The sequence below is a fragment of the Megalops cyprinoides genome, chromosome 23 (genome assembly GCF_013368585.1).
Source record: "Megalops cyprinoides isolate fMegCyp1 chromosome 23, fMegCyp1.pri, whole genome shotgun sequence".
Taxonomy (NCBI): domain Eukaryota; kingdom Metazoa; phylum Chordata; class Actinopteri; order Elopiformes; family Megalopidae; genus Megalops; species Megalops cyprinoides.
The window spans coordinates 1,000,913-1,073,001 of record NC_050605.1 but is presented as its reverse complement, the minus strand read 5'-3'; the positions used below and the strand labels follow the sequence as shown (position 1 = coordinate 1,073,001).

Here is a 72,089-nt window from a genome sequence, read left to right as displayed (position 1 = left end):
ACCCAAGACAGTCACCGGCAAGCACAGAAAATGTGCAGTAAGACACACAAGTCACCATAAATGCTCTGAAGATTCAGTACATATCATATACACTAGCTAGTGCATAGTAGTGTAACGCAGTGGTTCTCAACCGGTGTGCTGCAGCACATGGGTGTGCCATGAGGCAAAGTGAAGTGTGCTGTGGAATTTTGAGGAACCTGATGCGTTATTATATACGCCTAGGTGTGTGTGTGTGTGGACTTATACTCTGTGAAAAGACTGATGTTTTATATTGTGCTATTAACACTTTTGCACGTAACTTATTTTTATGCTATGTAGCGCATGTGTTACCTTACATGGTTTGTTATGTTTTCATTAATGTTATTAAGCTCCTCATAGTTTTCAGTATTTTTAACGTTAAATCGCCATTTCCTCAAAGCTAAAGTTAGCTTTAATTAGGGGTTAATGGACTAATGTTTTGTTTTATTTTATTATTTTATTTTAGTATGTTGCTGTTCATGATGCTGCACTATGTTGGTCAAGTTCTTGCTCTGATGCACTTCAATGCATTTTTAATAAAGTATACAATTGCCTAACTGATTCAACTATCTGTTTGGTGATCATTTGACAGTCTGCTGTAGTGCAATATGGGTCAAATCTCGCTAATGACATTATAGCCTATCATAATGTGTGTGACATTCTTCATAATCTGTGCCTTGACCGCGGATTAATTGCAAGGTTTAACCATAATAGAGTGAAATATGGTTTTACTGCCGCTGTTACTTTTTAAAGTAATAATTCCCTAAATCTCGATGCAGAGTTGCAAAGATGAAAAGTGAAAAGATACAAGCACCATTTTAAAAACCAGCAACCTTACTTAGCAGAAGCGTTGCGAAGAAGAAGGCTGTAAATTACTAATTACAATAAATTAATTAATTAATTAATAAACTAATATTGTAAATTACTAATTACAATAAATTAGTAATTTTCTGGATATAGTTTTATGTTTGCAAGTTTATTTGAACTTTTGTATGAACATCTTTGTGTCTGTGCCAGCTAGCTAGCTAAGTGACTAGCTAGTTGCAACTGACATTAACCTGCTAGCTAGAGAACACTGCTACCTATCTAGCCATCACTAGCTAACTTAATGAAAGGAGTAGCATCCAGCTTCATCTGTTGAAATTAGTTAAAACTAACATTAGCTAGCTGGCAGTCCAACGATCAACTGTAAAATGTAGCAATGTTATTTGTCTCCCTTTTTTTTTGCTGATTCGAAAAATGATCCGATCCGTGAATAAAAAACCGGAATACAATCCAAACCTTGAGTTTTGTGATCTGTTGCACCCCTACTAGTGCATAAGGAACCTAGCATGTCTTGACCTTATAACCAAAGGCAGATAGGTAGCTACCACGTTAGACTCAGTTACAAGAATTTAAAATACAACAGCATAAAGTAGCAAACTATTCCAACTGCACACTAATAAGAAAAAATGCAAGTCAAATTCAGCAACTGTCAGTCTTGCAATTATCCTACTGAAATGAAAGTTTAGCAAGATAGCTAAACTACCTCAATGTCTAGTAGGGTTCTCATTTCGCTAGCAAGCTTATTTGCTGTTTTCAATCTAGACAGTGCAACGGGAAAAGTGCAGTCCTTTCTTCAAGTATTAATCTCCAGATAATCTCATTAAATGAACATTCACAGCAAATGAGCCAGCAAACTTCTGTGCTCACTTGCACGAGTATGTATTAGCAGGCTAGTCACTTTTTTTTTTTTCTCTTTTCTTTTTGCTTTTGAGTACCAGATTTGTGAGTAGACATTTTGACAGCTCGATTTGGAAAAGGGGGTGTGGAGGAATTGTAGGTCTACCCTTAAGGCCATACCATTCTGCAATATAATAATATTCCACCAATCAATGGCCAACATTTATGAGTGAGGATCACTCTCTCTCCTGACCCCCCCCCCCCTCCCCCCCGGGACAACTTCCCCGCTTGTCCCCCCAGACGCCGGGCCTGCCTCTGTGGGTGGCCTAGATAGCTGTGCCCAGAATTGTATTGTGTACACCTCATATGCTCTCTCAGCATCGCTTAGTGCCTCATCTTGGGCCATCTCTCCAACCCTGCTTTTTTTCTTCTTTGTTCTTATCTGAGGCAGTGCAGCCTCCACTTCAGTGTCTGTTCCTTCCTCCCTCTATTCTGTGTTTTCATTTGTCCATTTGACAAATGTGTCTGCAGCTGCCTTCACAGTTGTGAAATCCCTGGCGATGCTTTTGAGGCTCTCTTGTGTGGCCATTCGATAGGCAGAGGGGATGTCCATCCCATCTATCTGGAGGTACTTGGATAGTGGAGTGTTTTGGTCAAATGGTCTCAGGAATATCTGTGCTGTTAACACCTTTTCATATCTCAGGAGGCCCTCGTGCTTTGGCACGTATAGTTGGCTTTTCATTTGCCTTCTGTTCTATGGCTGGCAGTGTGAGCACTGCATCGATGAAGAGGCCATCCTCCGGTGTATCAAAATGTCTGAACACTTTTGAGAGCATCGTGCTTGGCCCACCACCGTGTCTCTCCAATTGGAGAGAGGCGTCTGTGGCTTATGTCTTGGGTTTGTTTCACCCACAGATTGACCCTCTGATAGCTGTGTTCATCAGGGAGTCCTATGTCATTCAGTAGATTGAACAGTGTTCCACTTTTGATGACAGTTTGAGTAGTGTCAGCCAGCACAAGATTAAGTACGTGAGCATAGCACCACACATGCACATGAGTGGGAGACTGGGAGGTCATCAGTGCTGAAAGGTCATCAGTGCTGAAAAATCTTTGTACTGGCTCTGTATATTGGACACCCCATCTGTTGCATTCCCTATACACATGGCCTTGTCCAGTTTCAGATGCTCTAAGACTTCTGAGAGCAAGTTCACAAAGTATTGCCCAGTGGATGCACGGCACTTCACTAAAGCGACAAGCCTCTCGTACACAGCCTCAGTAACATACCTTAAGATTACTGAACACTGATCCTCAGAGGTTATGTCCTGTGTTGTGTCCAGCTGAACAGAGAACATTCCAACTTTCTGGACATCACTGGAGATACTCTCTTGAATTAGATGCCCAACGGTATATTACTGAGTTCACAGTAGTTTTGGAGAGTAGGATGATGAGAGACCCTCTACCTCTTGTTCCACTGGATTGATGTAATTTCTTGCTCTTCTCTATGCAATTGTCAAGATGCTCTTTTAAGGCGAGACACGGTAGGCAAAAATGACATTTTTGCTTCCATATTTTGCTTCTATAACATGTCTTCTACAACACTATTGTCATAAATATGTCCAAACTACACACAAATATGTTTACTTTACTACATTTTATGTACTTGAGTCCTCTAATTTTTTGTAACTTTGTAATGTTAGCATTTTTGAACGTGATATAGCTCCGTGATCTTTCATAAAATCATAGAGTGTAATACCTCGTTGTAAAGCTCGTGGCTTGTAGCACGATGGCCATTTTCCTTCTAGCAACGACAAACAGTGAACAAAGCGAGTGATGAAATGGTTACTTCTCAAAATCTCATTGGCTAATGAAGTTTATAGACCATTTCTGGCTACGTGATTGGCTGAAATCCATCACGTGACATGCTCAGAACTTCCTCCTTTGCGTTCGGCACCAAGTTTGAAACCAGGAAGCAAAATAGGCAAAACACGCAGAATCCATGTTAAACCTTCTCAAAATAGACCTGATCAGTTATAAATTGCCAGAAGAAGAGTAGCTAACTGCCAGGCTAAGTAAGCCTGATCGTAAAATTGACGACGAGTCTGCCAGAGAGTCAAGAGGGGTTAGTGCATCAAGGCGCAAAATTCAACAAATGGGAAAAGCTCAGGGGGATGATAATGACAGACCAGCCACACAACAGTGGCTTATAACGCACATGTCCCATTTAAATGAGCAATTAAAAAGCTCAAAAGACGCCAGCACGAATTAAAAGAAGGTCTTACATATGGGGATGGATAGAACAAAGATAACAAAGTTCAGCATGAGAACCTAATTTGCATATTTAAATGTGAATTTCTGGAAAACTTGCAATACAAAAAAATTATAATAATGAAAGTAATCAACTGACAAAGTTTCATGGTGATACCTTTTAGTTAAAAATTTTCCCCTATTCACCTGTAGTGTCTCACCTTAAGCAGACATCATACTTTTCTAATAAAAGGATGAGCTCCAAAAACGTCATCCAACGTATATGCTGCCTCATTCTCCACCTGCCTGTTGCTCAGCCCCCTCTTCCCCAGAACTTTAAACAGATCCACTACACGCTCCAAAACCTAGCTCTCACTTTCTCACTTGCTCCCTATGAGCAGACATCTGACTTCCAGCAAACATGCTGTTGATATCTGCTTTTGAGCACCTTAGGAAAAAAGCTTCAGCACAGGTTCGGTGTGCAATGCTCTTTTCGTGCTCCTCTTTATGCTGGTGAACATGCCTCCAGTCTGACATTCCAGTAATGAATATGCTGGTGTCAGTCCTCTTCCCAAATGCCAGACATACAAAACAAAACAATATATGATGTCCCTGGCAAAATGTGAGGCACTTCCTGCTGGTGCCATCTTTACAGATGAATATCTTCTGCACTACTGGAGTTCTGGTATTCTGTTGCAGGTGGTAATCTAAAAATATCTGTAACATACAGAAGGTTCAGGGCAGGCAAAGTAATCTATGTCCTCCTGCTCCTTGCTCTCCTCTCTCTCACTGACACTCTCCTCCTCTGGGGATGCTAGCTCAACCTGGCTCAACGAGACATGAGGAGAGACAATTTGGTGAGGTTTTAACATAATGATACAATCAGGTCCAGAATTATTGGATTCCCTGATAAAGAGGTGCAAAAAAGCTGCATTGACATAACAATACAATACAGATAATGGACAAATAGTTTGCCTCAAGATGACGGCACTTAGATGGCGCAAACTGCTAGTGTTTTATGTGTGTTGCCATGTGTGCTGAAATGCAATTCAAACGCAAACCAACTGGTGGTAGTGTAACTGTTTTAACTCCTTTTTTAGAATGGTTTTAGTATAGTGGGCAAGGAGGTGTTTGGTGGGGCGGTTAGCATAGTGGTATTCCCATCACTGTATTAATGCTAACTGCACTCTATCACATAGGCAAGCGTTTGCTGTTTGAGAGTGCACTTGGGTGAGTATCTTTCACATGTGGGAATCCCTACTGGTGAGTATACTTCCCCCCCAACCAGCTCTTAGCCCAGTAGCATAGTAGCGTAGTATTGGTAAGTTTGCTACACTGGAAAGGCTGTATTTTAAAATATTGAAAGCTACGGTGTAATTGTGGAAATTATTGAAATAAATGAACTTTTACCTAGTTCCTTCTAGCAGTGCCCTTTTTCAGCTCCCAGTGATGCACCTAAATTAATCTCAATAAATTTATTGTGCCTTCAAGAATCACGTTTCTGTCTTATCCTTGTAAAAGAACTGGAGGAAACCCTTACTTGTAACGTAGGTGTACATTTGGGATTTATGTAGACCAGTGTGTCTCAATCCTACTCCTGGAGCCCCCCTGTCCTGCATATCTTCTATCTATCCTTGCTCCAAGCACACCTGATTGAAATTAGTGTGATTAACATGCTCTTGATCAGGTGTGCTTAGCTAATCAAAAGTGCCACTGATGAGTTCAGTCAGGTAGGTAGAGCAGGGAAAGATGGAAAATGTGCGGAGCTAACAGGATTGAGAATCAGTGATGTAGACCAAACTATTTCCTTGGGAGAAATTTCCAAGGTGACACAGTTGAGTATTTCAGTTGCCCCTCACCTCATTACATAATCATCATCATCTCTCATGATGTATTGTTGAGCCAGGTAACCAGCAAATTGCTAGCTTCTGCTTACGGTAAGCAGCTTACTGCAAGTTCTACACTCCTTCCACTCTCGCCCTCATCTCTCTTCCTTTCCTCATCCTCCTCACAGTGCCTGCCACCACCATCATCGGCCATGGGTACTACAGAAGGTCCTGCAGCAAACATGTCAGTTATTTTAATTCAATTCAATTCAATTCAATTCATTTTTATTTGTATAGCGCTTTTTACAACACAAGTTGTCACAAAGCAGCTTTACATTGTTCCCAGGCCTGAGACCCCCTGAGAGCAAGCCAAAGGCAACAGTGGCAAGGAAAAACTCCCTATCAGGAAGAAACCTTGAGCAGAACCAGGCTCATGGGGGGGCCTATCTGCTTCTGGCCGGCACTGGGCAGATAGATTTAGACACAAAATTATGCAATGTACATTTGTTATTGACAAACAATAGCAGTTAACAGTAGAGTGATTATAAGAATGTCTCCTAGGATGTCCGGTTCTTGGAATGCAGTTGGCTTTGATGGGCAGGGCAGCGAGGTAGCAGGACTGGAAAACGAGATGAGACGCTTGGGCTACAGCTCCGGACAGGAGCCCGGAGCAGGGAATAGGAAGCAAACAGAAAACAGTGGTTAGTGGATGATAAGAATGGCAGGGATGTAGAACAGAGAGGCAGGAGAGGAGGGGCAGAGAAAAAGGTGTGCAACAAGGAAAGACCCCGGCAGGCTAACATTATGGCAGCATACCTAGGGGACGGGAGGCAAGGGACCGGCATAGTCATGAGGGCGACCCTAAGACAGTCAACACCAGATCACGGCACAGGGTCCATGAAAGCAATGACCACTTAGTCCACCAGAGACTCTATGATCCATGCCAGCACCAGGCCATGTCCCTCAGCTGAAGGATTTACTATATAGATATGTTTTGAGCCTAGATTTAAAGGTGGAGAGAGAGTCTGTTCCCCGAATCTCAGAGGGTAAACTGTTCCATAGGAGAGGGGCTTGATAGGAAAAGGCTCTACCGCCTACAGTAGTTTTGCCCACTCTTGGAATGGTGAGAAGCCCGGCATTTTGGGAGCGAAGGGCTCTCTGCGGAAGATATGGATGAAGAAGGTCCTTAAGATAGGGGGGGGCAAGCCCATTTAAAGCCTTAAATGTGAGTAAGAGTATTTTAAAAATGATCCGGTATTTAATAGGTAGCCAATGGAGAGAGGCCAGAACTGGGGTAATGTGCTCAAAGCATTTAGTTTTAGTTAAGATTCGAGCAGCTGCATTTTGCACCAGCTGAAGGGGTTTTAATGAGACGTTTGCACATCCTGACAAGAGGGCATTACAGTAGTCTAATCTGGATGTTACAAAGGCATGGATTAGTTTTTCAGCGTCGTTAATTGATACGATTTTCCTGATTTTAGCAATATTTCTCAGATGGAAGAAGGCAGTCCTAGAGGTGTTAGTTATGTGAGTTTCAAAGGAGAGCTCGGGATCAATAACAACACCAAGGTCTTTGATGGCTGCACTCGGGGCAAGGGAGACACCATCAAGGTCCAGTGTAAAATGAGTGAGTTTGCTCCTGATTGAATTTTGGCCTATGACCAATATTTCGGTTTTGTCCGGGTTGAGGAGGAGAAAGTTTCGGGCCATCCAATTCTTTACATCTGTTAGGCAGGCCTCCATGTTTGAAATATTCAGAGGGACATCGGGTTTGACTGATATGTATAACTGAGTGTCATCCGCGTAACAGTGGAAATTAATGTCATGTTTACGGATGATATCGCCAAGAGGCAACATGTATAGCGAGAAGAGCAGAGGTCCAAGCACAGATCCTTGAGGTATACCATATTTTACTCTGGAACGAGCGGAGGATTCGTTGTTGATGGAGACAAACTGATATCGTTCTGATAGATAAGATCTAAACCAAGATAGGGCCTGTCCACTTATGCCAACCAGGTTTTCGAGGGGGTCAAGGAGGATACAATGATCGATGGTATCAAAGGCTGCACTTAGGTCTAGTAGCACAAGAAGAGAGATACAGCCATTGTCACAGGAGAGTAGAAGGTCGTTGAGCACTTTCAGGAGAGCGGTTTCCGTACTGTGGTGAGGTCTAAATCCGGACTGGAAAACTTCCAAAATGTTGTTAGAGTGTAAAAAGGCACAGAGTTGCTTTGATACCGCTTTTTCCAGAATTTTTGAGAGGAATGGAAGGTTCGAGATGGGCCTATAGTTTGACAGGTCATTGGGATCAAGATTAGGCTTTTTCAGAATAGGCTTGATAACTGCTACTTTGAAGCGTTGAGGTACGTGTCCAGACATAAGAGAGGCATTGATAAGATTTAATAGTGGTGTGCCAATTGCAGGCAATAGCTGTTTTAGGAAGCCAGTTGGTATGGGGTCAAGTTGGCTGGTAGAGTTATTAGATGAATTGAGAAGAGAAGAAAAGTCGCCAAATTCAATGGGTATAAAAGAGTCAAAGCGCGAGGCGGGCCTAATAGACATGCCTACATAATCTGGAACGGGACTGGCCAGGCAGGAACCAGAAGTTGATGAGAATTTTTGTATTGTGTCTCTTATCTTTAAGATTTTACTGTCAAAGAAGTTCATGAAGTCACTGCTACTATAAATTGCTGGTATGGTAGGGTTAACTGATGCAGGACTCTTGGTTAATCTGGCGATAGTGCTAAACAGGTACCTAGGATTGTCCTTGTTTCTCTCAATAAGAGTAGAGAAATATTTGGATCTGGTAGCTGTGAGGGCATGCTTGTAATTTAGGAGACTTTCCTTCCACGCCAGGAGAAAAACCTGTAGTTTGGTGGAGTGCCATTTTCTTTCGAGTTTTCATGTGGCTTGTTTGAGAGCACGAGTATGGTCGTTATACCAAGGTGCTAGCTTCTTGTCTGTGATTTTCTTCCTTTTGAGGGGAGCAACGGCATCTAGAGTTTTACGCAAAGTAGAGTCGATTCTGTCCGCGAGTAGATTAATTTCAGTTGAGCTGGGGTTTGAACATAAACTAGAGGAGATTTCGTTGTGCAGGTAGTATGATGTAGGGAGCTCGTCGATAAAGGCATTTGCTGTAAGAGAGCAAAACGTGCGCCTGGAAGAAAATCTAGGCTCCGAGTATGTGAAGCACGTTAGTGGTAAATTGAAAGAGATGAGATAGTGGTCGGATAACACAGGATTGTGTGGCATGATTTCCACCTGGTTAATGTCTGCTCCATATGTGAGGACCAAATCAAGAGTATGGTTGTGGTAATGTGTGGGTTTGTCCACAGCTTGATAGAGTCCAATGGATTCGATGATGGACAAAAATGCTGTTCTGAACGGGTCATGTTCATTATCCATATGGACATTAAAGTCGCCTACTATTACAGCTTTTTCTATATTGACAACCAGGTCAGATAGAAAATTGGCAAATTCCGATAAGAAAACACATTTTTAGCACATTTGGTTTCAGAATTTGGTTTTAGCACATTTAGAATGAAGTAATTGACACACTTGCCAAAACGGTCATTAAAGAAATTTGGGACAGATGCACATGCAGATTCACAGAGCTACTGCAAAAGTGATGGCACCAGAGACAGGTGCAATGTAGAAAACCTTTCAGTCATGGTGAGGTTTGTATGCAGTGTGATACCAGAGGAACACCTGATAGGTTTACTTGAACTTAAGCAGCTTGATGCTGAGTACATTGTCTCTGAAATTCTTCATCACCTGTCACACACAGGCTTTAATGCAGAAAACATCTTATGTCAGTGTTATGATGGTGCAGCAGTGATCAGTGGAGTTAAAGGTGGGGTGCAGGCTATAATGCAAAGACAGATCGGCAGATACATTCTGTACATTCACTGCTTTAACCATCAACTCAATTTAGCTGTTGTGCATGCTATTCAAAGTGAACCATGTGCCCAGTGGCCAAAATTGTGTGTCTACAACCCCCAACAACCATTCTGCACAACTGTAATTTGTGGCACAACACAAATAAATAATCATGACATTTAAAACTATATAAATACAAAAATATATACTCATAAATAACAGAAGTAACAAAGACAAGGAGAAACAAAGTGTAGTATATTAATACAAATCAAAAAGAATATCAAATTATTACACTATATTACACTATAGTGATAGGTTTTATAGGTTTTAACCATTTACATTCTATTTAAATTGCATTTTGTTTGAACTACATTTTGTATTTATGTTCCCCCACACACTCTGCAATAGCCCTCTGACTGTTATAGATAACCAGCCACATATAGGGTTCAAAGGGATGTCCCTGGCAGCTGACCCAGTGGGTGTCCCCAGGACAACCCGGTGTGATATGCACTTCCTGATGGGAATGTTCACACCTGCCATTTGATATATACCGCAGACAAGGTACTTAAACCCTCACTTGTGGCCATTATGTTGAAGATCTCAGTCGAAACACATGTTGCTGCTCCCATGCGAGTCTTCCTTTGCACATCAAAATAAATCTTTTCAATTGAAAAGTGGTCATCAGTGTGTTACTTCGCCGGTCCCAACTTGGCTCCACGAAGAAAGAAAATTCCTAACAATAGGCTAACAAACATAAGTGGCACTCGAGCATCAATACATTACCCATCCCCCAACACCGTCAACCAAGAGTCAAGACTAAACCAATTCACCTTGGTGGTGTGCAGACTGGTTTTATATTATTCTTAATGATTTCGCACAAACCAGAAAAAAATTCAGCAATATGTCTGTGAAACTATATATTCACAGTATTATGAATGAATTGTGGTTTATTTGGTAGCATTTCGTAGCATGACTGATTTTATTAATTGCATTAGCACTGTACAAAGTTAGAAGTGCGCTATTTGATAGTTTCTCCCGCTCCCCCTGCCCCGGGCTTCTCGTACTTCTGAGTGGGAGACCTTCCCAGGCAGTAGCCTGCCTAGCTCACAAACTAGAATCAGGGTGCCCACTCCGACAAGGTTAATTGACCCACACGATGACATGATATCATTGACATGATGTGCAAATGAGCAATAGAAAACCGATCGCGCAAATGTCACCATTCTGAATTTTTTTGTGCAGGCGCCTCATGCTGCCCCCGGCAAGATGCCACTCTGGCCAGCTGCCCATGTCGCCCATACCTAAATCCGCCACTGCATGTGCCAAAAGGTTTTTTGATTTGTCAGGTTCACTACACTCATTTTTTCACCACTATTATGTCACACAGAAATACAGCTGCCCCTCCCTCAAGAGGTTGTTGGAAATTCGGTGGACTAGTCATTATGAGGTGACCAAATGTGTGGTCGACAATGAAGAGGTGATCCTTGACATCTTGTTGAAAGTTGCAGATGATGTCGCTTCTGTTGATCTGGGCAAAGAAGCAGCAGAGCAGAGCTAAAATAGCTGCTAATGCTATTTTACAGTCACAGTGTGTAGATTTGTGCAGTGCCAGTGAGGTTATTCAGTCATTAGTTGAAGCACTACAAAGTCTTTGTAGAAATGATGCCGTCTTGGCCCAAATTTGTGGTGAAATCCCAAATGAATCTCTATCGAAATGCCAGAGAATAATGAGTAAACACTTAGGTGACTGTTGTTCTGGCTCCAGTGGGGCAGTCTAACTGCTTCATGCGGGAGTGGTTTCACACTAAGGAGGCCATTACTGAACATTTTAGACAGGGCATTGTGAGAAATGCAGAGCAGGTTTTCAAAGAAGAATTTAGACTTGATGAGGGCCTTTTCCTGCCTACTCCTGAAATCTGACTCATTTCTTCATGTTGATACATTACAGCCCCTCTGGGAACTTGGTGGTATCTCAAGAAATGAGATTGTCAATGAGCATCTTGTGGCAAAACCATTGCTGTTGAAAAATATACCAGAAAATGCAAACTGCTCCAATGTGTACAAATACCTGCAATTCAAATTCAAGGATTCAAAGATGCATTTCCAGGGTTGCATGAAGTGTATGTGTCTGCCTTAGTAATTGGTATCTCCACTGCTTCTTGTGAGAACTCTTTCTCTACCCTCACAAGAGTGCCAACACCCTGTCGACACTCAATGGTCCACAAGAAAAAGAAAAACTTGGTGATTTTGGCTTACGAAAAAGCAATCACACAGAAAAGAGTTTGCCAAAACAAGCCGAAAGTTAATGAGTTGATCAAATATATTGCACTTTTTTGTGATTTGTAATGCAGTTCATGTTTTGTTCATTAGAAAGCCCATGCTTTCATTGGGTGTACTGCTGTGGTCATGCTATTTTGTTATGCAGTTCCTAGTTTGTTCATATAGGCTTCACAGCCTTTACTTTGATCAGTTGTACACCAGTGGTTATATATTTGTTGTGTTGTTAAGGGTTTATTCAGTTCATTGGCACTCAGTCTGTCAAATACAACAGTTGTCAGTTATCAGTTGTCTTTTTGCAGTATTCAGGGTTCAGTGCCAATCTTTGTATAATATGCCTTAGTAGCCAGTTTAGCAGCATTTTGTGCAAAACTTAACCAACACATTTTTATTATATCATTATCCTGTTGCATTGGCTTGTAAACCGTGGTATAGAGATTGGATGGAGAGTTCACTCTACATACTATTCTATACTATACACACACACACACACACACACACACACACACATACACACACACACACAAACATGAAAATGACCTAAAGCACACATCCAAGTCAACCAAGGCATCGCTTCAGAAAAGGAAAATCAAAGTCTTGGAATGGCCCAGTCAGAGCCCAGACCTCAAAACCTGTGGAATGACCTAAAGAGAGCTGTAGACAGGAGATTCCCAACTTTTTTGCAAAGAAGAGTGGGATAAAAGGCTTCATGCTGTAATAAATGCAGAAGGTGCTATATCACAATAAATAAATTAACATTTCAAACTCTCTTGTGGGACGTTTCAAGCGGTCTTGGGGCCCCCCTGGTGGCAACGGGGGCCCTAAGCAGGCGCTTATTTTGCTTATGTGTTGGGCCGGCCCTGTTAATTATCCAGTTCAGACTTTCAACAGGAATACTATGTCATGAACAGAGATAAGAATGTCCTCAGTATGTGAAATTGTTTCCTCAAAATGAATAGTTATGACTATGCCCCAGTTTACCACATACATGCTTGCTAACTCCCTACGTCATGGAAGGTTTATGGTTTATGGTTTATGGCCCACAGCCAGAAAGTTTGCATCTTCAAGTCTGCACAGTACCCATACCCCGTGTGCTTTTTCATGGGATAATACATCTACATATAATACAATATAATATTTATATACATATATAATATTTTATTTATTTATTTTTAGTAAGAACTGATTTGTATTGTATTAGTACTGCTATTAGAATCACTCATAAACTCAATGAACAATTCCCTCCCCATGTTTTGGCCAATTGTCAATCTGATCATAATCCCCGCCTCCTGAATTCCCTGAAACCACTGAGAAGACCCAGCGATCTGTCAATCATTTTCCTTCTCCTTCTATTTTACTAGAAGCTCCTCCCATCTTCCGTGGAACCCCGCCCCTTGATTCGTGTGAACTGGCGAGGCGGTCAGTTGCGAAGCGGGCTTGGTGGGGTGTTCCTGGAGAACGCGGCACAAAATTAGTTTCTCTTTTGATTTTAATTTGGATTGATTTGATCTCACACAGAGACAGCCCGACGCCATGCTCAGACGGATATTGCAGCGGGTGAGGTTGAACTGCACAATGGTGTCACCTGCGTCTCAGCGTCAGGCTATATGCTGACACGGCCTGCCCTTCCCTGTCTGTGTTGCGAGGTCGGACAGATGAAGTAGGCCTACTGTTCACATCCAAATGTTCCATCTAATGTCAGCCTCCCGCAATCGATTAGCGGCTACCAGTTTAATGTCAACACATGGGTTTTATTCTGTACTGTCACAATTGGAATGTAGCTAATGTAGTCTAGCTAGTGGTAGTTGGCTAACGTTTGTAAGATGTAACACTTAGCATTGCTCATTCGTTAGCTTGCTAGCTAGCGTTGAATGTGTGAGGATGATGCTGATAGCTATTAACACGCAGTTAAGGTGACGTGTTGGGTTCGCAATGTGTGTTAAATGTTGCCACATTGTGGATACCTACCTAACAGGTTCAGTTGGCTAGCTCGCCATGCTGGTCGGCTAGCTAGCAATGTCGGGATACCTTCCAACCTTAGCGGAATCGCACGAAATTGTTTTGCTCTCAAGCTAACACTAGCTAGACAGCTAAGTCACCTTAATAGACCGTAGAAGTTGTTGTAAGCATAGCTGGATTTATAAAGATATGATTACTGGGTCGCTAGCTAGCCACGCAGTGAGTTGGCTGTACAGTGTTGCGATATATACAGTGTTGTATTTAACACCAGTGTCCCCGGTTTGTTAGTGATTGCGTGGCCGGCTAGTCGGCTAACTGAGGTCATGTGATGGAAAACTTGAAGAGGAGTTTCTGAATATTTTTTCTGTGGCTTGTCTGTTCCGAAAGGTTGCTAACCCCCTGAGGTTTTCTGGCATAGTTCAATCTCAGTAGGTTGAACGTTAGTTCTAGCTATCTAAGGATAATAAGATGGCTAGCTGAAGGGTTAGCCACCTTCGGTGTAAGAGGCAGTTAGCTAGGTGGCTAGCTTACTTTTGAAAATGAGCTAACGTTACTTAGCGGCGTCTCGATCAATTTCTTGCAGCTCTTGAACTTTTTAAAATCTGCACTTGCATGTCATATCTACAGTTTTCTCAATAAACTGTTAGTTAGCTATTGTAAATCTAATTTGCTGTCGTTTTGCTTGGAGTTTCATGTGAGACAAGAGGTGCAATCCTAGTGCAGACTCCTTAAGATAACACCAGTGTGCGGGACACCCCTCGTTTTTAAAAGGAACGGGTTATCTGCTAATGTCAGGAATGAGACGTTACTTTCTTCTGAAGACACGTTCCAGATGGGATGGCCATTACTGGATATGATTCAGTCAGATTCTTTGTTCAAATTCAGATCTGTCTACTGTGATTCTAGAAAACTATGATAGGCTTGTCCTGTCTGTATCTTAAATATGGAGCCAATATAGGAAAATGTAGGTTTATGTGAGTCAAATGGAACATTCTTGTGTGTTTTCATCAATGTTACGATCTTTGCTGTCTTGTGGGAGGTGTGGCCAATAACTGATTAAGTTAGCATTGAATTTGTAGCAGGGTTTTTGGTTCAGTGCTCAGATGAATGTGATTTTGAGTCTTAACGGACACCATTCACAAACGCCCCAAAATGAGGTCAGAGTGCAGCCAAGGTCCCTTTATGTCCTCATAGAAACTTGTGTTTTGTCTCAAACATACAATGGCCAGGATTCCTGTCAGAATAGTCACCCTACCAGAACATTTTGGGCTTTTTTGCCAACCTATGCACAACATTTCTGTGTGAGCTTTGGGTTTAAAACAGAGTCTTCTGAGGGAAGTCCTTGTCTCTTTATTTGAGGTTTGTTAAAAATAATTATATTTGCATTTATTACTCATTTTTTGTAGGTTGCTCCATTACTTAGAAAGTGCCTTTTACTGGTGAAGAGCCTGTATGGGTGCAGAGTGGATTTGAAAATGTACAACATATGTGACTGTGTGGAAATGGCCCCGGCTTTCTACCTAAGTAGACATCCCTCAGCCCTTTGTAACTTTGGATGGAGACATGAGGCAGACAGTCACATAGTCATAGGCTGCATCCGAATACTCAGTATTCATTAACTCCAGTTAAAAACATACTACCCAACCGTTATTGTAGTACGTTCTATGGGTATGCGAGCGAGTAGTAAGGACACAATACGGACGTACTCCGCTGCCATCTTACCTGTCCTTTGACCTCTGATGTTTACATGTTTACTTTACTTAGCTGACTGTCAACCTGTGGTAAAACGAAAAGCTAACATTACGTAATAAGCCAATTGATTTGTTAGCTCAACCAAGTTGACTACACCGCTGTCTTCTTTCTCTTTTTCCCGGGGAATTCTTCTTCTTCGGTTATTCGGGCTTCAGCTGACTTATGGGATAGCGTAGTGTAGTACGTTTGCATACTTCAAAATTTCAACGGATGCAGGTCATCCGGGTACTGTTCGACTACTGTTAAATGCCTACTGAGTATTCGGATTGTGAAGAAACTATGGATTGTGATGTACTGCTTTTTCCGTACTATATAGTATGGCAGTATGAGTAATTGGATGCAGCCATAGTCTTCATAAGACCCTGTCATATTAGTGGCCTTTTGAGAATGTCATGTATGCAAGGATCTGACCTGTGTTGAAACTTGCAAACGGATATGGGATATGGTACATTCAAATGAGGAGAACTTGAAAACATCAGAGGTGAATCCATTACTTTTCCACAAACAGCTTTTTGTTCCACTATATGGCAGACAGTCTACACTGCTCTGTACACTTTGTTAGTGTGTTTTTGACCACTGTTAAGAGAAAGCACACCCTGCCACAAATCAGGGTTGCGTAACCATCAGCAATGTTTTCCAGCAGCATTTCCATCATTCTTCTATTGAAATCAGTGTGATATCAGTACAGGTCTGCAGATTGCCAGGGCTTGTCAGCCCTGCTGTAGAATAGAGTTGGGGGGCTGTAGAATATGTGACAATGTTGATTGTCCCGTCATTAACGTCCCTCTGTATCTCTAATTCTTACTTGCCAGTCGACACCCCTTTCAGAACAGTGTATACTGTCCGTTTATACTGTTCTATATTTACTATAGCAGTTTGGATCAAATGCTGATGGTTACAGTTGAATCTTGGTTTCAAAACTGCACCCTTCTGGTCATAAGTTAGTTACACAGTTACTAAAGCAGACATCTCATTGCATGCAAACTACTCATATTGGATGGAGTTTCGGGATGTTGAGGACGAGTTTCCTCAATCTGTGACAGCAGCTGATTCAGTTGCATCTCATCAGCAAGGCATGCTGCCTTTCTTGACACTGTTCTGCCAAAATGTGTCTATAGATCGATCAGATATTCTGTTTCATGCGCCTGTTGAGTGCCTGCAACCTAGACAGCCATTATCGAATAGGAAGTCTTCTCCATCTGTGGTTGTAGCTGCTCTGATGGAGGATGCCATGATGGCTCTTTAAATCCAATGAGAGACTGTCTAGAATATCAGGTGGAGGATGCCATGAGCCAGGCTTCCTGGTTTTCTATTACAGCTTGGGATGAGAACAAATATTCTTCCATGGGCTCACTCATCAGTTACTTGGATCATAATTGCAATTTTTAGCTAATTGAAAAAAGTGTGCAGTGAGTCAGTATTTTTTATAAATTGGAGTTTCGTGTAGTGCTGGGGGAAATGGGCGATAATTTTTTAAATTTTTATGTTGGAGCTATAGAGTATTTAAATATGAAAGCAGTAGAAATGACTATATAGCCTATGAACATAATTAATTTTGTACTTAAGCAAAACACTGATGTCTACGAAAGTTCAAGCAGCCTTTGCTTTCATGGATGGAATGCCTTCTGTAACTGTCACAGAATATATTGTGGGAAATCCCTTTCGTGCACATCATATTTCAGTAATATATCAAAACAGTTAGGTGGACAAAATTAACATTTGATGGCATGGAATGATGATAGTATAGCGCATTCTGCATTTTGTGCCACAAAAGCATAAATGCTGGCCTAGGACATCTATTACTTGGACAGAATTACTTTTGTCTACAAAATGAGAAGCACAACAGTCAATTCAGTGCACGACAGGAATCATCCGTTTTGTTTTCTGTGCATGAAAGTATGTGCTCTCTTCAATATTTCGTGGACACAATGCTAACATGTTATGGTTTTGTAATGAATTTATGCGTTTCGTAGCACAGAAGGCATTCTGTTCAAGAAAAAAGTGAAAAGGTGTGGTCTGAAAAGGTGCACCCCACAGTTTATTGGCAAAATTGTTTGTTAAATGATAATAAAAAGTAGGCTGCTTTATCATCTAAATTTCTTGTATTTCAGTAGCAGAAACCTTAAAACTGCAACTGAGCACCCATCCTAATAAGTGAATGCTTAATTTCACAATAGAATGCCAACTCAATGAACAAAGCTTTGAATTTTTCAGTACAGCCCTAGTTATTTGGTTTCAGCAGTACTATTTATAGATCCATATCTAGCTGCACTTTTTGTCACAGATTCATATGCTAACTTAAATATTTATCTCTATATATCTTATACACCAACAGTATGTTACTAAAGAGGCTAAGAATGAATGTGGATTGATGAATCAATGAGTAAACTTTAGTTTATTATTACATCCTTCACAAGGAGAGAACCCAGGAGCTGTTGACAGTGCACTCTTTCCAGTGGGAAATAAAAAGACCAGTTGTTGTCGCATGACGTGAACATGCCTCTAATGTGGCCTTGACTAATTCCACAAAGACTATGCGTTGATCTTAATTTAGAATACAATGAAACTGTTGCCACTTGTGCCAGATTGTAGCCCCTTTCAGACATGCACTGAAAGCCGGAACTTATCTAACCATTACCCGGAGGAGCTGTATGTGAGAGTGCAAATATCCGAATCGGTCGGACTGGACATGAGACAGACCTCACTCTGCCAGCTCCCTAGTACAAAGTCCGTCTAATGTCGGATTGAGTCCATGTGTGAATAGAGCAGGTCATCTTCCGGAGAATCCACGGCGAGCGAGTGGGCGTGTTGATGACGTTTCTATCTTTCTATCTTGCGACTGGCGCGAAACTGGAAGAATACAAACATCTGCTTTGTACTCTTTTCTGCGTGCCTGTATATTGCTTTCCAATCTTTTGTTGACATTGCGGATACGTCCAAATACATGCTATTTTGAGTCCAATGATCGTTAAAGAGATAGTTAGCTATAGCTATACTGCCAAAACTTGTCTATTATGATGATTAATAATGTTGGTTAGTAGTTTATTATCTGGTTAGTAGCTAGCTAAGCTGTAGCTAAGTAATAGTGATGGGTATAGTCAGATAGGTGAACTGGTGACGTAACATTACATAGTGAACAACAAAAACTTACCTTACTGTTACAATATAATTATTAATAAATTATGTGTACCGGTAGCACCATTTGGATGGCTGTGTGTGATATTTTTTTTATAGGCTACCCAAAAGTACAATAGCTATGTTCGCCTTCTCCTCCTCCATGCCACATTATGTGCCCGTACCACCGAAAGGTAGGACATTGAAAAGAAGAAACCTGAAAATCGTTCAACTCGTGAATACTTTTCACTCGTGGTGTCTAACTGGAAAATACAACGAGCAAATCTGGACATTCCTAAACTCGCAATGACTTCATGCGACAATGTAACATACTACAAATGTAATCATTAATGGTTGCATACTGGGTACTACACTGAAAAATAGTATGCAGTATACAGTATACAGGTGTGTCTCAAATTTGAATATTGTGAAAAATTTCAATATTTTTCATTAGTTGTTTAAGAAAGTGAAAATTTAATATATTCTAGACTCATAACATGTAAACTAAAATGTTTCAAGCATTTTTTTCATTTTAATGTTGATAATTACAGCCTACAGCTCAAAAATATAAAAAAATGTATCTCAAAATATTAGAATATTTCATTTCGAGTTTGATTAAATTGCCATTCATACAGTATAAATACCGGGTCTCTATAAATCTCTCGGTCTAGTTCGATACACGCAACCACAATCATGGGGAAGACTGCTGACTTGACAGTTGTCCAGAAGACAATCATCGACACCCTCCACAAGGAGGGTAAGCCATCATGCACAGACGTCTTCAGGAAGTGGGCTACAACTGTCACATTCCTAGTACCAAGCCACTCCTGAACCAGAGACAACATCAGAAGCGTCTTACTTGGGCTAAGGAGAAAAAGAACTGGACTGTTGCTCAGTGGTCCAAAGTCCTCTTTTCAGATGAAAGTAAATTTTGTATTTCATTTGGAAATCAACGTCCCAGAGTCTGGAGGAAGAGTGGAGAGGCACAGAATCCAAGTTGTTTGAAGTCCAGTGTGAAGTTTCCGCGGTCGGTGATGATTTGGGGTGCCATTCACTTAGTGAATATTTTGACCCACTCCAGTTTGCCTATAAGAAGGGCCGGAGTACTGGTGACGCAACACTGACACTGATGAACACTGCCAGTAAACACCTGCAACAGTCTAAGAGTTATGCCAGAATCTTATTTATCGATTTTAGCTCAGCTTTCAACTGTATGCAGAAACATATTCTGATTAAAAGACTGTGATATTAATACTAACAGGTACATTGTACAGTGAATTAAGGAATTCCTGACAGACCGCCCACAGAGAGTGAGGTGCAGTGGCTTCTCCTCTGATACTGTAATACTAAATACAGGGGCACCTCAAGGCTGCATGTTATCCCCTGTTTTGTTCTCTCTATACACTAATAAAATGCAAATTATGAACTCTACCTGTCATTTATATAAATATGCTGATGATATGGCGCTGGTTGGCCTTATGCAGGCAGGGAATACAGTCAATCAATCCACATATTTCCACTGTATTGGGGAGCTTACAAAATGGTGTCATGACAATGTTCTTTTCATCAATAGAAAAAAGACCAAGGAACTGGTGATTACGAGATTGGACAATGCCTGCCAGGATTCACCTGTTATGATTCATGATCAGCCTGTAGAAAAGGTAGAGGAGTTTAAATATTTAGGAACTTTCTTTGACTGCACTTTAAGTTTTACAGGGAACACAGAGTACATTTTTTAAAAAGCAATGCAACGTCTATATTTAATCAGAAAATTAGATTCATATGAGGTTAGCAAGACCATTCTAGAGACCGTGTACAGAAGCCTTGTGGAAAGTGTATTGACCTTTAATATGCATACATGGTATGGGAATCTTGGGGCTAAGAACAGAAACAGACTTGCAAGAATAGTAAGAATGGCTAGTAAAATTATTGGGAGAGACCAGAAACAATTGGGACACACTTATGAAACACGGATGAGACAAAAAGCCCAACAAATCCTGTCTGATTTGTCCTGTTCAAAGAATTCATTAAACTGCCCTCAGGAAGACGTTACAGAGTCGCAACAGCAACTGAGAATATCTACAAAAAATCATTCATACCAAGTACACTAACATTGCTTAACTCACAATAGGCCACTCATATGGAATCCATATTTATTTATACTGCTGTCTGTTTTGTGTATGTGTACTATTTATTAACTGTGTTTTTATTGTATTTATTGTGTCTGTATTTTTAACAACTACCTGTGGAGCCAAAGACAAATTTCCACATTTGTGGACAATAAAGTCATATTATTATGTCATCTGCTGGTGTTGGTCCACTGTGTTTTATCAAGTCCAAAGTCAATGCAGCCGTCTACCAGGAGATTTTGGAGTACTTTACGCTTTCGTCTTCTGACAAGCTTTATGGAAATGCTGATTTCCTTTTCCAGCAGGACTTAGCACCTGCCCACAGTGCCAAAACTACTACTAACTGATTTGCTGACCATGATATTACTGTGCTTGATTGGCCAGCCAACTCTCCTGACCTGAACACCATAGAGAATCTATGGGGTATTGTCAAGAGGAAGATGAGAAACATCCGACCCAACAATACAGACGAGCTGAAGGCCACTATAAAAGCAACCTGGGCTTCAATAACGCCTCAGCAGTGCCCCAGGCTGATCGCCTCCATGCCACGCCACATTGATCGAGTAATTCATGCTAAAGGAACCCCGACCAAGTATTGAGTGCATAAATGAACATGCTTTTCAGAACTTGAACATTTCTGTATTGTAAATTCTTTTTTGATTGATCTTAGGAAATATTGTAATATTTTGAGATACTAGATTTTTGATTTTCATGAGCTGTAAGCTGTAATCATCGAAATTAAAACAAAAAAGGCTTGAAATATTTCACTTTACGTGTAATGAATCTAGAATATATGAAAGTTTCACTTTTTTAATTAAATTACGAAAAAAATGAACTCATGATACTCTAATTTTTTGAGATGCACCTGTATACTTGTGTAGTACGCAGTACACAGTATGCAGTAGGCGGTTTCGAATATAGCCACTGCGACTTCTGCAGCGTACTTTTTGTGTCATGTCCTGCCTCCTGCACGCTCTACCCAGGCGCCACCCCTCGCTTAAACCAAACAGAGTATTTCCAGTAGGTGAGAATGCGTCTGACACGGATAAGCTCCTGTTGTGTGCTACATGTGTGAAAGGGCAACTCTGGACAATGTGCGGACCTGATTCTCCGGACATTGTCCGAAGTTCATATGTGAAAACGGCTTATGGGAGAAGGGCATTTTATTGGCTCTTCATCCAGGTCTGATACGGCAGTGGAAAATGACATTTGATTGGCTGTTTCTCCAGCTGTAATACAGCCAACAGTGAAAAAGGGCATTTGATTGGCTGGTTATTTGTCTGTGTGTCGTCAATGGCATTGTATGTTGTAGCTTTGTTTGTTGAGTTCTTCAGTGGTATTCTATGAGATTAATGATGTAGAAGGAAGGAGAAGCAGAATGAAAGCGTGGGCCTTCACAGTATGAATTCAGCCCTCTCCCCTCTTTCTGTCTCTCTCTCTCCCTTCCCAAAAGACTCCTGGGAAAGGAGGCCCAGACCAGCCAGCCACAGATGTCAACAACGACCAGACCTCTGAGGTGTGTCTGTGTCTGTGTCTGTGTCTGTGTCTGTGTCTGTGTCTGTGTCTGTGTCTGTCTGTCTGTCTGACTTGCTGTAGTCCCCAGTATACTCAGAGGTGTGTGTGTGTGTGTGTGTGTGTGTGTGTGTGTGTGTGTGTGTGTGTGTGTGTGTGTGTGTGTGGTTGTGTACATTTGTGTGTGAGACTTGCTGTAGTACCCAGTATACTCAGAGAGGTGTGTGAATCTGCAGGGGTTCATCTGCCCCCAGTGCATGAAGTCACACAGCTCTGCAGAGGAGCTCTTCAAGCACTATGAAGTCTTCCATGAGTCCACCAGCCAGCCATCCCCCCAGGCCCCTGGCAGGTAACTCTAAACTGGTCAAAGGTCAGCATGTGGTCAAACAGCCATCCCCCAAGGCTCCCAGCAGATAAGTACAGTGCTGCAGAAATCTAGTTGGGCCATCTTTAAACTGACTCTGGGTTAACATACGATAGACATACATATATACATTAGGTCAGGACATTTCAATAAATAACTTACCCTGGGTCATCATTTGCATATTTTCCAACTTTGTTTTATTGGTTAAGATAATGCTGTTATTTGCCAGCTCTGAGAAGGTGGAGATATAAATAGCCCTACAGGATGATATAGTATTTGATATACAGTTGTATGAAAAAAGTATTTGCCCCCTTCCTGATTTTCTCTTATATTTCCTGTTTTTCTCACTGAATGGTTTCATATCATCAAATAAAATTTAATATTAGACGAGGGAAACCTGAGATAACACAAAACATAGTTTTTAAATAATTATTTCATTCATTTAATAGAAAAAGTCACCAATTACCCATACTGCCCCCATGAAAAAGTAATTGCCCCTTAGTTTTGAAACCAAGAAATCAACAAAATTTTAATTGATAAGTAAATTCAGGTGACTGAACACAACCAGGCTTGATTGCAGTCAGCCTTGTTAAGTTTAAATGGCATATACATTGAACCTTACCATTAGAGAGAAGTAGTCACCACAAAGCTTCTACAGGTACACAATACCAGGATTAAAGGAAATTCCGGAACAGCTGACAAAAAAGTTGTTCAGATATATCAGTCTGGAAAGGGTTACAAAGCCTTGGAGAAGACTTGGAGTAGTGGTGAATATTCCTAGGAATGGCCAACCTGCCAAAACTTCTCCAGGGGTACAGCAGCACCTCATGCAGGAAGTCTCAAAAGATCCCACAAAAACTTCCAAAGAACTAGGCCTCAGTAGCATCAGCTAATGTAAGTGTTCATGACTCAACAATAAGGAAGAGATTACACAAATATGGGCTTCGTGGAAGAGCAAGGCGGAAACCACTGCTCGCCAAGAAAAACATCAAAGCCTGTCTCATATTTGCTAAAAATGATCAAGATGATCCCCAAGAAATTTCAGGATAATATTCTGTGGACAGATGAGTCAAAAGTGGAACGTTTTGGAGGGTGCAAGTCTGGCATGAAGCAAATACACCGTTTCACTGCAAGAACATCATGTGCACAGTGAAACATGCTGGCAATGTGATGGGGATGTTTTGCTGCCTCAGGATCTTGCTATCATTGAAGGAAGCATGAATTCTGCTATGTTCCAGCCGATTCTTAAGGAGAATGCACGACCATATGTGTGTGAGCTGAAGCTAAAGCTGTTGGGTGATGCAGAAGAACAATGATCCAGAACACATGAGCAAGTCCACATCTGAATGACTAAAAAGAAGCAAAAATAAGGTTTGCAGTGGCCTAGTCAAAGTCCTGACTTGAATCCAATAGAGATTATGTGGCAGGATCTGAAAGAGCAGTTCATGCTTGAAGACCTACCAATCTGTCAGTTAAAGCAGTTCTGCAAAGAAGAGTGGGCCAGAATTTCTCCACAGAGATGCGCAAGGCTCATGTCAAATTGTAGGAAATGTTTAGTTGCAGTTATTGCAAACTAGATATGTTTAAGGGGGCATTTACTTTTTCACAGGGGTGATATGGGTATATGTTAACTGTTTTCCCTGAGGGACAAAATAAACATTAAAATACAGTGTTTTGTGTGTACTCAGGTTCCCTTTGTGCAATATTACATTTTGTTTGAAAATATGAAACCATTCAGTGCTCCAAATAGGCCGTAATAGAGAATACCAAGAAGGGGGCAAACAGTTTTTCACATCACTGTAGTGGGAGTATCCCTACAGGGTGATATAGGATCTGCTGTAGTGGGAGTAGCCCTATAGGATGTTGTAGGCTCTGCTGTAGTGGGAGTAGACCTTGAGCTTGTCCTCTGTCTCTCCCAACAGGGAAGACCTGGCTATCCTCCGACAGGAAGTCCAGGACCTCCAGGCCTCTCTGAAGGTAGACGGTGTCCCACACAGTATTTCTCATTCACTCTAAGTACTTCCCCCGTTACTAATGTTCACTCACCGTAAGAATTTCCCCCTCATTAATGTTCACTCACCCTGAGCACTTCCCCCTCATTAATCACTCATCCTGCACCATTTTATCCAAATTTACCACAAATAGTATTGAATTGTACTGTATGGATTAATGTTTCTTAAATGTTTTACATCTGCTTACGTACATTTTACATAGATATGAACACAAATTGAATGACTTTGTGGCTGAATTTCAGGGCTCAAACAAATCTGAATTACCATGATAATTTTTGATTGTCAAGCAGCATGTGTCAAGAGAAAAAAAAACATTGTATACCAATAACTGCCAGATTTACAGTTTTTGGCGCTTTTTGTTACAAACTAGCGCAGTGGCTTCAATTATAAACAATGTAACACTTCAGTTGCTACATTGCCAAAACAGTTGGAATATTGGGTGCAGGAGTCTCATGTTAAAGTGATATTTTTCTCCTTTGACTGTTGCATATTGATTTTATTTGCATGTTAGATTTCTGCTGTGTCCCTAAGTTTCCACGCAGTGCTTGTCAGTAATGGGCAAGATCAGTGTGGGAGAGCACAGGATTTTAAAACTCCTCTAAAGGTCAAACCCACTTTCAGATGTGTGCTATTAGACTGATGAGTAGTTCATAAATATTCACATTTTTAAATTTGTAGGTGAAATTTTTAAAAAGCAGATACTGAAGGGGCCCATGGTTGTCACTCGTGGGTGATGGTGGAGTCTTTGTGTTCTCTGTCCAGGAAGAGAGATGGTTTTCTGGGGAACTGAAGAAAGAGCTCGACAAAGTTCAAGGACAGCTGAAGCAAGTAATTCCTTTAAAGTGCCTAAATCCTGAACAAGCCCAGAAATGACACACAGAATAAATATGTAAAAAGAAATAGTATTATAGTAAAGAGTAGTGTCCTATTATTTATAATGAATGACACAGTGCCGGGTATATCTTCATGAATTTAAACCAGTAATCCACTCAGGTCTTCCCAATCCAGTGTGCTTTAAATGCTATTAAATAACCTTCAGGTCCATCTTTAGAGAGACTTGCTGTACTGGAGTTACAGAGGTCATTATATCACTAATGAGATGTGAATGGCAGCTGAAAGGCAGGGAGTGCAGAGCTACTGTTTACAGGGCTGAGTCCTGGGGAGGACATGGCAGCTCTGCTAATGGACAGGTCATTCCACTGCCGAGGAGCTGGGGGGAGATGATGAGGAGCTGGCGGGAGATGGAGGGATGGAGAGGAGCCAGAGGGGAAACGGAGGAGAGAGCGAGAACCAGCTGCAGGTCATATGGCTGGAAGAGTGTATTTATCATACTTGTGTCATATCTTTTATATTCTCTTCTAGGGCCCTCAGGATGATGGCCAAGCCAGCATGGAGGAGTCAGGTAGAGAAAGCCATAATGCAGAGATGGCTGATAGTAGAGTGTTCCTACTCTAGAAGTGTGTGTTTATGTTTGTCTTTGTGTATATGCATGCATTTGTGCATGGTTTGTTATGGTAATATTCATGCATGCCATTGATTTCACAATGTAATGCACAGATGTGGTAGTAATTGGGATGGTTGTAGTGGAGATGTGCTGGTGATTTCAGAGCTGCAGATGAAGCTGAATGAGTCGGAGACTGAGAAGTTCAACATCAAGCAGATGAAGGACCTTTTTGAGCAGAAGGCAGCCCAGCTGGCCACCGAGATAGTAGGCAAGTACATTTTCACATCTCACACTGACTGTGGATTACCTCCAGGCAGTTCTCAGTTTGTGCTCTTGTGCTGATTACTGACCTGAGATCAACAGGAAATGAGGGAATGATTTGGAATGCAGTTCTTGATGCAGCACTGGGCAGGGCTTGGGCTTCTACTCACCTGGGCTACCTGTTAAACATTAGTAAGTGATCCCTTATCTCACCTTGAGACCATAAACAATAGTAAGTAATCCATTATTTCATCTTGAGACCCAAAAATTATTAATCCATTGTCACACTGAAACCATAAAATTATTACATAATCCATCTCACCTTGATACCATAAGCATAAGTGATAAGGAGAGCCTTTGAACTATACATGAAATAGCAGATAATTCACATTTATTCACAATTTCACTAATAATATTTTCAGCTTAAGTATTAAATGACAAAAATAAATTAAAAACTTGCTGCCAGAGTGACTATAGCCCTCTTTGCATTGAGTTATCATTTCTACAGAAATAATCACAGCTTCAGACAGTAGCTGAGTGAACTTGGTTTAGACTGTTTGAATATTCTGTTTTGGGAACCGGACAATGCTGGAAAGTCAGATCAATGGAAATGCATATGTACAATGATTGTGACTGAGCATGGAAGAGTTTTCTTAGAGATTCTGCGCACAGGTGTATTAGAGATGCTGGTGTGTTAGAGATAACTCTGTCGGCCTGCAGACATCAAGTCGCGCTACGATGAGGAGAGGAGCCTGCGTCAAGTGGCGGAGGAGCGCGCTGGCAGTCTGGCCCAGGACCTGCAGAGGGAAAAGCAGGAGAAGGAGCGCTGCCAGGCGGAGCTGGTAATGACACCACCCATCCTTAGCCAACCAGTGGGGTGGGGGGGTTACTCTCCTCAGCCAGGGGAAAAGAGTGCATATGTTTGCAATGTATGTATTACTGCATTTATCAAGTAACATAGCTATAAGCAAAAGGTGTGTGCGTGTATGTGCAAGTATGAGTATATATTTACATTAAATTATTGCCATTTAGCAGACGCTCTTATCCAGAGCAGCTTGCGCAGGTTACAATTTATACAGCTGTGGCAATTAAGTCCCTTGCCCAAGGGTACAGCAGCAGCGCCCCAGTCAGGAATCAAACCAGCAACCTTTCACTTACAAGCCCTGTGCCTTACCACTATGCTTCACTGGTGCCCATATACTTGCAGATAATAGCTCTAAATGCTTGCTTGCTAGCTACGTTATGGACACTACAGGTACATTCAGTGAGAGGGAAGATACATGCTGTTTCCCTTGAAGAGGTCAAACCACATTATGAGGGGATAGTTTCAAATACGCTTTGTCACTTAAGGTACCTACAGGTACATAGATGTACACACACACTGAATGATTTATTATAATTAAACTTATACATGCAAATTCATATATAGAAGACAGATATGCAAGAATGCAGTAACGTAAACAAAAAAAAAATGGATTCTTGTTTGTGCAACAGAATATTGCAATCCAGTTTGTACAGCTGGATAACAGAGCTCACCTGGTGACTGTCCCCTCTCTGGAAACACAGTGTAACAAAGCTGACTTGGTGACACCTCCTCTCTGTAAACACACTATAACAAAGCTGACTCGGTGATTGTCCCCTCTTTGTAAATGCACTATAACAACACTGACTTCCTGATTGTCCCCTCTTTGTAAACAAAGTGTAACAGAGCTGACCTGGTGATCATTCCATCTCTGGAAGCACAATGTAACAGAGCTGACATAGTGTTCGTCTCCTGTCTGTAAACGGAATGTGACAGAGCTGACCTGGTGATTTTGCCCTGTCTTGTTCAGCTGCAGAGGCCTGGGTTTGAGGATGTGGAGGTTTTGAAACGGGAGCTCATCCAGGTGCAGACGCTGATGGACAACATGACCCGTGAGAGGGAGGAGGAGTCAGAGCACCTGAAGAGCCAGTGCCAACAGCTGCAGGCTGAGCACACAGTCTCTGAGGTACCTGCCCACTGCTTAACCAGGAAGATGCAAGAGCAGAGTTTCATAAAGAGGAGCTCCTTTGAAAAGTCCTATCTGATATACCTTTAGAACTGATTCTGTTTTTACTCTTGCATTCCTCAATATAGCTGAGTCACTCAAAGAAAAAAGCTGCCTAGATTCACTGATCTAGAAATGATGTGGATGGGCTCATCTCATGCTGTGTGCAAATACTAGGTAAATAGGATAGGTGTCAGTGCAGGTGAAGTCTTTGTGACATAAATCTTTTGAGGATGTGGTAACATTCCAGGTTAGATTCCATAGGTGAAAGAAACTAAGAATCAGTCAGTGTTGTGGCCTTGGGCAAGGTACTTAACCTGAAATTGCTTCAGTAAAGCTCTATAAATGGATAAAATTATAACCTGTATAAGTCACTCAGGATAACAGCATCTGCTAAATGATGATAATGTGATGTAAGAATGAGAATGTTGATGTATTATGAGGCAAAAAACTACATTAACATTTTTGCTGTACAGTAGCTCCTGTTTCTTTTCTGCAAAGTTCCTGTTGTATCAGCCTCTGTGATGTTTGACAGTGTTTGAGTCATCCGTGTTGAGATATGGCCAGTAGATGCCATTGCATCTCCACCAAGGCCTCCCCAGAATAAATTCTGAGTCTCATTTCTCTTTCTTCTGCTTGGCATCAAAACCACTGATGTTCACAGAAGTATGTTTTATTTGGATGTAATTAAAGGTCGCAGCAGTAAACGGGTTTGAGACAAGCAGCACCTGAAATCTATACTCCTCAGCTCCCCCTTAAAGGTTCCTTATTGCTAATTTAATGGAAGCACTGTTTACCCCAGCATGTTTGCCTTACAAGCCTTTCACAGGCAGTAGCGGAGAGTTATTCCCAATTATTTCTACTTCTGGTAGTTGAAGGGGGAATTTCATCGCTTGTTCATTTCAGAATTCCTGTGATCCTAAATCCAATTCTGGCTCTACAACAAACATCAAATCTACTTACACGCTTTTTTCTGTTCTCTGTATTCATGAATCCATGAGGTAATGGCACTGTTTGTGCTGCTGTTGTAGCTTCATCAGTGACATGGAGAAAGCCTACAGTGTTAAATATACTGTGCTGAGCATCTGTTGAGTGAATAGAATATCTGTCTCTACCTCTGCAACCTCTTAATTTAAGTCAAGCAGGTTACCTCCTGTTCCCCTAGTACAGCTTCCTGTTTTGGCTTTATCTGTCTGCTGCTACTTACCTGTGTCTCTGTGTCTCCTCTCTGCACATATTCCACTCCCTGCCTGTCTCTCACCAAGATCCATAAACTGGAGGTAACTGCTTTATTTCCAGCCATCTGTACTGGTGCACTGCTGTCTTTTATTCAGTGGAATACGCCATTAGACACCAGACTTGTGTCTTGGTGTGTGGCTTCTGGTCTGCTATGTCTATGCTCTACTTGTGAATGTGTGTGTGTGTGCGCATTTGTTCTGTTGTGGCCAACGAATGTGTGTATCTGTTACAGAGGACTGTTTCCCAACTGAGGGCAGAACTGGAGAAAGGCCCACAGGAAGTGGCTGTGTACACACAGCAGATACATCAGCTTCAACAACAGAACCAGGTAAAGTCACGCACGCGTGCACACACACACAAACACTCACACACAGTATCCTCCCCCCTTTCACTTCGAGTACACTTCCATAATACCTGGGTGTGTCGAAGGTTCATTACATGAACTGTCCGTTGGTCCCTTGGTAAAAGGTCCAAGGGATTGCTCCACAAGCCTGGAAATGGACCTTGGATTTTGCTGTAAAAGCTGTTATTAAAGATTATCAAATGTGGTGATCTCTTTGCCATGCTTATCTGTCTGTCTCAGTGACTAACAGAGCCACAGGGCTGGGAATAGCTTTTTTCTGGAATTGTGGTACCATGTCTGCTGCACCTTCTATTGTCCAGCACTGTAGATCTAAACAAACTTCTGTAAGGGTCTTTAATTAGTTGATTCCCACAAACAACTTTGTGCAGATCACGAGCAACTAGGGCTGAGATCACACATTTAAAATAGATTAAGTTAGATTAAGCTATTATACCATGAAATGCAGTCACTAATAATGAATAAAATATGTAGAAGAAGCCAGTTTTGTTTTCGGCATTAATGCTCCTGAATTCAAGTACAAGATGACTGTATAAAACAGCAAAAATATCATTAATAGACAGGGACAAGTGATGCTTATTAAAACCTAGGTCTCCAGGGATGAAGGATGCTTAGGGGATTTTTACAGTGCCGGTCTCCAGGGTGCACAGGGATCTGTAGCCTGATATTCAGGATCTAAGTTTATTTCATAGGATAAGGGACAAGCCTCTATGATCCAAACTAACCTTATTAGCTTGCCTCCTCTCTCTAATGCCACCTCTATCCCAACCTCGGCATACCCCTAAATTGCCCCTAACCCGCATTAACCAAACCCCAGTCCCCACCTAGGTCTAAGTTTTGGCTCAGCCCTAAAATCAACCTTAACCCCAGCCTAACCTTAACTCTAATCCTACCCTAATTTCAACCAAACTCTAAATCCTCTGTCTGGTCATCAAGTAGCCCTCCATTCCAAACAGATTTATAGCTGTAGAGGGTTTTTCGTCCTTAAGAGAAGGCTGTGTGAAAAGGAGGGCCAATGCCAGCGCACCAGAAAATGGATTTTTGTGAACTTTTTTAAATCCTCCCTGTGACACCTCTAACACTGAGCTCTGCAACCCTCCACAGGACCTTCTGGAGAAGCTCGGAAAGAAGGATCGAGATTGTCAAGAGCTGGAGGAGCGTCTGAGCATGGAGCAGGCCAACAGAAAGAGTGTGCAGACTAACCTCCACCAGAGGGAGCTAGAGCTGCAGCAGCTGCATGTGCGGGTCTCAGCTTCAGAGGCCTCTTTGCTGAGGGCACAGGCAGAGCTGGGTGAGAGGGGTGAGGCCGGTGGCCGGCTGCGGCAGGAGCTGGCTGAGCTGGAGTTGAGCCACCAGCAGCTGAAGGCGGAGACCAAGCAACTACAGCAGCAGAGGGAGGAACGGGAACAGCAGAGCCGACAGCAGCAGGCTGAGATTAGCCAGGTCAGACGTCACTGCCTGGAAACACAGTCCACACTCCCTGTCTCTTCCTCATCTCCTCACTGTCTCTCTTCTGTGCATCCCAACTACCTCTAACCTGTGTTTCTCATTGACTCTTCACTGTCTCCTCACAGTCTTGTTAGTAGATGTCACTGTACAGATCTTAGCCTGTGGTGCATGTGTGAACATGGGCAAAGTGAGTTTATGTTTCCCTTTCAGCTGCACATGAAGCTGCTGGAGACAGAGCGTCAGCTGGGCGAGGTGCAGGGCCGTCTCAAGGAGCAGAGGCAGCTTTCAGGAGAGAAGCTGAAAGACCGTGAGCAGCAGGTGGCAGAACTGCAGCTCAAACTGTCTCGCACTGAGGAGCAGGTACACATTCTCATGTAGTTTATAGTGGAGCCATCACAAATGTAGACCTAATTTATTAAGAAGCTGACACACATTTACATTTAGGTTACAGTGGAGCCTAAGTTGAGACCTAATTTATTTATGAGCAAATACAAATGTAGATCTATTTTATCATAGAAGTTTAGACAAGTTTAGACTTAGTTTATTTAAAAGCAGGTACTAAGGTACAAATTTACACCAGGTTTATGGGGCAGCCTGTAAATGTTAATTTAAAACATGTTTATACAATAGCAATATGTGTTTAAATCAGACTGAAGGAACAAGGGTGTGTGATGGATTTTAACCAGATGTGTAAAATTTTCATGTTAATGTTTGGAGTTGTGAAACACCAGGATGTCCCCACGGATTCAGTAGGTGGGTTCATGTTGGCTACCTTTGTCCCCCCAGCTGAAGGAGAGTGCAAGTAAGACATTGGACCTTCAGCAACAGCTGGACAAGGCCAGGCAGAACCACCAGGAGGTCCAGGCGCTACAACAGAGCACCAACGGCAAGCTGAGAGAGGCACAGGTATTGATTCAGGACCGGAGTGGTGTGCAACCATGAACAATAGTGACAGGTGGACACACACAAACTGCATGTCAATGGCTACTGCCATTGTTTCCAGGGTATCATGTTAAGGGCCATGTAGGACCATGTGTCAGTAAAGGGCATGAGTGAATAGATATACGTTAATTAACGTTATTAATCATTAACTATTGTGTCCTTGACTTTAAAAAGGGTAGTGTGAGTGTGTGCGTGTGTGTGTGCGCATGCCCGCATGTATAACTGTGCTGCTCTGTTGTAGAATGATCTGGAGCAGGTGCTGCGACAGATTGGGGATAAGGACCAGAAGATCCAGAACCTGGAGGCTCTGCTACAGAAAAGCAGAGATAGCATCAGCCAGCTGGAGACAGAGCGCGAGGACCTGTGTGCCAAGATCCAGGCAGGAGAGGGAGAGACCGCCCTGCTCAATCAGCTGCAAGAGAAGAACCACACACTGCAGGAGCAGGTACAGCACATCCCATACACATGACAATGGGTACAGCACACCCCATACACACGCGCATGCGTACAGCACACCCCATACATACACACACAAACACCCCATATACACACACACACGGGTACAGAATACCCCACACACACATGCATGGATACAGCACACCTCATACACATATGCATGGGTACAGGACAGCCCACACCCACACATGGGTACAGCATTTTCCATACACACGCACAGAGGTACAGTACAACCCATACACACATACATTTGAGCAGCAATGTACACACAGTGGAAAGTGTGGCTATTGTGAGGAAATTGGCTTCATCAGCGGGAAGACATCCACCTAAGTCAAGGTTTATGCTGGATGACTGCATTTCATGTATTAAGAGTCAATTCCAGGACTGGCTTCTGTCCTGGCATTATTAGGTTATGCAGCTGACGAACAAGATGAAGAACCAATCAGAGAGCCACAAGCAGGCACAGGACAACCTCCACGAGCAGGTCCAGGAGCAGAAGACCCGACTTCGCTCAGCTCAGGATCACTGCCAGGCCCTAGAGAACTCTGTCACTGACCTGAACACCCAGCTCACTCAGAGCAAGGAGAGAGTGGCCCAACTGGACACACAGGTACAGTCTTGAGGAAAAACACGTAACACAAAACACGTTGCACCTGTGGTCTGACATCAAGCACATTACATCTGAGGTCTACCATCAAACACGTTACATCTGCAGTCTGACATCAAACACTACATTGCCTAGTGTAGTGTAAAAAGTAATCTGGACCAGCAGTTCCCAAGCTTCCTGGAACCACCTGTCCAACTGTGATGTGGTCATGGGCTCACCACAATTGTATATAGTGCCAGTCAAAAGTTTGGACACACCTGATTAAGATGAAGAGAAACAGGCATTCAAAGACATCTTGATCTAAAGACATGCTTAAATGTGTGAAATTTATTTCTTATGCATTAATTTCACTGTTTATATTGACTGTGTATGAATTTCTTTGTAAAAAACATTTTAATTTAAAAATTATATTTTGAAGATATTTTGAAGAATATAAAATATGAGTTTTCATTTGTTTAACACTTTTTTGGTTATTGCATAATTCCATTTGTGTTTCATAGTTTTGATGTCTTTACTATTATTCTAAAATGTGGAAAATAGTAAAAATAAAGAAAGGTGTTTTCTCTTGACTGGTACTGTGTTACTCTCCACTTCTCAATAGTAGAATAGCACTAACTTCCATTAACAACCTGATTTTTCACTTGTTTAGTTATTAAATCAGGAATTGACAGATAACCAATGCTACATTGACCATACACAAATGATTTTGTTGGGTATACAGTACCAGTCAAAAGTTTGGACACACCTGTGAAATAAAAAAAGATAATGGAATGAAGCAATAAATTAAATTTTTTTGGAGAGAAAGGTAATTTCATTGTTTATATATTTTGACTGCCACAGTACATTAAACATTATCCCTCCACATCCCCTAGCTACCTAGCTAATTCTGTTTTCTGCCAGTGGGCTCACAAGCTAACTAAGTGGCTTGCTGCTAACTCGCTAGCTGGATACACTATCAGTGACCTGAATCTACCTTATTTTATTTACATTGTCAGTGTATGCCTTCATCAGAACTCTTCAACAGTACAAAGAGAAAACTTTTTGAATGTAAATTGAGTGTTATTGCTCATATGGTGAGTTAAGGAAAAGTATTTTATATCTGCGCTGGAAGCTGTGTGTACAAGCAGTCAAGAAAATGTTTCAAATGCATACGTCTCATCTGTCTGTGTTTTACAGCTCAAAGCCAAAACTGAGATGCTTCTGTCTGCTGAGGCAGCCAAGACCACCCAGCGAGCTGACTTGCAGAATCACCTGGAGACAGCCCAGCACACACTGCAGGACAAGCAGCAGGTGAGTGTGTCACCAGTACCTGTGACACTGAGAGAATTAGAGATCCCATTGGCAGATATGACCTTCTGTGGACTCTCGTATTCACTGCCCTGACTTTCACTATCAACAGCAGCAAAAATAGCTCTTTCACCTAGTGTCCAGTTTTCTCATCAGAGCCACATTTATGTATGCTTTTTTCCTGTTTACACAACCCTATTTAGAATCGCCAGTTGTGTACTACACGCATCTCGCCATTATCACCTCTGCTATCTTCCAGTGCATTCACACTGTGTACAGTATGGCTCCCAGTCATTCTAGGTCGATTACTGAGCTGGGGTTGAATCTGGGCCAAGCGCCTTAACTGCAAAGCTGTTCATCAGATCCACATTCAATGTATGGCTTGACAGCTTTTTAGATTGGGACTCCCCAAGGGAAGGGTGTGGGGCTTTTTAGGTGGCTGACATACTGCCTGTCTAAAAGTAATCCTCACTTTACTGTTATAAGGTGGATGCCCAGTAGGAGTGTGATGATTCTGCTGTATCCATAGAGCATATGAGAATCAATCCATAGCATTCATTCATTCATTTGTTCATTCATTTAAATGTATTTATTTTCTTTCTAATGCAGCAATTTGGATCAAACTACAGCACTTGCAGTAACTCTAGTTATCTTTGAACATTGGGTGTTATTTCAATGGTGTATATTAACCTAATGCTTAGGTACTCAACTTAATAGAACTTAGATATGTGATGTTGATTCATGTTGTACTTAAATGTACTGAAGCATATTTCATCATATTGAAGTGAATTCTTAGATATATTCTGCTATGTTGTGCCAGTGTTTAGGTATGAATATTGTACTGTAAGGTTGTTGAGCCAGGGCTTTTCACCCCTGCTGCCCTGGGGGTCCTGTGGCGCTGTGCAGTTTGTGTAGGTATGTTGTGCAGGTAACACATAGACTGCCCCCTGCAGGAGCTGCTGAAAACACAGGCTAAGCTGGGGGAGATAACCAGGAAGCTGCAGGAAAAACAAGAGCTATGCAGCCAGCTGGAAGGCAGCCTGAAGGAGTGCAAGGACAAACTGCTGAACTCAGAGCAGGAGGCTGAACAGCTGAAGGGCCAGGTTAAGGTCAGTGCTGTTCATAGGGAGCGTGAACCTGATCCAGTGGACGGAACCTAGGTCAGTTGCATGTTGGGTGACTCCCCAAACCAGGTCCCAAGGCAGAGAGGTGTTGCAGATCGCCCAGCCGTCCCTACATTGTGACCTGTGGTGCATTAGTGCTGGGGATGTGGTCCATTAGCATTAGCATGCTTGTGTCTGCAGAAGCTGGAAGCCGAGGTACAGGAGCTGCGGGCCAGCCGCACCGAGGCACAGCAGGCCCTGCTGAAAGCCCAGCAGTGCAGCACACAGGCCGACACCAAGATCCAGGAGCTGAGCCACCAGCTTGACGTAGAGAGGGAACGGTAAGATCTGCACACCTGCATCAGGATGGCATTACATTACAGCATTCAGTAACTCGGCACACACTTCTTTCCACTGCTGAACACATCGCTGCATCACATGCTGACACTCACATACACTCTGTTACTATACTATACACCCTATCACTCTACCGTATGCGTGTTACTGTACTCTATGCCTTGTAACTCTCCTGTACGCCATTACTGTTCTGTACACCCTGTCAATCTCCTGTGCGACCTTTTACTATACTATACACCCTGTCATTCTCCCATATACCCTGTGCCTATAGTGTACACCCTGTCATTCTCCTGTACTCATGTTACTGTACTCTGTGCTCTGTCACTCCCTGTTACTGTACTGGACACACGGTCACACACCTGTAGGCCCTGTTACAATACTTTATGTTGTCTCTCTCTGATATACCCTGTGGCTGTACTATATATGCTCTCTTTCCTTGGTATATCTTGTGACTATACTGTATACGCCGTCCCTCTCTGGTGTACCCTGTGACTATACTGAATATGCTGTCTCTCCCTGGTATACCATGTGGCTGTACTGTAAATTCTGTCTCTCCCTGGTACATCCCTGTATATGCTGTCATTGTCATTCAGGGCCGCAGGGCTGCAGGAGGATCTGAAGTGTCAGAACGCCACCTTGCTGGCTACACAGCAGCAGCTACAGCAGCGAGAGGAGGAGAGGGCCAGCCTGCAGCGGAGGCTGGATGAGTTGGGCGAGGAGGGCAAGGTGCAGCAGGCTGACCTCGAGAAAGCCCAGAGGGAGAAGGATGCCCTGAACCAGAAGCTGAATGCTGCCCAGGACAGCCTGAAGAAGACCCTCTCTAAGCTGGAGCAGGAGAAAAAATGTGCCAGCAGCACTCTGGCAGAGAAGGTTTGGTCCCTGCACTTGTGTCTGAAGTAGATGATCACCCAAACCTGACCATTGCAAGGATTAAAACATCTGTAACCCTGTGTGATCAGCTGTGAACTAATTTGTAGAAACATCCAGAATTCAGAACAGTGGATGTGTGGTCATTGCAGCTGAACAGTGGATGTGTGGTCATTTCAGCTGACCAGTGGGCATGTGGTCATTTCAGCTGAATAGTGAGTGTTAATGTCATGTCCTGCAGAGCACTAGGTCATCCCTCTTTTTGTTCACTTCTGCAGGAAAACTCTCATCAGCAGGCCAAACAGGAGCTGAAAAAGAGGTTGGAGACTACATCCAAGGAGCTGGAAGAGGTCAAAGGGCAACTCCAGAGGATGGAGGAGGTGAAATCAGGCTCTTCCAGTTCATAGAAGAGCACTAGGCTAGAAGATTTTTATGCCCTGCTACTCTACTGGTTCTAAAGCCAATGTAATGTGTTTATATACAGTGGTTTTTAAGTAGCTATGCTGCTTTTCAGTTCAATTCAATTCAATTTTATTTGTATAGCGCTGTTTACAACACAAGTTGTCACAAAGCAGCTTTACATTTTTCCCAGGCCTGAGACCCCCTGAGAGCAAGCCTAAGGCAACAGTGGCAAGGAAAAACTTAATTTACAGGAAGAAACCTTGAGCAGAACCCAACTCAGACGGGGAGCCCATCTGCTTCTGGCCGGCACTGGGCAGATAGAATTACATAGAATACTTGACATTGTACAATGTACTTTAAGACATTTGAGTTTTGATAGACAGTAGTAAATAACAGTAATTATAAAATGTATCCTAGAGAATGTCCGGTTCTTGGCACGTAGTTAGCTTGATAGGCAGGGCAGCGAAGTAGCAGGACTGGAGATCGGGGTGTGATGCTTGGACTACAGCTCCAGGCAGGAGCCCGGAGCAGGGACAGGAAACAAATAGAGAACAATGATTAGTGGATGGTAAGAATGACATGAATGTACAGCAGAGAGGCAGGAGAGGAGGGGCAGGGACAAAAGGTGCCAATGTGCAACAAGGGGAAAAAAAAACCCCGGTAAACTAACATTATGGCAGCATAACTAGGGGACGGGAGGCAAGGAACCGGCATAGTCATGAGGGTGGCCCTAAGGCAGTCAGCACCAGTCCACAGCACAGAGTCCATGTCATGACAGCAATGACCACTTAGTCCACCAGAGACTCTATGATCTACGCCAGCACCAGGCCATGTCCCTCAGCTAAAGGATTTACTGTATAGATATGCTTTTAGCCTAGACTTAAAGGTGGAGAGAGAGTCTGCTCCCCAAACCTTGGTAGGTAAGCTGTTCCACAGGAGAGGGGCTCAATAGGAAAAGGCTCTACCGTCTATAGTAGTTTTGCCCACTCTTGGAATGATGAGAAGCCCGGTATTTTGGGAATGAAGGGCTCTTTGTGGAAGGTATGGATGAAGAAGGTCCTTAAGATAGGGACAAGAAAGGGCAAGCCCCTTTAAAGCCTTAAATGCATTTGATTTGTAGTGTACTGTTATGCTGTGTAGAGCAATAACCTTGACCCCAGCAGCACTCAGCACTGCTGTTGACCCTGCCACTTCCTCTTACAGACAGAGAAGGGGCTGAAAGCGCAGGTAACTGCCCTGTCTACGCAGCTGGCACAGATGCAGGAAGCCCTGGAGGAAAAGGAGAAGGGGACACAGCTGCTTCAGGAGAAGCTGAAGACAACCCAGGGGTCCTTCATCCAGGAAATGAAGAAGCTTGAGAATCAGATGAGTGACCTGCAGACCCTGAATGCCAAGAAGGTAAGGCACTCAGAAACACACACAGTCACACACAGACATGCATACACTCACACAGTCATACTGAGCTGGTGTGTGTATGAGACAGGTGGAGGAGGAGGGCAAGCTGAAGGAGCAGATAGCCACTCTGTCCCAGGATCTGAGCTCAGAGAGGACCCAGCGAGTAGAACTTCAGAAGAGCCTGGACAGCAGCCAGCACACCCTGGCCACACTGCAGTCCAACTGCTACGGCAAGGACTCCGAGATCTCCGCACTGCGGCAGGACCTGAAGGTGGGCAGACACTCATTACACCCCATAAACATAAGCCATTTCTGTGACATTGTTAAGACTAAAGCAAGAATGATATTAACTCACAGAGAACACGTCATAGATACAAGCCGGTTCTGTGGGAACTAAGGCTAAAGCACAACTCGGATTAATTCTGTAAGATCGCTGTATAATGACAGTTGCATGACTGTGGCTTGTGGTGTGTGATGAATGTAGTATGACTGGGATTTGTGGGGAATGGTGACTTGTGTGACTGGGACTTGTGGAGTATGGTTACTCGCCTGACAAGACTCATGGAGTACGGTGACTATACCATTATTCAGAGTACTGTGACTGGTGTGCCCTGTACGCATGGTATATGGTGACTTGTATGACTGGAACTCAAGGTGATTAACATGACTATAAATGTATGATGACTGTAATGGGAGTAGAACTGGTGGTATATGGTGACGAGGGTAACTGAGACTTGGGGTGTATGGAGACTACCATGTGAGAGATTCAGAGAAGAAAACCTTATTTTTGCAGGCCTCTGAGGACAAGTTTACCCTTGCCCAGGAGGAGATAGTGTCCAACCAGGTGCACCTGAGCAGCCAGGAGGCGCAAATCAAGCAGCTAAAAGCAGGTCACACTATGTTGCAACAGGATGTGGCACAGAAGGACAACCGGCTCCAACAACAGGAGGAGGCCCTTAGAGAACTGCAGCAGCAGCAGGTTTGTGTGTGTTTCTGAGTCTTTCTGTGTGTGTGTATGTGTATGTGTATGTGTATGTGAGAGTGAGCTTCTCAATGTGTGTCTTTATGCAGGAGCGAAGTCAGGAGCAGCTGAAGGAGGAGCAGTTAAAGGGGGAGGAACTGAGGGAGATGCAAGGCAGTCTGGAGCAGGAAGTGAAGCGCCTGACTGAGGAGCTGAGAGCCAGCACTGACCGCAGTGACAAGGTCCCACTCCCAGCATGCTTATGTGCACTTAGGGCCAGGTGGTGTTGTGTGTCTCCGAAGTCATTTGTAGGTACTGGGCTGTGTGGTGTTATTTATTGAAGCTGCACTTTGACTGATAGGTGCTGGGCTGTGATTAACAGGTCTTTGTTGTGATTAACAGATGCTGAGCAGTGATTGACAGTTAGGGTGTTGTGGGTTTAGGAACTGCAGGAGTTGCGGGAAGCTAAGCAGCTGCTGATCCAGCAGAAGCTGGAGGTTCAGAACAGGGTGGAGAGCACACAGGCTGAGCTGCAGCAGGAGAAGCAGCAGCACCAGGCCACCCGAGATGGCCTTTGTCAGCGAGAGGAGGACCTGCAAGCAGAGAAGGCACAGATCCAGGCCGAGCTGGTACACATTACTCATGCACTGACTGCAACTGGACGCATGTTCATATGACTCGCACGCTGACTGCAACCACACATGTTCACATCGCACATGCACATTTACATTACTCACATTGACCACAACCACACACGTTCACATTACTTTGTTGTACATCTGTTTCTGGTGGCACCAGTAACCATGGCATGTTCTCTCTGCAGGAGGCAGAGTTGAAGACAAAGGCAGAGCTGGTGAAGCGTCACGAGGAGGTGGAGTCTAGGCTGTCCATGCAGGTGACGGCACTGAATGAGAACATGGCCACGCTGAAGCGTGAGTGGCAGGGCAGCCAGCGGCGTGTGGGCGAGCTAGAGAAGCAGACGGACGAACTTCGGGGGGACATCGCTGTTCTGGAGGCCACTGTGCAGAATAACCAGGATGAGCGCCGTGCCCTACTGGAGAGGTGAGATGGGATAGCCTACAACTTCCTTCCAGAACATGAAGACCCCCTTCTGATCCTGACCCCTTCTGAGACAATGAGGCCCCCCCCCCGAGCACCCTCTGACCCCCCTCTCTGACACTGAACCCTCTGTTTGGCCTTGAACCCTCTATCTCACCCTATCTGAAGGCATGATTATACACTGTTTTGGAACCCCTATAGAAGATTCCATTGATGCTGGGTGAAGAAATACTCCTTTTTCACATGTGCAGTTGATTGGGGTAGAGACTTCCAAACATCAGCTACATTACATGTGAATGTGGTGTAAGATTTCTGCCAGACATTGTGTGTAGCCATGCTTTCTTGTTTCACGGCTGTTGTTGTGTGACAGGTGTTTGAAGGGTGAGGGTGAGATTGAGAAACTTCAGGCCAAAGTGGTGGAGATGCGTCGCAAACTGGATGACACAACAGCAGCCATGCAAGAACTCGGCAGGGAGAACCAGTCGTTACAGGTCAGAGACCACCCACCACCACTACTGCCGGTCAGTACAGGTCAGATATATCACCAGTTATCTTTGCCATTGTGTCAGTACAAATCGGAGAGTGACAATCCACCAGTCAATACAGCCAGAGAGAGACAGCTAGTTACTACAGCCAAACAAAGAACTGGTGACTGCAGCCAGAGAGAGAGTGTGTCCCTATAGCACATCACTACAGCGAGAGACAGAGAGAGAGAGAGAGAAAGAGTGTCACTCTAGCCATAGAGAGAGCTGGTCATTACAGCTGGTCACTGTAGCCAGATAGAGAGCTGGTTACAATAGCCAGAGAGAGAGTCAGTCATTACAGCAGGTTATTACAGCCAGAGAGTCAGTCACTACAACATGTCAACACAGCCAGAGAGAGCCGGTCACTGCACCAGGTAACTACAGCCAAAGAGAGAAAGAGTCACTCCAGCCATAGAGATAACCGGTCAAAGCAGCTGGTAACTACAGCCAGAGAGAGAGCTGGTCACTACAGCAGGTCACTACAGCCGAGGAGAGAGCTGGTCACTACAGCCAGAGAGAGTCACTCCAGCCTTAGAGAAAGCCTGTCACTGCAGCTGGTCAATACAGCCAGAGAGGCAGCTGGTCTCTACAGCCACAGAGAGATCTGGTCTCTACAGCACGTCACTTCAGCCACAGAGTGAGCTCTCTACATCAGGTCACTACAGCTATAGAGATAACCAATCAAAGCAGCTGGTAACTACAGCCAGAGAGAGAGCCTCTCACTACAGCAGGTCACTACAGCCAGAGAGAGAGCCGGTCACTACAGCAGGTCACTACAGCCAGGGAGTGAGAGTCACTCTAGCCATAGAGAGAGCTGGTCACTACAGCTGGTAACTATAGCCAGAGAGAGCTGGTCACTACAGCAGGTCACTACAGCCAGAGAGAGAGTCACTGTAGCCATAGAGCGAGCCAATCACTGCAGCTAGTAACTACAGCCAGAGAAAGCCAGTCACTACAGCAGGTCACTGCAGCCAGAGAGAGAGGCGGTTACTACAGCAGGTCACTGCAGCCAGAGAGAGAGGCGGTTACTACAACAGGTCACTACAGCAGGTCAGTACAGCCAGAGAAAGGGAGAGTCACCCTAGCCGTAGAGAGAGTCCGTCACTACGGGGGGGGGGGGGGGGGGAGCGGTAACTGTAGCCAGTCAGTACAGCCCTACAGAGCCAGTCACTACAGCCAGTCAGTACAACTCAGAGAGAGCTGGTCAGTTATGTCAGTTCTACTGTCCTGCAGATAAAACAATCCCAGAATCTTACACGGAAGTGGGCGGAGGATCACGAGGTGCAGAACTGCATGGCCTGTGGGAAGGGGTTCTCTGTGACCATCAGGAAGGTGAGCTTCTCTCAATCACCATGTTCAACCAGTATCATGCACAGTTAGCATTCAAATGTGGTTTAACCACCCTTACTTAGCATCATCCACAGAATAGCTGTTTTCTCCCAATGGTCAAACATGATTTTAGCATTTTCTGCAGTTGGTCCCTTGCTCACTGCTGCCCCGTGTATGTGTCTGTTTGTGTCATGTGTGTCTTACTGCAGCACCACTGCCGACACTGCGGGAACATCTTCTGCGCTGAGTGCTCTGCCAAGAACGCCTTAACGCCATCATCCAAGAAGCCGGTGCGAGTGTGTGACACATGCTTTGATGAGCTCCAGGGCTGACTGCCACTCTGCACGCTCTACTCACACATGCATTCACACAAATCTGCAAACTTTACTGTCCCACTGTCTCACTAAAAGGATTTTGTTTTATGGAGTTGAACCTAGCAGTACAGGACAACAAGGATGTGTCCGCAGGCATGGGACTGCTGTCGGCAGGCAGGTAACGGGGATAGATGCAGTTCCAGCACACGCTGGACGCCAGTGTGTGCCTAGATCAGTTCAACACTAGGAAACTGAGCAGACTCTCCTCGGAAACCATCCCATCGATTTTGTAACGTTGGCAGCAAATAGCCGAGTGTAAATGTGTGGTAGATCAAAGAACAGAGTTAACAGAACACATTGCAATTGTGATGAAAGCAGGGTTTGTAATTCCAGGGAGTTCCCAAACTGAAGGGATGAGGCGAGTGTTGGAGAAGGCGTTAGTTGAAGATGGTGTAGGTGGGTTTACATTTCTGTGTGCTGCAGCACTGGCCTCTTGTTTCTGTGTTGTGGGCGAGACCTGCTGCTCCATGCACTGTCTGTGGACTTTGTGATGCTGCTCTCATTGCTACAAAATGGAATGTCCTTTTTTGTGTATTTGATTTTTTCTTATTTTATAGCCAAAATTTGGTGCTTCATTTATGGTGTATGCATTATGTATGCAGTATGATTATAACTGGGTTTTACATGAGATTTTTAGTTTCCTGTACCCATGCTTCAGGTTCTTCTAGGGAACATTAACTATGGTAAAAGTTGATTTGGCTTCAAGAAAGGCAGGATGCACAGGGTGTCTGTCTCCAGTGACAGAAGGTACCACTCAACTCCATTGGAGGTCTGGTCCTTCACATACTTATATTAAATGCACTGTTCACGTACTGTTTTTGCCTGTCTCAGTTGGTGTCTTCTCTCTTAAAGGGAATGTCCAACATGTTGCCTGAAGTCCCAGAGTAATTGCATATGTACTGGACCTCTATGCAGGGGTCTCTGCCATTTTCCTGTTTTGTTTTTGTCTACCTCTTAGTTGCCTGTCTGGGATGTTTCCCAAAAGACCAACAGAGCCTGTCTTCTAAGCCGAGTCCAGGTTCCCACAAGAGAGGTTTTGACTGTGGAATTGGAGGTCCCTTTAGTACTTATGTTGGTCTTGCCATTCACTCTTTCATTCAAAGTGGACACATGCACGCTCCTTTAGTGCCATGAGTTTCCCCTATTCTGTTTCTTAAGATGATCATGACTTTGCCCCTGTGCAGTGTCAAATTGCTGTTCTTCATCTCCTGTCTCCTGATTTTGCTACTGTTTTCACTTGCAAAAGATGTTACTATTGTGAAAGAGTAAAGTGAATATTAAGCTTATTTCTGTGCGCAAAAAATGTAAAATAACAGTGTATAGAACTTCGTGACTAGAGAAATACTTACTGATTGTCATTGATGTTTATTTAAATGACACTACACATAACTGTGGATGGAGCCCTCCTTGTCATTGCTCTTTCTGCATGAAATGGGCACTCTTATTGCGTAGTGACTTTGTATGCGTGCCTTAGGGTTTTCCCATGGCTAAGTGCTGAAAGGGTGAGTTGTCACTAAATTGTCATTTTATGTCCATATGTACCATGTTTTCTAATCTGCCATCATGGCTGATAGTAAATAAAGCTGTTTCTATTTTCCCTGACTGGCATTTATAATTTTGAAGCCCAGTAGCTTGACTTTTCCCAGAATGCAGTGTTCTGACACACCCACATATGATGTCAAAAGTGTCATTTATATAATGTGCGGGGGCATTACTCAACTTTGTTGATGTAATTTAGTTTTTCAGATTAGAGGTCTTACTGTAAACCCTTCCAGGTGAGTTTTCTGTGAAGTCCTTTCTCTTTTTTGTTAGCGAGTTGTGTGTACTTTTGAGGCTTGTATGGAGATCACAGAAAAGGTGACTTATTGCAGAGATACAGAAGCTCACACATTAGAGCAGGGGGACTGTCACACTGTGTGACATGACAGTGTGATAATGTCACAGAAGGAGACATTAACACTTCACCATTAAACAGGATTTTTGAGGGTTACTGTAGCAAAGGGTGAGAGCGCAGTCAGAGCGCATACTCAACCGTAGTGACGGCACACCGTCACACTGCCCTCCCCTTCGGGGAGCATGCCCATGCGCTTCACGCACCATGGCGTCCCTCACGCATTCTCTTGCCATACTTCTCCCATCCCAGGGTGCCCCACCCATCTCTAGGGTCCCTCACACCATGCTTCACCCATCTCTGGGGTCCCTCACACACCAGGGTCAACTGAACCTGGGGGTCCTTCATACGGCTCACACACCGGGCACGCCTCCGATGGCCTCGCAGCCAGCCATTCCACTTCTAACACCATTTGTAGCAAAGGGCGAGAGCAGTCGCCCCGCCCGGCCTTGAACCCGGGTCTACGGGGTACCAAACATGCGACTTTGACCGCGACACCAAAGAGCGCATACTCAACCGTTGTGACGGCACTCCGTCACAGTTAACCTTACGGTAACATCCTGCTGGGATGAGATTTTGTTCTCCCCATAGATGGAGTGGCATAAAATACCCTCTTTCTCTGGTTGATAGAGCTCCATCTTAAATTATGTAAAACATCTCTTCTCATGGAAAATGTGTGCGCAGCTGTCTTTTGGCAACTTCAAAATATCTGCTAAGATACGAGTAATTTTAAGTAAATAATCTTTATGAATAGTTTTTTTTTTTACTTTGCGGTAGGATCAAATTTTCCACACTCACAATTTTCAAGAACTAAGGAACTATTTCCTATTCTGAGACGATAAATGCGGCCCAAAAAGTCAGTCTCCAGTTTATTTGTTCTTGGATCAAAAATCTGCATCCACCCAGGTGCTCCAGGATCCATACAAGGGAGAAATCTGTGATCTAACCCTTTAAATTAAGGCTAGGACTCACTTTGTCACACAGGTGACAGGTTTCATTGTTCCAGGTTTCAGCTGGATGCCTCCACAAACATGATGGGAGATAAAGAATAAATAAGTGGGTGATAAATCTCCAGGTGTGTGTGATATGTGGGCAGGGTGCAGTGGTGGGAGAGGAACTAGGATCTCTACACGAGATTTCACTGTTACTTCCGCTATTAGAGAAGGCAGATTTCATTTCCTCCTTTGCGCTCTGTCTCAATTTGCATTTCCTAGCACTTACAGAAACCTAGATCACCCCAGTGAACACAGCCACACTGGCAGCCCTCTCAGCTGCATTCTCAGTCTCCCATTCACCGTGAAACACAGGCAGAGGAGGGGGGACTGGACTTCTGCTGCACAACAGCTGGCATTTCTCTATAATCTCAGAGGTGACAAGTTACTGCTTGTTCGAGTGCCATGCAGTGTCCGTCTCCCATCCCTCTGACCTGTACATCATTGTGGTGTACAGACCGCCACGAGCTCTTGGAGCATACCCTGAAGAGACAGACATGCTCCTAAGTGCCCTGCAAAGAAGTGAAGTACCAGCAATTCTTCTTGGTGACTTCAATATCCCACTGGATAGCCCGCACGCAGAGGATCTGACTTTACCTCTGACTTCATTTGACTTCTCACTGGTGCCACCCCCCACAAAACAGGTAATCATCTTGATCTTGTTTTTACTACACATACTCCAGTACATAGTATGAATGTCTCTCCTTTGCATGCCTCAGACCACTTTTTCCTGTCTTTTACTGCTCTTCTACAACCCCAACCACAAGCTAACCGCCGCATCATCAAAGTTCCCCTATGCTGTAACCTCCATAAGCTTCTTCCTTCTACTTTCTTTGCTAAAGCCTGCTCATCTTTCCCTGATCTCTCTCAGATTTCCCAATTAACAACTACTTCAGCTACTAACATCCCATCCTCTTGATACCCTGTGCCCTGTGTCCTTAACCCCCCCCCCCCAAACGCACAGGTCTGCTCCTGCTTCATTGCTGACTGATGAGCTGTGTGAGTTCAGATGTACCCTTAGAGCTGCAGAGAGGAAATGGAGGAAAGGTATACAAGACAGTGAACTCTCTAGCCTATAGATCTCTCCTAGTGGACTTCACTGCTGCTACAGCCTCAGCCATGATCAAATATTTCCAAGAAAAGTTTCGGAATGCAGCTGTACAGCTGCCCGTAGAGCTCTCACGTGAACACACCAATGACGGAAGTGAATGAGTGGCAAAGAATGGCGTGCCATCTTACCTTTGGCGGTTTGGGAACAAAATTCATTAAATATAACTTTTTAATACATCTGACTTTTCCCCCCTATATACCTGAACATCAAATGTGGTATCTGGACTTTGGTGCCTTGACCAAACATGATAAGCTCTGAAACAACAGTGTAGTCACGATTCAGCAATTATAAATACTGCAAATCTTGAGATAACCTGGGGGGTACGAAGGAGTGCTAGCGAGTGAGGAATGCAAAGATAAGTGCATTCCTCACTGTCCACTTTTGTGCCACATGTTACAATCTTTATTATGAACCCATCGTACCTCCCTGCTACGTACACTATTGACATGCGTGTGAAATTAGCTTTCAAATTACATCAAATGTGATTATGTTGCATGTGAGAATGACCATATTCAATACTTTTGACAAGAGATGAACAGAGTCTTGAGTGTGGCTGTGAATTACATGGAGTTGCTGGGTTTGGATCGTTTGAATCGCTGTAGGGTGTCCGGTCAGAACACGATGTCTGTTTCCTTGTGAGGAGTTGCCAACATGACAACGTGATTTTCTCTTAAATGTTCTTTATTGAATAATTGTGGATATGTGGTTCTGCAGTAATAATGAAAATACAGCATTGGTCTTGATGCATGAATAAATCACAACAAGGAGTTTATCTACTGAATTTGAACATTCTAAATTAAATATCAACAAACTTTTTTACACTAACAAACAATAAACATTGCAATTGTGCATAAAGAATTGAACTACTAGGCGTATCTACCGTTGTGTACACAGCAGCTGCTTTCACAATGATGTCACCGCCAAACATTCAGTGCGCATGCGTGCCTAACCGGAGAGGTGTAGGATTTCTGTCTCTCACTGACTAGCAGCTAACTGGCTAGTTAATTTACTATGGCGATATCACAGTAGTAGCTTGTAACAAACTAAAAACTCCGTAAAGTTTCAATTACAAATCAATACAAACATGTGCAAAACTACCAGTAATTTGTCTCCGGTGAATATAAACACGATTGGCATGTTATCGCCTAAACCTTCTATGTGGCTACAACACTACAGCAATCACAAAACAAATGGCGCAACATAGCTAGCTAGTACAGATACGAGATAACTAATGATATGAATATATATACAACCATGCTCACTTGCAGATGAACGCACACACAACACTCAAAGACTACTCCCAACATTAACTAAATAACTGGACATGAGTTTTATAACTTGATACAGCTGCTAATGGCACACCTCTTCTCTCTGCTGCTGGCGAGGTTCTGCTGGGGTAGACAAATAATTTGCCCTGATTGGCAGAAAGTTCAGGCGCAAGGTGACGAATTGCTGAAGGGGGCAGTTCGGTAGCATTCACGTCTTACATGAGAACCTTTTTCACAGTGGCTGTGCTGTAGGTTGCCTGACAGCAGACAGAGTCCAGAGTCCAGGATGCAGCTGCCCTTAGCATCACCTGCTGACTAGAGATGAGCGTCAAGGGTTGGCCTGCTGCTACCCCCCGGTTGAGTTGCTTAATAGTCACGTTTGGTATCCAGAAAACTATTGCACGCTCCTGACCTCCTGCAAGCCCAGAGGAAAAAACTTGCATTCCTTTGGTGGGTTTTGCAGGAGATGTGGTCCTGTAAATTGCCCTACACAGCCAATGGCAAAGGTAAGCTTTTCTAAACCTCTCATCTCCCCTCCTCAACCCTCACCTGTCACTACTCTCACTGCATAAGATTTTGCTAATTTCTTTGAGGAGAAAGTAGATGAGATCCATTCATCCTTCAACCATATTCCAGAGCAACAGCTTCTCCTAAAATTCAATTCAATTTTATTTGTATAGCGCTTTTCACAACACAAGTTGTCACAAAGCAGCTTTACATTGTTCCCAGGCCTGAGACCCCCTGAGAGCAAGCCTAAGGCAACAGTCGCAAGAAAAAACTCCCTAATTTACAGGAAGAAACCTTGAGCAGAACCCGGCTCAGAGGGGGAGCCCATCTGCTTCTGGCCGGCACTGGGCAGATAGAATTACATAGAATACTTGACATTGTACAATGTACTTTAAGACATTTGAGTTTTGATAGACAGTAGTAAATAACAGTAATTATAAAATGTATCCTAGAGAATGTCCGGTTCTTGGCACGCAGTTAGCCTGATAGGCAGGGCAGCGAAGCAGCAGGACTGGAGATCGGGGTGTGATGCTTGGACTACAGCTCCAGGCAGGAGCTCGTAGCAAGGACAGGAAACAAATAGAGAACAATGATTAGTGGAAGGTTAAGAATGACATGAATGTACAGCAGAGAGGCAGGAGAGGAGGGGCAGGGACAAAAGGTGCCAATGTGCAACAAGGGGAAAAAAAAACCCCGGTAAACTAACATTATGGCAGCATAACTAGGGGACGGGAGGCAAGGAACCGGCATAGTCATGAGGGTGGCCCTAAGGCAGTCAGCACCATTCCACAGCACAGAGTCCATGTCATGACAGCAATGACCACTTAGTCCACCAGAGACTCTATGATCTACGCCAGCACCAGGCCATGTCCCTCAGCTAAAGGATTTACTGTATAGATATGCTTTTAGCCTAGACTTAAAGGTGCTCCGCGAACCTTGGTAGGTAAGCTGTTCCACAGGAGAGGGGCTCAATAGGAAAAGGCTCTACCGCCTATAGAGTTTTGCCCACTCTTGGAATGATGAGAAGCCCGGTATTTTGGGAACAAAGGGCTCTTTGTGGAAGGTATGGATGAAGAAGGTCCTTAAGATAGGGAGGGGCAAGCCCATTTAAAGCCTTAAATGTAAGTAAGATTATTTTAAAATCGACCCAGTATTTAATGGTAGGCAGAAGAGAGAAGCTAGAATTGGGGTAATGTGCTCAAAACATTTAATTCTAGTTAAGATTCGAGCAGCTGCATTTTGTACCAGCTGAAGGGGTTTTAGTGAAACATTTGCACATCCTGACAAGAGGGCATTACAGTAGTCTAATCTGGATGTTACAAAGGATGTGGATTAACTTTTCAGCATCATTAATTGATACAATTTTCCTGATTTTGGCTATATTTCTCAGATGGAAGAAGGCTGTCCTAGAGGTGTTAGTTATGTGAGTTTCAAAAGAGAGCTCAGGATCAACAAAGACACCAAGGTCTTTGATAGCTGCACTTGAGGAAAGGGAGACACCATCAAGGTCCATTGTAAAGTGACTGAATTTGCTCCTGATTGAATTTTGGCCAATGACCAATATTTTGGTTTTGTTTGAGTTAAGGAGGAGAAAATTTTGGGCCATCCAATTCTTTACATCTGTTAGGTAGGCCTCCATGTTTGAGATATTCAGAGGGACATCAGCTTTTACTGATATGTATAACTGAGTGCCATCCGCATAACAGTGGAAGCTAATGTCATGTTTACGGATGATATCGCCGAGAGGCAACATGTATAACAAGAAGAGCAGAGGCCCAAGCACAGATCCTTGTCGTATACCATATCTTACTCTGGAATGAGCAGAATAATAGCCTGTCCACTTATGCCAACCAGGTTTTCAAGGCAGTCGAGGAGGATACGATGATCGATGGTATCAAAGGCAGCGCTCAGGTCAAGTAGCACAAGAAGAGAGATACAGCTATTGTTCCAGGAGAGTAGAAGACCGTTGAGCGCTTTCAGGAGAGCGGTTTCTGTACTATGATGAGGTCTAAACCCAGACTGAAAGACTTCCAAAATGTTGTTAGCTTGTAAAAATGCACAGAGTTGCTTTGATACTGCTTTTTCCAGAATTTTTGAGAGGAATGGAAGATTCGAGATGGGCCTATAGTTTGACAGGTCATTGGGATCTAGATTGGGCTTCTTCAGAATAGGCTTGATAACTGCTACTTTGACTGAGGTACGTGTCCAGACGTAAGGGAGGCGTTGATTTAATAGCGGTGTGCCAATTGCAGGTAGTTGCTGTTTCAGGAAGCTGGTTGATATGGGGTCTAGTTGGGTAGAGTTTTTAGATGAATTGATAAAAGAAAGAAATTCGCTAAATTCAATGGGTATAAAAGAGTCAAAGCGCGAGGCATGCCTAATAGCTACGTTGTCTGGGACGGGACTGGCAGAAGTCAATGAAAATTTTTGTATTGTGTCTCTTATCGTTATGATTTTAGTATCGAAGAAGTTCATGAAGTCATTGCTACTATAAATAGCTGGCATGTTAGGGTTAACTGATGCAGGACTCTTAGTTAATCTGGTGATAGTGCTAAACAGATACCTAGGATTGTCTTTATTTTTCTCAATAAGGGTAGAGACATATTTGGATCTGGCAGCTATGAGGGCATGCTTGTAGGTTAGGAAACTTTCCTTCCACGCCAGGAAAAAAAAACTTGTAATTTGGTGGAGTGCCATTTTCTTATGAGTTTTCACGTAGCTTGTTTGAGAGTACAGGTATGGTCATTGTACCAAGGTGCTAGGTTTTTGTCTATGATTTTCTTCCTTTTGAGAGGAGCAATGGCGTCGAGAGTTTTACGCAAAGTTGGGTCAATACTGTCTGTGAGTAGATTTATATCAGTTAAGCTAGGGTTTGAACATAGACTTGAGGAGATTTCATTGTACAGGTTGTATGATCTAGGGAACTCATCGATAAAGGGATTAGCTGTAAAAGAAGAAAACGTGCGCCTAGAAGAAAATTTGGGCTCCGGGTTTGTGTAGCACGTTAGCGGTAAATTGAAAGAGATGAGATAGTGGTCTGATAACACGGGATTGTGTGGCATAATTTCTACCTGATTAATATCAGCTCCATATGTGAGGACCAGATCTTCTTAATTCACACCTCTCCCCAAATCTGACATCCTCAATCTGATTTCAGATCTTAAACCAACTAGTGCTTTAGATCCAATGCCAACACCTAGATCTATCAGCTGCCTTTGACATGGTCAACCACCCGATCCTCCTGTCTGAGCTGTCTGCCCTGGGAATCACTGCAACAACCCTGGAATGGTTCTCCTCCTAATTCAGAGATTGCACCTACCAGGTCTCCTGGCAAGACTCCACCTCCTTGCCCCAATTCCTGAAGACAGGCTTTCCACAGGGATCAGTGCTGGGACCACTCTTGCTCTCTCTTTACACCAGAACACTTGGGGAGACCATAACAGCACATGGCCTGTCATATCATTCATATGCAGATGATGCACAGCTGTTCATTTCCTTCCCTCCTGAGATGGACATCACTCCTCAAATATCAGCATGTCTCACTGATATCTTGAGCTGAATGAACAAGCAACAGCTCAAACTGAACATTGGTAAGACCAAGACCTACATCCCAGCATACATGACCCCTCTGAGGAACCTCTCAATTTGTATTAACAACACAAAGGTAATGGCAACCACAGCTGCCAAAAACCTAGGGTTACCTTGGACAGCAATCTGTCTTTCAAGGATATATATTGCAGCCACATTCAGGATCTGCAGACTCCTTTTATTCATCAGTAGGAAGATCAGACCATACTTCTCCAAATACACAGCTCAAGTTGTGATCCACGCTCTTATCCTGTCATGTCTGGACTACTGCAACTAGCTTCTTGCCGGCCTCCTGGCATATGCCATCCGATTGCTGAAGCTTATCCAGAACACAGCAGCCCAAATGATATTCAGTCTCCCCAAGCAGGCCCATGTGACACCTCTCCTTGAATCCCTCCACTGGCTACCTTTAAGGGACGTACTTGATCAGCCCCCCCGATACATAAGGACATGATCAAGGCCTACAAGCCAGTAAGAGAACTGTGCTCTGCTATTTCGGGTCCCCTCTGTGTCAGAAATACAAGGGCAGTATCCTTCGCCTCTTCTCAATACTTGCCCCACACTACTACTGAGATTCGTACAAGAGACTCCCTGGGTGCCTTCAAGAGAAATCTGAAAACTCATCTTTTCAAGATGTATCTCTAATCTACTTTCCTGTCTATCTATCCTGCCTATCCCTATTTTCTATTAAAAAAAAACTATTTTAGCACTTAACTCAGTATCTTACTGACCTCTTGTAATACTTCTTGATAACTATTTTTAGTGTCTTACTCTGACTGTCTGCTAAATTACGTGATGTAATGTAATGTAATAACCAGAAGGTTGTTGGTTTGTATCCTGGAGAGAACCATGCCTTTGTGCCCTTGTGCAAGGGACAAAACCTGATCTGTTTCAGTAAATACACACTGCATTTCTGAACCACTTGAGTATGTATAAACTGCACACTACCCAATAAGTTAACATCCAACATGCAACATTGTGGTTACATACAGCTGTATTGCATTCCAACCATAAACTGTATACAGGACAAACATACCATTTTCCTTTTTGCAACAGCAAAGAGATGAGTGAGCTCACACCAGTTCACCAAGAGTAGGCTGGGACCAGGACCTCAATAGGCTCAGATGAAGCCTAGCAGTCCACTGCAAGTTGTGGTTCTAGTACGTTAGAATGAAGAAGTTGTGTAGCCCAGATGCTGAAACAAGAACAGAGGTGGATTCAGAAAGGTTTTGCAGGAAACGGAGTGGTTCTGCATGGAGACCAGCAGGTAACTGAATAGAAAGGACATGGGCCCTTACATCATCCATCCAACTGAATATCAAATGAATACTAGCTACACTCTATGGTTATGCTTTTTTCAATTATATAATGAGTATCATCTGTCATACTGAGATTGGGCCACACAACCACTGGGACGTCTGCGATTAAGATGAAGATAAGGTCCTGTAACAAATTGAATGAATGCTGTAATTTAATGTGATCATAGTTCATGAACCTGTGGCTAGGTTCTACTGCCATGTCTGTTCACCAAATTTCCTGAGAGTGGCTGTGTCCCTATGTACGGTCATAACTGTTCTCCAGTGTTCCTGACTATTTACTCATGTTCCACGGTATGGTAGTTTCTCTTTACCCACCTATGGTATTGAGCTGATCAATGTTACAGATGTGGACTCCAGTGAAGGTGCAGCCCTCCTCCAGCAGGACCTGGAGCTCCTGGCTGACCAGTGAATGTACACAGTGCAATGTACACAACTTCATTGTAAGATTCTCTTTGTATATTTGCATTCTGTGTGCTGTGTACCTGAATATGTGTGGTCACTTAGTGGAGGTCAAAGGTCAGATGTTCATTCTGGATGGAAATCCCACCTGAATCATTTCTCACCTTCTTATTCCTTTTCATCTTGGTGATGAAAATGAAGTCACCAGACAGGAACATGTAAACATTTTGCATCTTAGTGTTTTCTGTTCAGCTGCACAGATAGGAGGTACCATTTCAAAGGATTGTAAAATGACTATTAAACCAATATAACACCAATACACAATACCATTATGTCACTGTAGCAATACACACATGAGCACACCTAACCATCACACCTATATGAGCTTATTGGACATCCCATTACAAAACCATGGGCATTAATATGGAGTTGCCCCCCCCCCCCCCCCTTTGCAGTTATAACAGCCTCCACTCTTCTGGGAAGACTTTCCACAAGAAAGTGTGTCTGTGGGAATTTGTGCTCATTCGGCCAAAAGAGCATCTGTGACATCAGGCACATGTTGATGTTGGACGAGAAGGCCTGGCTCACAATCAGCATTCTAATTCATCCCAAAGGTAGTCAATGGGGTTGAGGTCAGGGCTCTGTGCAGACCACTGGAGTTCCTCCACACCAAACTAGTCAAATCATGTCTTTATGGACATTGCTTTGTGCACAGGGGCACAATCATGCTGGAACAGGAAAGGGCCTTCCCCAAACCGTTGCCACAAAGTTGGAAGCATACACTTCACTGGAACTAAGGGACCTAGCCCAAACCCTGAAAAACAGCCATTATCCCTCCTCCACCAACCTTTACAGTAGGCACTGTGCATTCCAGTAGGTAGCGCTTCCTGGCATCTGCCAAACCCAGATTCATCCATCAGACTGCCAGATGCTGAAGCGTGATTCATCGCTCCAGAGAACACGTTTCCACTGCTCCAGAGTCCAGTGGCGGCATGCTTTGCACCACTCCAGCCGTCACTTGGCATTGCGCATAGTGATGTTGGGCTTGTGTGCAGCTGCTCAGCCATGGAAACCCATTTCATGAAGGTCCTGATGCACAGCTCTTGTGCTGATGTTGCATCCAGAGACAGTTTGGAACTCTGTAGTGAGTGATTCAACAGAGGATAGGCGGTTTTTACGTGCTACACGCTTCAGCACTCGGCGGCCCAGCTCTGTAAGTTTGTGTGGTTTACCGCTTCGTGGCTGAGCTGTTGTTGTTCCTAGATGCTTCCACTTGACAATAATAGCACTTACAGTTAACCGGGTCAGATCTAGCTGGGCAGAAATTTCGCAAACTGACTTGTGGAAAAGATGGCATCCTATGATAATGCCACGTTTAAAGTCACTGAGCTCTCCAGTACAACCCATTCTACTTCCAAGGTTTGTCTATGGAGCTTGCATGGCTATGTGCTTGATTTTATGCACCCGTTAATAATCGGTGTGGCTGAAACACCTGAGCTCAATAATTAGGAGGGGTGTCCACATACTTTTGGCCGTATAGCGTATCACTATACACTAATGCACCATGTCAGTATGTCACTACACGACTATATAGCACTAATGCACTATGGCACAGTTGCACTATACCGCAATGACAGTGCTCCACAATAGTATTTAGAGTGTAGGATGAGGTATTACTGTTGGGGGTATGGAATGAATTATTAGTGCTGGGAGTGTATGATGGAGTATTAGTGTTTGGAGTGTTGGACAGAGTATTAACAGTGTCTTTAAGGCTCACATTTTTTTTTATTATTGACGATACTGAATAATATGCACTTCTAATTTATCCCCCCTGCCACCGCCACCTGCACCGCCCTCCCCCCAACCCACCCTTAACCCCCAACCTGTCAACACTGTAATCATGGCCCAGGTTATCAACATATAGAAAATCTGAGAAGTGAAAATTAATAAAATGATTGTAAAATAAGAAAAGTACAATGCTCTTGTGTCTCTCCACATGGTCCTAGCCAGCGCCCAATGCATCAGGCGCTGGCTAGGACTCTGCAGAGAGTGCAAAACGGTGAGGGAATTATGGTCTGAATAGACCACTGAAGCACACCCCCACCCACATAAACATGAAAGAACTGAAGGGCCCAAATAAGAGCTGAGGCCTCCTTCTCTATCGTTGAATAATTCACCTGGTGTTTATTAAACTTCCGAGAGAAGAACAACATTGGTCGGTCTACACCTTTATCATCCACCTGCAACAACACTGCACCTGCACCTACCTGGCTGGCATCCACTTGGATCTGGAAAGGTTGATCCAATTGCAGAGCCGCCAGGACCAGTGCCATGCTTAACAATAATTTGATGATCTCAAATGCCTTCTGGCAGGCAGGAGACCATTCAAACTTAGCCTTACCTTTAAAAATGTCCTTTAACAGAGCCACCCCAGTCAAAAAGTTCTCACAAAAGTTCTTATAGTAATTCACCATCCCCAAGAACCCCATGATCTGCCTCCTGGAGGTGGGAAGTGGAAAACGGTCAATGGCCTGGACCTTGGCACGCGCAAGCTGTTCTTGCCCCTGTCCAACCACTTTACCTAAAAAGGTGACTGTGGCTCTCGTGATCTCACACTTGGCTAAATTTACAGTCAGGCAGGCATCCACCAACCTCTGAAACAACGCACGGATATGTACTACGTGTTCTTCTCACGTATCGCTGTAAACTACTACATCATCTAAATAAATTGTGCAACCTTCCAGCCCAGCATCAACGTGGTTCATAAAACGCTGGAAGGTCGCAGGCACGTTTCTAAGGCCAAAACTCATTACAGTGTACGAATACAAACCAGATGGTATGATAAAAGATATCTACATTTCATAAAGGGGGATGCAAACTTTTGGACTGATATAATTTCCACTATTTCACTATCACTTTATTTTTATACACTTTTCTTTGATCATTTTTGTTACTTTTGATGATGAAGGAACATTTGTAAAAACTGAAGGTGCATTAAATATTGTGTTGATGAAAATACATTTCTTTGTTGTACTCCTTTTGTCATTTTTGATACCTTTGATACCTGATACCCTGATATTAAAGGCAGGCTTTTTCTCTTCCAACTGATGTGAAACTCGAATTTTCTCTATTTCCACCTGATATGCCTGTACCTTTTCCCTTAATTCATACTGATGTAGCTGTTCCTTCTCCCTCAGTTCAGCTTTGCATGCCTGCTCCTTTTCCCTTGCTTTAATCTTGTCTAGCTCCAATTTGTGATCCAATTAAGGACATAAGAACATATTATGACGAGAACAGGCCATTCGGCCCAACTAAGCTTGCCATTACAATTACAGAGAATCCAAAACTGCATCAAGTCTGGACCTGAGCACAGCAAGGGTCTCTGCATCAACTACATGACCTGGCAACCTATTCCATGTATTGATAACTCTTTGTGTGAAATAGTACTTCCTTACATCAGTGTGGAACTTACTCTTCACTAGTTTCCATTTATGTCCCCTTGTTCTACAGGCTGAACTCACCCTAACAAATCTATTATAAACTTATTGAGTCCTTTTATAAATGTAAAAACCTCTATTAAATCACCCCTAAGTCTCCTCGTGCTAAATCTAAACAGATTAAGTAACTTGAGTCTTTCCTTGTAGCTTTAAATATATTTATATTTTCTAAATAATTTCCTTTTTTGTTTCAAACTGTCCCATAACGACTTATTCATCCACTGTGGATGCTTCCATTTTCTCACTTGCGTAATGAATTTACACTGTACATCCAGAATAATCATTTTAAATATGTACATTTCTTTCACAGTTTTGCCATCCAGAAGAGGTGCCCAGTTTATATTCCTTGTACAGTCACACATCTTAATAAAGTCAGCTCATCAAAAGTTGAAAACTCTAGCATTGGAGAATGCAGATTTAACTTGCCAGAAAACTTCAAATGTAATTGAACTATGGTCACTTGTTCCGAGTGGCTCCCCTACCTCAGTACTGCAAATTCTACCAGGATTATTACACAGAACCAGATCTAGAATTGTGTTCTCTCTTGTAGGTTGAGTAACAGACTGTCTCAAAAAGCAGTCATTTACAACATCTAAAAACTCTTCCTCACATTTACTTTGACCTTACACAGCTTCCCAATTAACTGAAGGGTAATTGAAGCCCCCCCATTACTATTGTTTCACCCTCCTGACATGCTAGCTTAATATTATCAAAGAGCATACTTGTTAACACTGCTGTTTGAGGCTGGTAGCCTGTAACATACTCCAACATTCAGACCCTTTACATTTTCCCCCAATATTTTAATTCATATGTCTTCACTAACACCAAGGGGCTCCATTCCTGGAATCTCCTGAATATTAAGATTATCCTTTACATAGAGATATTGGATTTCGGTGAAACTGATGCACTTGCAAGCTAACTAATAGACTGTTACACAAAGAACTTCAGTCTGGGCCATTGTTGCAGAAGAGGCAAAAGATGTTTATTGATGATCTTCAGTACAGCAAGGCTTTGCAGAGTTTCAGATGTTACACGCACTAAGTTTCATACTTAGACTGAATATCCCCGCGGTCGTGGGAATTGGGAATTCAATAAAAAATTACTAGAGGATCGGACATTTGTAGAAAGAACAAAGGAATTTATCACAGACTTTTTCTCACATAACAGGATCAACAGACCCTCTTACTGTTTGGGACACATTTAAATGCACTTTTAGAGGACACTCAATTAAATTTGCCTCACAAAGACAGAAACAGTTTAGGTTAAACGAACTAGAAATTAAAAAGGAGATTGAAATGCTTACATCACTTGTGGACAGCTCAAAAGCAACTCAGGAGGTGTTTGACAAATTGGACCAGAAACAAAAAGAATTTGAACAACTAATATATGACAGGTCAAGTATTATATATTACAAAAATAAAGCAAAATGGATGGAGAAGGGGGAAAAATGCAATAAATTCTTTTTAAACCTTCAACAGAGAAATAATGCAAAGAAAAATATACTAAAATTAAATAGGAATGATTCAAAAATCCTCACTACACCAGTTGATATTTTGAATGAAGTAGAGAAATATTTTACAGAGATATTTTCATTTAAGTCCTCACCCGTACAATTAAATAAAGACAATTGCAAATTATTCTTTCCTCATACTCATGTTAAAATATTTGATGAACAGAAAGAATCATGTGAAGGCCTAATTACAGAAAATGAGCTTTACCAATCTATTATGTCCTTTCAGCGGAAAAACACCTGGCCTTGATGGTATTCCAATTGAAGTGTACCAAACATTTTATGAACAAATCAAAAAACCCCTCTTTACATGTTTTAATTTTTCTTATGGAAAAGGTCACAGGTACTCAGCAAGAAAATGTAATCTCTCTGTTGTTAAACCAAGAGCCTAGTGGCCAATATAAAGATCCAGTCTACCTGAAAAACTGGAGTTCAGTGCTATGATGCCAAAATATTAGCCAAATGCATAGCTTTTCGTATTAAACATGTCTTACCTGATATCATACACCACGACCAGTCTGGTTTTATGCAAGGACGAAATATTGCAAATAACATAAGACATTTACTTGAAATTATAGAACACTATGATAGAACAAAGAAACCAGGATTAATTTTTATAGCAGATTTCGAGAAAGCTTTTGATAAAATAAGATGGGATTTTATATATAAATGTTTGAAATTCTTTAATTTTGGAGATTCTTTAATAAAATGGGTTAAAGTTCTATATAATGACTCTACTAGCAAAGTTATAAATAATGGATATCTATCAAAACCTATCACATTCTCATGGGGGGTAAAACAAGGTTGCCCTTTATCCCCATATTTATTCATCATAGCAATTGAAATTCTTGCTGTTAAAATAAGATCAAATAATAACATCAAAGGTTTGGAATTGCAAGGGCTAAATACAAAAATTTCAATGTATGCTGACGACTGAAGTTTCTTGCTGAGCCCTGACAATAAATGCCTACAAAACCTTATAAAAGACCTAGACGACTTTGCAAACCTATCTGGACTAAAGCCAAACTATGATAAGTGTCACATATTGAGGCTCGGACCACTGAAAAATACAGATTTCTCCCACCATGTGATTTACCAATCAAATGGACAGATGGATCGGTTAATGTACTTGGTATTCACATCCCAGAGAACATGAATGAAATATCAACACTTAATTTTAATAATAAACTCAGTAAAATCACAAAGATCTTGCAGCCCTGGAAAGGAAAACATTTGACCATTTATGGCAAAACAACTTTAATTAATTCACTAATTGTATCCCAGTTTACCTATTTATTCATGGCATTACCAACTCCTGAAGAATCATTTTTCAAAACATATGAACAGAAGGTGTTCCAATTTATATGGAACGACAAACAAGATAAAATTAAGCGGACATATCTCTATAATGACTACGTATCTGGTGGTTTAAAATTACTAAATTTAAAAGCATTGAATCTCTCACTTAAAGCCTCCCTTATTCCTAAATTCTATTTCAACTCACAATGGTTTTCCAGTAGATTACTTGTTCACCCCATGTTTAAAAAAGGCCTTTTTCCATTCCTACAAGTCAAGCCTATGCATTATTCAGTAATTAATTACATATTCTCTAATGTCTCCACTTTTTTGAAAGAAGCTCTACAAAGCTCTACAAAGTTGGTTACAATACCAATTTCATCCACCAGAAAATACAACAACAAGTCTTCTGGCTGAACTCCCACATTATGATGGACAGAACAATGATTTTTTGGAAACAAATGTTGGACAAAGGCATAATTTTTATAAAGGATATAGTTGATGAAGAAGGTAAACTCATGTCATATACACAGCTAATTCATATTTATGGAACTGTTTGCACATTACAGCAATACAATCAACATATCGGATCTTTACCACAAACGTGGAAAAGGAAAATTAGAAATGGTACTGGATACCAGTTAGTCTGTAGGCCACATATGAAAAAAAAACAAAGATAAATAGAGATATCTACAAATTTTACTTAAGAACAAATAACTTAATTGCCATACCATACAAGATTTTAGATAGCTGGGGAAAAAATGTTAGATACACCAATCCCATGGAATCAGATCTTCAATATCCTTTATAAAACAACACTAGATTCAAAAATAAGGTATTTCCAATACAAACTAAGTTCCTGGCAACGAAAAAAATGTTAAATATCTGGGGAATTGACCCATCCCCCGTATGCCGATTCTGCCAAGAAGAGGTGGAATCTGTAGAGCATTTGTTTTGGTATTGTCCGATTGTGGCCTTATTTTGGAAAAGGGTTCAGGAATGGATATCAATGCAGAATGTTTGTTTTCAATTAAACTTGTTTACAGTGACACTGGGCGATATATCAAAACACTCTCACACAATACACAACACAATTATATTGCTGGGAAAAGTATTTATTTTTGGGTTGATATCAGTGGAGACTCTAAGAATTGAGAGATTCAAGAACTTTGTCAACTATTATTGTAGAACCGAATGTCTTATGGCACATGAAAAAGGAGCTTTAGAGTTTATGCCAAAATATGGGATAAAGTTAGAGAGGCTGAAGGATGGAATTGGTGATATATTTAAATAAAAAAGGTAAAGAATAATGAAATACATTGTATAATAACGGAGAAGACAGAACAAGAAATTGTCCTCCTTTCCACCCTGTCTACGGGGAGGAAGGGCTGGGGGGACTAGCGGAGGGAGGAAGAGTGGGGGGTGGCTAGATGGTTGAGTAATTTTGTCTGTTCTACCCTTTCATAATACTCCTGTTTTGTCTCTGATGTTTCTTAATTATTTTTTTTTTTACTTTTGATGTGGTTATTGTTGTTTGTTTGACTTATGTTTGCTCTGTTGCTGTCGTTTCATGTCTTACATGTAATATTTAAATTAAAAAAAAAAATACGGATAGTGAAGTTGGAAAAAAAAAAAAAGTTTCATACTTATAGAGTCTTACGCCTTACACACTCATCAACCTCTCACGGTCCGGTCCGTCTCAGCTGCGGGGCAACTCTGCTCACAAAGAACATCTTATAGCATCCAAACAGTGGGAAACTGATGACATAAGCTGTGCAGAATATTTAATTATAACTGACCTTGCATCGCCTAGAATCTGGCGCCTAATTGGAAAAAACATTGCTTCAAACGGTATCCTTGGATTGATAGGGGGAGCAGACACTGACCCGACTCCTGTTCCAAAAGGAGTCCCAGTGCCCCATAAACCTGTACCCCTCTTTCCTACACCAGGTTTGTAGGCACGTGTTAAATCTCTGCTCCTACCCTTTCCTATGTCATTGGCTCCAACATGGACCATGACCACTGGATCCTCCCCCGCTCTGGCTAGGAGCTTGTCTGCATGCTCCAGGAGGTCTCCAACCTGGGCAGCAGGCAGGCAACAGACCATGCAAGATTCTTTGTCGCACGAACACACTATGCTGTCTACCCCTCTAATGATTGAGTCCCCCACTATCACTAACTCCCTTTTCTTGGAGGATGAGGCCGCCTGGGTGCCCTGGGGCTCTTCAGTCCTCCCACTCTCAGGATCATGGGCCAACTCGTCCTGCAGTGGCATGAAACTGTTGGTCACCTCGATCTCCGGAGATGCCGCCCCTCTTGGAATTGTGTGCCCCTTTCTACACCTACGCCCTACCGTAACCCAGCTCTCTCGCCCTATCTGGTCTGCATCTTCCCCCCTACCCGGCTTTGGTGAGCACACTACTGTATCTCCCTATAGGGTGTACTAATCAGTTCCTGGAACTCTAACAATTCAACAATTCTCTAACAATTACTGTGGAGTCCAACTAGTTGGGCCTCAAGATCAAGAATCTTGTTCTCCAAGTGCTCAACGAGTCGGCAACAATCGCAGATGAAGTCATCCTGGAGGTCTCCCTCCAGAAATCCGATCATCTGGCAACTCTCGCACAGTTTTGGCCACATTTTTCTCCCCTAACTGAACATGCTTTCTCTAAATAAAGATTTACTGCCAAGACAGAATTACCAGCTAAAAGAAGTGCTAAAAGCACCAAGGTGGCTCGGAACAGTCAAAGGCAGAAAGTAAACACAATAAATGCCACTTAGTCTAGATACAAGAAACTACGCCTACAGTTCAGCAAAAGCAGACGTGCTAACACAACCAGAATCAGGATGTCCTAAAAGCAAATGCAGAAGAACGGTAAAAACAAGGTAAACAAGAGAACTGGCTGGCTAGCTAAACTACCCAACTAGCTAGCTAAAGTATGCTACGTAGAGATTTGCTCCTGAGAGGGCGAAAAACCACAAAAATACCTTTTGTTGGCTAGAATATGTGCCGAATTAGCTGCGTTTGCTAATGAGCCAACTCATTGACCAACGCTTTGACGGAGGAAAGAAGTGGAAAATTCCCCTCTCTGTCCCCTAATGGCAACAAAAGATTCAACTTTAGGAGCAGATCAGACCTACCTTTTTTAATAGCTAGGTTTATAGCCCCAATTTTTATTTTTATCCGTTTGGATGTAGGACCAGACAGATCACTCTATGTGCACAAACAGCACAAACTCGTCAGGCAGGAGCAGTCGACTCGAGCAGAGCAAGAGCAATTCACATTCTTTTGACTGCTGTTGGAGCTGTAAAAACAGTAGCTCCTAACGCTGTTCAAAAGTTAAGCTGTCATCCGAACATGATGTCTCTAAGGGCACAGGCACAACACCTGATGTATGAGTCAACGCTACGGTCGGCTCTTCCGCATCAGAGAGAGAGGATACTGTCAGCACTCGTCTTTCCACTAATTTTTCTTTTATAATACGCCTTAACTGTTGTATTTTAATGCCCTTTCTGACAGTGACTTCGATCTGGAAGTGTTCTGCTATCTCCAAAGTAAGCTAGTAACACTCTGCTCCAACGATAACTACTGTAACGGCTCAGGCAAGGACTCAGTCACAGACCAAGAGAGCTTCAGATTCCAGGCGGGTTTATTAATACCGACAGGCAAGTTGCTAAACAAAAAGCAGGCAGGGTCGAAAACCGGAAGGCAGTCCATGGACAAAAACAGGGTCGGGAACCGGAGCAGGCAGGGTCAGGAACCGGGCAGGCAATTGATCAGGCAACGGGACAAAACGGCAGGCAGAAAACGAAGACAAAGGGCAGGCAGAGTCAAACACGGAGAAATCAGAAATCAAGAAAAACTGCGGGAATGAAACAGGTACAAAAAACGCTGAGACGAACTGGCAAACAAGACAGGAACAAGCAGGGTAGAAATAGGGCTGGGCTGATGAGGAGATGGGATGCAGGTGGGCAGGCAGGCAGGTGAAGGTAATGGGGCAATCAGGTGGGCGGGGACCAGGCGGGGAGCGGGGGGGGGGTGGAACACAAGGAAAACAAAGCACATGGACACACAAAAACACCACAGCTAGGGGGGCGGAGCCCTGACGGTACCCCCCCCCCCCCCTACGGACGCCCCCAGGCATCACAGTGGGTTCGCCAGGGTGCTGGTGGTGGAAGTCCCGGATGAGGGCGGGGTCCAAGATGTCCCTGGCAGGGACCCAGCACCTCTCTTCAGGACCGTAGCCCTCCCAGTCCACCAGGTACTGAGTCCGCGCCCCCATCGCCGAACCTTAAGCAGGTGGCGCACAGTGTACGCCTCCGATCCATCGATCAGGCGGGGTGGCGGGGGAGCCCAGGGTGCAGGACAGAACGGGCTGCGGAAGACGGGCTTGATCCTGGAGACGTGGAAGGTAGGATGTATGCGGCGGAGTGAGAGCGGCAGCTTCAACCGGACCGCAGCAGGACTGATCACCTTAGCAGCAGGGCAGGGCAAGCCAGGGCAAGCCGTGCGCGCCTCCAGGTGCGGCGACATCATTGGATGAATGCAGCTGCCAAGGGGACGCCGACCTCCTCCTCCTGGGCAGGAAACAGGGGGGGCTGATAGCCCAGGCAACACTGGAAAGGGGATAGCCCAGGCAACACTGGAAAGGGGACAGCCCTGACGAAGAAGATGGAAGGGAATTGACGGCGTACTCCACCCAGGGCAGGTGCTGGCTCCACGCCGACGGTTCCTGGGAGGTAAGACATCGCAGCACCGTCTCCAGTTGCTGATTCGCCCGCTCGGTCTGGCCGTTGGACTGGGGGTGGAACCCGGACAACAAGCTGACTGTGGCGCCCAGCAATCTGCAAAACGCCCTCCAGAAGTGGGAGGTGAACTGGGGGCCCCGGTCAGACACCACGTCGGAGGGCAGGCCGTGCAGCCGGAAAACGTGATATATTAGTAGCTGCGCTGTTTCTTTGGCGGAGGGAAGTTTGGGCAACGGAATGAAGTGGACAGACTTGGAAAAACGATCAACGATGGTGAGGATGGTGGTGTTACCGTCTGACGGGGGCAAGGCGGTGACAAAGTCCAACACAATGTGGGACCAGGGTCGTCGGGGAACTGGCAGGGGTTGCAGCAGACCGGCGGGCGGCTGGTTGGACGTCTTATTCCGGGCGCAGACTGAGCAGGCGGAAACAAAGCTGGGGATGTCCTCCCTCATGGTGGGCCACCAGAACCGCTGACCAATGAACGCCGCCGTACATCGGGTGGCAGGCAAGTCTGGATGAGTGCCCCCACTGCAGGACCTGGGATCGTACAGACTGAGGTACAAAGAGGCGGTTAAGGGGACAGGAGCTAGGACCCGGCTCGGTCCGGAGGGCGGCAGGGAAAAAACAAAAACACCACAGCTAGGGGGGCGGAGCCCTGACAACTACTTTGCAATGGATAAACTACACCAGTGGCGGCTGGTGAGCTGGAAACAGGGGAGGCTGCGTAAATAGAGTAAATGATTTTGCTCACGAAACAGCGCAGATTGTCTGTCATTTGTCCGTTATTGCGAAAGCTCCAGCATGAGGTTGTTTAACAAGGATGGCAATTTGAACAATTAAGTGGCAAGTAATCCCAAAGCGTTCTCTTAAATGTTTCACATTATAACTTTGTGTTACAAAATTCAAATTACAAAACGGAGCTAAATTTAGTTAGATCGATTTAAATTACTGAGAATTAACTTTTAGTTTAGGTTGAGTGCAATGAACAATAACGTTTAGAACACAGATCTCACAAAAGCTGTGATGTGTCATGAGCATTTAATGTAATTTAAATTGATAAATGCCATCCTTGTTAATTAAACAATCTCACTAGCTTTCGCAAGCACACAAACTACAGACAATCTGCGGTGTTTCGCGAGCATAATCATTTACTCCATTTACATGATTGGTGTCAATTATTCTGTGAATTATTTGTTTTATTATTAGTCAAGGAGGATAAAGGGGAACAGGTTGAAAGTAATGATAGATTTAAAGGTAATGTTTCAGCCTCCCCCGTTTCCAGCTCACGAGCCGCCACTGAACTATTCATCACATCACCTCTGTCTGCTTCCCATTTTTACTCCTCTTCTCTTTGGGCTTTGGTCTATTTGACATGATATACACTATATGGAGAAAAGTATTTGGCCACACCAGTGTTTGGGCTAGGCCCCTTATCTCAAGTGAAGGGTAATCTTTATGCTTCAGCATACCAAGACATTTTGGACAATGCTATGCTTCCAACTTTGTGGCAACAGTTTGGGGAAGGCCCTTTTCTATTCCAACATGACTGTGCCCCAGTGCACAAAGCAAGGACCATAAAGACATGGTTTGATGAGTTTGGTGTGGAAGAACTTGACTGGCCCGCACAGAGCCCTGACCTCAACCCCATCCAGCACCTTTGGGATGAAGTGGAATGGAGATTGCGAGCCAGGCCTTCTCATCCAACATCAGTGCCTGACCTCATAAATGCTCTACAGAATGGGCACAAATTCCCACAGAAACACTCCAAAATCTTGTGGAAAGCCTTCCAAGAAGAGTGGAAGCTGTTATAGTTGCAAAAGGGGGAAAGGGGGACCAACTCCATATTAAAGTATGTGTATTTGAATACAATGTCATTACAATGTAATGGTCAGGCGTCTGAATACTTTTGTCCATATAGTGTATAAATATATATATTTGAATTAGGCTACTGATTACTGTTAATTGTATCACGTTTCAAGGTCAGTGTCACTCACTCAGTAATCGGGGTAATGCTGAGGGCAACCCAGAAAATAGGCTATGTAGTTATGTTGTTGTGGGCTTTTTTGTATTTCGAAATAATAGTATTAAAATAGTATTAGTAAAAAAATAGTGAGTTAAATTTGATTTTTTTTTTTCCCCTCATTTGGGGCGCCGCCTAGCATTCGCTTATTCCGCCTATGCAACGGGCCGGCTCTGGTACCTTCTATTGTTAGCCTGCTTGGCTCTAAATAAAATAATTAAAATGTAGTCATTTTGAACCACTGAGCTTCAGGTTGCATTGGTTTAGCAGCTTCTCATCTTAATTTCCATCCCTGTGTGACCGGCAACCCTTCACTGCTACTAGCTAGCTAGCTATCATTTAGTCATCTAATTCAGAGGTTTTCTACCTTTTTGGGGCTAAGGCACATCAAAGGTCAAACCAGAACATCAAGGAACACCAACTTAAAATTGGTTATCAGTTATGAAGAATGTCACACATATAACGCATTGGGTTCCTCAAAATTCCACGGCACCCTTCACTTTGCCTCATGGCACACTGGTTGAGAACAACTGATCTAATTAGATACGGCAGGCTACCCAACTAATGCACTGCAATGAGGGAGGCCAACCTTGCCTGCTTGAATGTTAAATTGTGGCTGTATGTCCAGTAGGCAAATAGCTGGCAAGACGTTCAGCACTCTTTTGAGAGATTCTCTTCTGACAAAAAAAGCACCTACATTTTATATAAAAAGAAAAACCTGCTTATATTAGATTATGTATTGTCCAACAGGTGTGATATGTGCGGTTGTGTTATGTTGCTATAATTACTGTTAATGCCCTGTTGGAAGCCGTTGTAGAGGGAGCAGTAGCCCTTGTTACAGCTCAGAAAACCTCGCGTTATATTTATCCCCATGTGCACTTAGTGGGATGCCACACACCTTGAAAACGTAAAGCAGTGTTTCGATTTTATTTCGGGAGACGTGTTGTGGGTTGTCGAACTTAAACGGCAAAACTTAGAATAAAATAAAATAAAAACAAGATCTGAATAAAGATCGTAATTAGCCTACAGGTTGGTGCAGTTAACACGTGAGTTAGGAGCTGTTCCCGGAGGGGACGCGCGCGCTCTAGTTGCACACAAACTGGTTGCAAAGTGGCAACAGGGGAAACGAATGGAAAGTGCGCTACGATTGTATTTAGCTCTCGAGGTCTCAGATTAAAAATCACACTTGTAAGCATAAAAGTTATGGATGATACAATACAACATCTGTAAGACAGTCAATTCTAAGAACGTAGGCTGTTCGTTTTCTTATTCTTATTCATCATCATCGTTGTTCTTGTTTATGATGTCATTCATATAACATATTCGTTAATACTTGATTAATGAAGCTCTCCCAGGAACGTCAATGATTTCTGACAGCGTAGATTATTCGTCTCTTTACATTGTGCAAAGCAAAGCGAGGAATAAAGAGAGGTAGGCACAGGTTGCATCTGGTTGTTTAGAAATGAAATTTGGAGCGAAAAGGTCTAAATATGTCAGTATATCTTGTCTTTCTCTTCCATGTTGTTTCTATGATCCAACGTTATCAACTGGAGGCATATTTTACATCACTGAGAAGAGAGTTTGTGTATATATGCATGCAACAATTGCATAAAACAGACTGCACACACTGTTCCGACACCACAACACAATCCACAGATTTGACTATAAAATAATGGGAAAGGTTGCCATTTTGCTCATGCTTTTCTGCCTGCCACAAATTTTGGTGCAAATCCATGAAAATCCATCTGCTTTTCTTTCAGTCTCATACTTCTTGAAGTTCCCAGCATGACTGGATGTGTGCTTATTTCATTGCTGTGATCAGTTGTGATAATTTGTAGAGGAAAGTTAATACTAAGTTTATATTTGTCTCCCTCTGTTTGCAGAACACAGGGCAGAAATGATTAATTCAGAACTTTTTGCGGAAAGTTAAATGTTCATTTATATTCATAATTAAATGTATATGTTCAGTGATAAATTAAGTAAATGACAGAGCTGATATATTAAAAAAAAAAAAAACCTTAGGTGATCTTCATTAGCAATGAAGGATAAACTTAATGCAGTCTTAATGATAGTTGACCGTTAGTTGTACATTTATTTCAGTGTACACTGTGGATCTTAACTGTAATAATATTACTGGAATACAGCGGTATAAATGAAATGAATTATGTAACTGGTTAATATGTTACAGGCAGAAATCAATGCTGTTTGATGCTGTTGTTCGATGCACCGTGTACTTTTATCATGAATATTTTTATATGCATTTTCTAGGTCACTGCAGAAGTGTAACGTGCATCTATGGCAAGCCGTTTTAACATTTAATCAAACCACACTCCTGTCTGTAATTACATTTTAAATATCCATAATAGCATTTATCATAGTCAAAATTGTATTCTCACTAGTCAGAATGGTAATTAAAGATATCCACAATAACATTCTTACCAGTAGAAATTGTATCTTACATCTAAACCAAACTTTGCCTTCAGACATCACACAAAAGCCATCAAATACATATACACTACAAAATAGCCATTACACACTGGTGAGATCAATTCAAAATGCTACCGTAAAAACCTGTTACTGCAATGAATAATGGCGCTTATGGATTTCTTCCAGAACAACCTCTTTACATGATGAACACAATATAAAGACAGAACTAGTAGCGAAGCTCTTTTATTTATCAAGTACTGCGGTAGCGTCCACACCAGATACATTTTCCTTAGCATTTCTGAAGCTCAAGGACAGCGGGTCTTTCGAGAACCCTCTTTGGATCTTTCTGCTACGGTCTGAAATAAAACAAGGACCAGTTCGTGACACCACCGCCATACACGGACGTAGCCACAGAAGTGCTTCCGTGTGACATCACATACTAATCCTTGAGATGACGCCTACGACGGGGATGTGAGGGAATACAGACACTTTGGATGGTAAAATTCACCGATTCGCATCCATGCTCAGTCATAAAAATTCACGATGCGATTATCCAGATTTAAAAAGTGTGCACCGGATACAATTTGGGATGAACTCGGGATGCATCGTTTCTAACATCTTTGCATCGGTAAAATCCGATTTATTTATATATATATTTATTAGTAGAGGCCCTATGCCTTTATTATTTAGAAATGTGACCAATAATTTTATATTTAGATTAATTCCTCCTCTCTAAACTGTTTCTCAAGCGCGCTCTCTCATCTCCCCTGCTACCAGTGGCCAATTCTCGTCAAGTCTCTCGGCCAAGTCTCCCGCGAGTTGGAGGCGTGTCCGGGGGAGTCACAGATTATTATGGATGAGAAAGAGTCGCACGTTCCACATACAAATCAACTGTTTGGCGACACTTCGGATTTTTCAAGAGATACGGACAATTTGACAAGACGCATGCAATTTGCAAAATATGCCGTGCCGCTATAAAGCAGCACGACTAAATTAAGTCAAAAAGAAACAGCATAAATGAGATGTTTACTGAGTTGCAGCACTAAAACAAATATGTGAAGTAAAAATTGCACTTTTTAAAGTTAATTTATAATTTACTGTCTGCTTAAGAAGAACCAAAGAAATAAAATCAAACTATCTGTACCGTATTGAATTGCATAGCATCATATTCTATCGAATCGCGTTGAATCAAATCGTGTCGAATCGCAGGGGTGAATAGTATCGTATGGCATTAGTAGCTGCTGCATATGTATCTTTGGCAATGCTTCGAGATGTGTATCGCATTGGCCTCAGTGATGGAGATGCACATCCCTACATACGAGCTTGAGTTTACTTGGTGGAAAGATGGCAGAGGGAACCTGTAACGCTGAGGACGGAGAGGAATTGAGCCAGGCATCGACATGGTCGTTCCTTGACAAATACATGTGTTTAACTGAACTCGACACTTTTTTGTTATTATGTGGAGCCAAGCCAAATTAGTTTTAGAGCAGTGAGCGTACTAACAATCGCCGGTTATTGTTTAATAAACAATTGAACTGAACATTTTTTTTTACCTGCGTATCTGTTTGACTGACAGTTATATTGATCACTGAGATAGCATTGACTTGGCATGAAGTTGGTTCAATTTAAAAAATAAATTAAAAATAGCTTCTGATGTAGTAAACTACTTTTGCCTTGTTGGTGTAGCTTGCTTGTTTTAGTGTACTGAATCTTCATTTAATGTTGAGTAACTGGTAGCTTAGCTCACTACACTTTCCAAGTAGCTTGCCCAACACTGACGATAAGCCTGTTTCATCCTCAACCTGTTCTGTCGTAGAATGCGGTCAATTGTTGAGTTGCTGACTGCATCAATGCCTTGGAACATCCCCTGATCCTCACTAACTCTCCTTTGTATTCTCAGACAAGCAAATTATTATTGCTATGACTATATTGATGATTTCCATCTCTTGCTCTTCTGAAAATAGCCATCTTCTGCCTCTAATAGGTGGCCATCTCTCAGTTCTCCAAAATAGAAGTACTGATGGGATTATAGCAAACCATCCATTTTACAAAATAGGACCATACAGTAACTCCAATTTAACTGTATGTGATATGGTACAGTAAAACAATGCATTTCAGCGGCTCAGATTCGACTGCACTCTTTACCCAGCTGCCCTCATTGACATACCATGGACAAGGACATGGTCAACTAGAGTTGCACACATCTCATCAGAAACTACTATCCTTACCCTTGCCCTTCCTCTTCCTCTTCCTCTTCCTCTTCCTCTTCCTCTACCTCTACCTTCAGGTCTTTGTGGATCCATTGTTCTAAAACGAGTGA

At 43.0% G+C, this 72,089-nt stretch overlaps 1 protein-coding gene across 2 annotated transcripts; it reads left to right on the top strand.

The window, feature by feature from the left end:
* Positions 1-13,300: 13,300 nt before the first annotated feature.
* On the top strand, positions 13,301-44,787 carry eea1 (early endosome antigen 1). 2 transcript variants are annotated; one of them, XM_036517711.1, is made up of 30 exons: positions 13,301-13,463; positions 22,314-22,376; positions 22,609-22,721; positions 24,659-24,713; positions 25,511-25,576; positions 26,111-26,150; positions 26,356-26,460; positions 27,174-27,295; positions 28,286-28,441; positions 29,746-29,760; positions 29,952-30,047; positions 31,185-31,523; positions 31,740-31,889; positions 32,316-32,435; positions 32,713-32,916; positions 33,337-33,537; positions 34,711-34,824; positions 35,775-35,930; positions 36,126-36,265; positions 36,875-37,151; positions 37,427-37,528; positions 38,754-38,948; positions 39,034-39,216; positions 39,739-39,924; positions 40,017-40,148; positions 40,350-40,535; positions 40,730-40,968; positions 41,336-41,456; positions 42,723-42,821; positions 43,028-44,787. In XM_036517711.1, the coding sequence occupies exons 1-30, from the start codon at positions 13,440-13,442 to the stop codon at positions 43,148-43,150; spliced, it is 4,122 nt and encodes a 1,373-aa protein (XP_036373604.1). In that variant the 5' UTR covers positions 13,301-13,439; the 3' UTR covers positions 43,151-44,787. The 2 variants fall into 2 exon arrangements, with proteins under 2 accessions (XP_036373604.1, XP_036373605.1); XM_036517712.1 differs by lacking the exon at positions 29,746-29,760.
* Positions 44,788-72,089: the final 27,302 nt, after the last annotated feature.

Coding starts and splice junctions, on each gene's coding strand:
- eea1 (XM_036517711.1), top strand. CDS start 13,440: ATGCTCAGACGGATATTGCAGCGG. Junction 30,048..31,184: donor AGCTTCAACAACAGAACCAG/GTAAAGTCACGC, acceptor AACCCTCCACAG/GACCTTCTGGAGAAGCTCGG. Junction 36,266..36,874: donor CTTGACGTAGAGAGGGAACG/GTAAGATCTGCA, acceptor ATTGTCATTCAG/GGCCGCAGGGCTGCAGGAGG.